The sequence below is a fragment of the Myodes glareolus genome, chromosome 18, assembly GCF_982192425.1.
Source record: "Myodes glareolus chromosome 18, mMyoGla1.1, whole genome shotgun sequence".
In the NCBI taxonomy this organism is placed as follows: Eukaryota; Metazoa; Chordata; class Mammalia; order Rodentia; family Cricetidae; genus Myodes; species Myodes glareolus.
In genome coordinates, this window is record NC_142043.1 from 17,335,040 (window position 1) to 17,395,987 (window position 60,948).

The 60,948-nt window shown below is 35.7% G+C and overlaps 1 non-coding gene and 1 pseudogene across 1 annotated transcript; both read right to left on the bottom strand.

The window, feature by feature from the left end:
- Positions 1–44,879: 44,879 nt before the first annotated feature.
- LOC125408004 (U6 spliceosomal RNA) lies at positions 44,880–44,986 on the bottom strand. The gene has a single exon (XR_007234334.3). It is a non-coding gene; the product is annotated as a U6 spliceosomal RNA (small nuclear RNA).
- A 137-nt stretch (positions 44,987–45,123) lies between these two features.
- Positions 45,124–48,768, bottom strand: LOC146890730 (beta-defensin 133-like; annotated as a pseudogene).
- Positions 48,769–60,948: the final 12,180 nt, after the last annotated feature.

The window sequence follows — 60,948 nt, forward strand, 5'->3', positions numbered from 1 at the left end:
GTTATTTTGTCTTGAGTAAAGTTTTCTTTGAAAATGCAGATGTAAAGTAATTGGGAGCAAATTTTAATACAAAAAACAAAATAAAGTGATTCTGCGTAATACCAACATTAAATTATCTCTGTCAGCACAGCCTAAAACAAAACTAACCAAATAATCCAAGTTCATGAATCAGTAGTGATGTAATTATACACACACACAATTATATACACACAATGCTTGACTCATGAAGCATCTCCCAGGTCATGCTGCATATCAGAAAATATTAACAAAAGAAAAACCTCATAGTCCAGCAACACACACTTGTATGTGCTAAAAGCTAAAGCAGAAAGCTACAGCAGAATAATGTTTCAACCTCTTTGTTAGAGATTAGCCAGGGCATCAGAGTTATGATCTGTCTTTAAAACAAAACAAAGTAGAAATTTCTAAAACTGGGAGCTGTAGCTTGCTTATAAAGTCCCTCCTTAGCATGTGAAAAGGTCTGTGTTAAAGTCCAAGAACTATACAAAACAAAAACACTGACAAACTAACTCCAAGAACATATCAAAAAAAAAAAATCATCCACCATGATCAAGGAGTCTTTATTCCAGAATCACAGAGATGGGTCAACATTGAAAATCTGTCAATCTAATCCACCATATTAACAAATCGAAAGGAAAAACAAACAAATGATCATCTCATTATATGCTGAAAAAGCCTTTGACAAAATCTAACACCTCTTCATGATAAAGGTCTTGGAGAGACTAGAGATTCAAGGAATAAACCTAACCAGGATCAAAGCAACATACAACAAGTTGACAGCCAACATCAAACTAAATGGAGAGAAACTCAAAGCGATTATACTAAAATCAGGAACAAGACAAAGCTGATCACTCTTTCCATATCTAATCAATATAGTACTCAAGGTTCTAACTAGAGTAATAAGGCAAGAAAAGGAGATCAAGGTATACAAATTGTAAAGGAAGAAATCAAACTTTCACTATTTGAAGATTATATACATAAGTGACCACAACAATTCTACCACTGAACTCCTACAGCTGATAAACACCTTCCATAATGTGACTGGGTACAACATTAACAAAAAAAAAAAAAAAAAACCCAAATTAGTAGCGCTCCTATATACAAATGATAAACGGGCTGAGAAAGAAATCAGAGGAGCAATACCCTTTGTGAAACTCACAAATAATATAAAGCATCTTGGGGTAACTCTAACCAAGCAAATGAAAGACATATATGACAAGGAATTGTATATTTTAAAAGAAAACCCAGAATGCTATCATGCCCTTTCAGCTTCCTAGCCTATTTGCAATCCTTCTGAATTTAGTTTTAACCTCTAATACTTTCTGATGACAGTAGTCACGATTACTGAAATTTTACACCCAAGACTATGGTTCTGACAGCTAACTTCAAATCTCAGAAACTTCAAGTAGATAAACAATAATACAGGCCCTTCATTTTTGATAATTTAGTGTCTATTATCCCCTAGGGCTTCATATGATTTTTTAAAAAGACAGAAAATAATTAAATAAAAATAGTATTTCTTTCACATATTTTTAGTGGTGGGAATGTGTCTAACTGATTTTTAAATAGGTCACTAGGAATAGAGAATGGATCCATAAAAAAATTTTTCCAAGTTTGGAAAGATTTTTTTAAAAAGCTTTTTTGATATGAAAAAAAAACCAGATTCAAATAGTCTGGAATATTAGCAACAGTAACTCAGTTAAATGCTGCTCAGTGTGTTAGCTGCAATTACATCATGGCTGGCAAGATGGCTCGGCGGGTAAAAGTGTGTGCTAACAAGCCTGAAGGATCAGTCTGATTCTAGGAATACAGGTGGTGGAAAGAGAGGATTGACTCCTTTCAGATTTCCTCTGATTTCTAAACACATGCCATGTCAACACACACACACACACACACAGAGAGAGAGAGAGAGAGAGAGAGAGAGAGAGAGAGAGAGAGAGACAGAGACAGAGACGGAGATGAGAGAGACAGAGAGAGAGAGAAAAATAAACACAAATATTCACATTAACAAAATGCAGTCGTGTATTATTTAGTGAAGGAGGGACCCTTTGAGAAATGTATCACTAAGTTGTTTTCCTGTATGATCATGATAAAGGACACTTAGATAAGGATGTTTGTGAGGCCTGCACCTCCCACCCCCACCCTGTCCTCCGTCAGAGAGCCCATTCGGTGTTACAAAACAGCACACTATTGTATTGAATAGAGTAGACAGTAGTAACACAGTGCATTTGCCTAACTCAATATAGAAAAGTGGTAGTAAATATGCTGTGTAAATGAGGGAAAACAATTAGACCTGTAAGAGAGGGACACTATGAATGGAGTTCATAGAACAGGGAACTTCCAAGGATGACTGTAGCTAACCAGTGACAGGGAAGGCCAACACCATGACTGTATCTAATGTAGACTTACAAGCAGTGGAATTTGGAAGACACTAAATTTATAATTATTTCTTTAAAAAATCAGTTGACCCTAACTTATGATTATAGCTTTACTTTATGATTTCAAGGTTTTTGAGCATTTTAACACTTTCTAAAGTAACAGATCAATCAGAACACAAATACATTTCACAATTGTAAGAAAAAATACATTCCTTTTGTAGCTCTTATTCTATAGGCCTTTTCCAATTTATTTTTAATTAAACTGATTATTTTGTTTCATTTTGCCTTTAAAATGTTTTTACCTAAAGAACTTCAACACAGGCAAGCACATTTTAAAAAGGCATTTCCAGAATGTTGGTACCAATATCCTCTAGGTCTTCCTCCTATCCAAAGAAAGATTTCAAAGCTTTAATTTCACGCCTGGAACTGTGATCTGTAAAAGGAAACTGAGCTTTAGTTTCCTGGCCACCCAGTTTCAAATAATAACACAGAAATGATATTAACTGCAACACTGTTTGACAAAAAGCTTAGGCATATTCCTAGCTAGCCCTTACATCTTAAATCAGCCCATTTCTATTAACCTGTGTCTCACCATGAGACTGTGGGCTACCAGTATGGTCTCTCAGTAGACCTATTCCAGTGACTAATTAATCAATATCATTCCCACAATGTAGAAGATTATTCTTTTCTCCTTCCCTCTGTAACATTCTTATATGAAAAAAGGTTTTCTCTACACAGTGTTATTCCTGACTACTTTAAAAAACAATGACTCTTCTTCAAGTTTCTGTGGTTCTTGTTCTGATTGCCTTTTGTTATACAGATGTGAAGGTTTGATTTGGTTTTGGATGAATCTAGTTAACAAGACAAACATTCTCTGGATAGTTCCTAATGTTTTTCACCTTTCACCCTGTGGCCCTATACTTTGGTGTAACTGAGCTCAGACATCATTCTTGTCTTTATTTCTTATTATTATGGCTCCCTTTCTTCCTTCCAATGATCCTTCCAATAAAAGTGTGTAGTTAGTAAGCCTGCATTCTTTTATTTACAGGAGCCATGTGATTCAAGTTTATATTAAATCTGTACTAAAAGCATTAGATCTTTTTCTGTTAACATTCTAAGCTCTTCAGAAGGAAATTATTGCACTCTTTGTGACTGCAGAAAAAAATGTCAGTGAAGAGGCAAGTTTTGGCATGGTCTTCTAGGAGGGTGGAAAGCAGAAATTGAGTATACTAATCCAGTGTGTAAAGACTGTCACACAATTCAGTCTCACTGGCTTTTTCCATTTCCTTGCCAATTTTTCATTGCCCCGTGCTTCACTTTTCTGAACTCAAAGCCTTGTCTTGCATCATATCCTCTTTTCTGCAGGGCAGGATTCATTGGCATATGCATGTAAAGAAAGTCACTAAAGAATGTAGGTAGCAGGGTAAAACTTTAAATACAGACTTTCAACAAATGACTGTAAGTGTTCTATTCCAACCATTCGTATATCTGCCTATTATCAAATTTGGATAAAAAAGGGTTTTGACATTTAATAATTTTCACATTATGTTTCTTATTAGTTTGTTAACCAATTATATGACAAACATACATCAGCCAGGTTTATACATCTAATGTTGCTGAAATCCACATGCATTTGTTCTACTTTTCCTGAATGCAAAATAATTTTAAAGGCAAGACATTGTCTGAATTCCAAGTAATTTTATAATGGTGACTTGAAACTCCATGTATCTTACTATCACCAACCATACGGAGTTTTTTCCAATTTTTAAAAGACACAAATAGTATGAAATTTGTGCTCATGAGAATGAAGGTATTCTCAAAGTAAACCTTATAGATGTCTCACAAAGGGCTCCTTAAGTCTAAAAGGAGAAATGACTCAGGAATCCTTCTGTTTAGGAGTAGGTGAAATGTGTTGTAATTTCGGCAGTACCACTGAACAGTGCAGATGGGGATGGGGATGGCCAGGCAGATGGTGCCAAGGCAAGAATAGCAGATGCTGGTGTGTGAGAGCTGAGCAGATGGTGCAATGGCACAGGCCACGTCAGCCTTAGCAGCAAGAAGTATAATAAGTTCACGTTAGAAGATTCTGGAACAGCTGTCCTGAGGCTAGTACAATAGGAGGTCATTAATTTCAATGATCATTTGTTAGTGTGCACTGGTGCTCAATGTTAGCCAAAGACAATCAGACTCTTGGGTGAGCAAGAGGATACCTTGAATGAATAGCCAACGACTTTATATTTTCTATAATTTAGGTTAGTAAGGTATTATTCAATGTGTGTAAACTTGTAGGTAGTACAAGGAGACCTAAGGTCTACATCATACATTAGCACTGATGCTGTAAAACTTTAGCAAAGCATATAACATCTTGATCCTTGTATCCAGTTTTTGTTATGGTATGTTAAAGTTCAGACACATGACAATACTATTGAATGTCTTCAAAGAAGTATAAATTCCTAAGTTTATTCCCTAAACTCTTAAGTCAGAAGTATGTTATTGACAAAATGGTTTTATGAACCCACAGACACTAGAGTCCTCACATGAAGATAATTGAGAAAAACTTTTAGAAAATACAATAGCAATATGAATAATTTTAATTACAAATGGAAGAAGTTGTGTTTTCTTTGATTTTATATATGGTAAGTCAAAAATAGGATTAAGGCTTTGTCTACAAGCAGGGTTCAGGTTCTGACATGCTTACTGTTTGACACCACTCAGTGGCTTCTAACTACTTCACCACCTCTTTCTAGAGACCGAGATTATTCTCTAAACAAATCTTAAGTGATCTCTGAAAGGAAATCTGTTCTTACCTGACTGCTCATGGGAAACATGAATCCTCAGGACCACAAGAGAAAAGTTCCTCATAAAGACGCCAGTGCAATGGGATAAAAAGTAAATAAGCGTGACAATCTAGAAATTAGAACATGCCTTGACTGAGGCTCGGATGCGCCTGACCAATAAAGAATTTTATATGAATTAGACATGAAAATTACTGCTGCAGATTTTTTTATATGAAAAGAGATTATTTTTTTGCTGACAGTTTAAAGTATAGTCGATTATAGAGGGAAAGTCAAGATAGAAGGAGCTTGAAGCAGCTGGTCACATCACATCCATAGTTAGCAAATGGAGAGAGATAAATGAAAGGCAGTGTTCATCTCACTTTTGCATTTTATACAGTTCAGCATCCCTTGACCAGGGAACGGTTCTACTCACTGTAGGCAGGTCTTCATACCTAACTTGCCAAGATCCTAGTGTTGATTGTGGCAATTGGAGGGGGTGGGGAGTGGGAAGAGTCAGTTTTCTTCGAGGATGTAGATCCTGTTTGACTTTGCCATGCTACAGAAAACATCTCTACACTCATGCGGGTACAGATATTGCTACACAGTGTGTTTGCAAAAAAAAAAAAAAAAAAAAAAAAAAAAAAAAAAAAAAAACCAAAAACATGAAGAGTGGTGGGGGTATTTAGAGTGGAGGGATCATAGTGAATTTGATCAAATTGTATTATATGCATAAAGGAAATTCTCAAATAGGAGAAAGAAATGCACAACCATTAAAACCATTAAGTGTATGTAAAACTATAGCTTCATTTATATTTTACTGAAGTTGTTCATTTTCATTATGTTTTGTTCATTTGATTTGTCAACTGACAATTGAATCAAGGGTTCCACATGCTAGGCAAAGGTTCTATCACAGAGCTGTGTCTCCTGTGTGCCTCGAGACAGGATCTTCATAGCTCTCTTAGGCTAGTTTCAAACTCACTGTTCTGTCCTGGTATGGGGTTGCAAGCTTACACCAGTGTGTCCTGTTTCAATTTTGTCTGGAACAAAAGTAATAGGAACTCAAAACTTGTGGCTTTCTAGTTTTTGTATGACATTTCATTATTAACTCTTGAAGCGGTTTCCATCTACAGCATAGCTGTGTGGTAGAATCATGATATAGTTGTTCTTGCTTTGCAATGGTTCGAGGATGTTTTTTCAGTTTTAGAAGAATGTAAAAATAATAGACATCAAGTAAAGGCTGCACTTCCAGTTTTGAAGTTTGATATTTTCCTGGACTTTCAACATACCACCCCATGATACTCTCTGAGGATGCTGTCCTGTAGATCACCTGCAGTAAACAATGGTACTAGTCAACCATGCTATCATGAGGATGTGCACCTGATATACCAAGTGGACTGTGCAGTTGATTAAAGAGCCTCTGTAGATTAAAATTATTCATTGACTATGATTTACCCTTTTATGTGTGGATTAGAGTCAAGAGGGCACCTGTAGAGACTTTCGTATACTTCCTATTTAAAATGAAGAATTGGGCCAGGGACTCATGGTAGAAATAGAGGCAACTCATTAAGAAAATATTTCCAAAGATAGGTGTTGGCCAGAGAGCTGGAAAAGGTTAGAAGTTCAAAAACCTTTAATTAACAGATTCCTAACCCCCAGTGAGTCATTTACATAGTACCTACCTCATTAATATTTGTAGATTCAGATCTATTTTCCAAAATGCTCTGTCCCTCACTTGTAGTCTTGGTGGGAAAAGTTCTCCAGGCTTCCTGTGAACTGGTTTCTTTCTTTTTTCATGAGTCCCTACCCTGTTACACATTGTAACATTTTCATCTTAAGAACTACCACCCAGCTGCACATGGAAGAGCCATGATTAATGGAATCCTGTTGCGCATCTCTACTTTGTTCTTCCTTCAGAAGTGCAGTGCTGGCCTTTTGAAACAGTCATGGTGCAGCTACTCAAAGCACCAACTGCATTATAAGTACTGATCCCTGGTGGGGCTACAGACAAACGTTCCTAGGATCTCCTGCATCTGGAGACATTCATAACTCCATTTGTATTCTTGCTGTGTGTGTATTTAGAGTGTGGATTTATGCATAAAGTTGGAGTTTCAGATCTACAGTTTTCACAAGTATGGATTCAGCTAACTGCAGATGGGAGATATTCCCAACAAACACAGCTAACTGAACAGGTCCAAACTCCTTTTGTTTACCATGATCCCCTACACAGTACAGTCTGACAATGGGTTGCATATAATTTGCATTGTGTGAGACTTTAGAAAGAATGTTTTTTATTTAAATATTTACCCAGGAACTGCAGAAATGACTCCACAATTTAGAGTACTTGAATCTCTTGCAGAGGACACTAGTTCTTTTCCGAGCACTCAAGCCTGGTGGCTCACAATCACCTACAACTCCAGAACAAGGAGTTCTGATACCCTATTCCACAGGTATGAACATGTATATTAACACAGACAGACACATATTCATACTCTGAAAACATAAGTAATAAAGATACAATCACACTTAAATCTTTGGGTTGGATATATGGCTTAGATGTTAAGTTAACTACTGCCTTTGAAGGGAATCTGGGATTGGCTTTCAGGAGCCAGGTTCTCTAGAAGAGTAGCATCCCAATGCTAGTTTCAGGTGTCTCCTAACAGGTGTCTGTAACTCCTGTTGCAGGGGATCTGATTCTCTTTTGGCACCTGTGGGCATCCAAATGCATGTGCTGATGTTCATACAGAGATATGTACACATAGAAAATAATAAAATAATGAGCTAAACTAAAAGAGAAAAGATTTCTTTGGTACAATTCCTAAAGTTGAGTCAAAACTACATATAATTACAGAAGATTTTTGTTGAGGAAAATAATCCAAGCCAACTTTTAAGAAACTTTAGGCTATATGATTAAATTCTCCATCAGCTTCAGTTTTCTCATGAATTATTGCTTTCTAAATAGCACTCATTTACAGCCTTTTAAATAAAGAAAACGTATATCTAAATTAATTTGCCTTTGCATAATATTAAGAGGTTTTTTTACATTCCTGACCTAAAAACTAAACTGATTCGGCTAATTCAGGGAGTTGAAGTTTCCACCTATTCTTTTTAGGTACTGGAGTTCTTTGATTATGAGTATAGTTTTTGTATGTGGGTAAAAACATAGAGATTTGGAGAGTAATTGCAAAGTGTACAGGGAGACAAGGAGGGTGGGAAATAGGAGATTGTTTGGGTATAAGAGTGGTGAGCATGCATTATGTACCTGTGAGAAACTTTCTAGGAGACTTCTAATTAACAAAAACATTAATCTAAGAAAGAAGAGCCAGATTTGAAGTTCATATTAGTTACAAATTAGCAAAGTAGGACCTGAATCTCCTTTGTTATACAAGGTTAAATGAACAATGATATAATCAGTTTGCTTATAATAGTAACTTTAATTTTATCTATAGCACAGTCATGAATAGTAACTTGTTCCTTTGTCTCTCATTAATGTAATTCTTCCAAGCTTTTATTGTCTGATGATTTGAACAAAACACTACAAATTTAAAGCCAGTGATTTGCAAAGCTGTTCAATTAATAAGGGTGTATTCTCCTGCAAAATTTCATACTCCATCACTTTTTATCTATACACAAGAACCATAACTAATGAAATAATTAATTTCTATTCTAAGAATTCCTGTAGGAAACAAATGATATTTTTCTGGCAGTGTTCATGAATACTTGAAGATATGCCAAAAATAAATCACAAGAAAGTACTGTTCGTCAGGATGCTTAGCCCCAGAATGGGTTATTGTCAGCATCTAGCAGATGTGAGGTGATGGCACAGTGGCAGTTCCTATTCCCAACTAGACTTGGCAACAAGGCTTGTTAACCTTGACTTAGGCTAGAAAACCCCTCTAAAATCTCTTGTCCTCATTAACACATAAGCACGCAAGTCTTCAAGTCTCCATTTATGCTAATGAGCTGATTCTAATGGTAAATACACAGAAGTGAAGGCTAGAACAAATGCCCTGTGTATAAACTGCCTTTTGGTGTATTTTAGTTAAAAAGAATCACACTCAAGGCAGTAAGTTACTAAAATTGTGATTTTGGTAAGAGTTCCTTCAGCCCAATAAAGATTTAGGTAATAATTGTAACTGGTTAAGCTATAACTTTTTAGTATTTCTTTCAGCTTATATAGACCCAGTTTTAGGAAGATGGATTATATTAAGAAATATAATTCTAAAAGTCATCTTTTGGAACATGGAATTGTTATAGCAATTAGAGGTGAGCTTGGTCTAGCAGTTGAAAAAAATTCCTCTTTAATTCATTAAGTAGTTCAAATAACTTTGTACAGCTAAAGCAATTTCACATAAAAGCAACAATACTGAAATCATCACAATATCTGCTTTCAAAAAAACCCACATTGCAATAATCACAAGACTTTTGGCAAAGCTACCAAAACCACATAGTTATTTCAACTAATGGTGCTAGGAAAATTCTACAGTCACAATTAAAATGAAATTATATTTCTATTTCCTTTTTATTGAAATATTTTTTCATACAATATGTTCTTGTCATGCTTTCTCCCTCCTCCAAGTTCTTCTAGATCTTCCCCATTCCCCCACCTAACCAACTCCAGGTTCTTCCTCTCTCTTTAGAAAACAAACAAAAATCCAAACAAATGAAAAGAAAGAAAAGGTCAAAGGAAACTCACACACCCTATTTTTTATATGGTGCAAAACTTACAAACACACACTATATCTGATACTCTGCAAAAATTAATTTAAATGAGTCAATGACCATAATATAAGATTTGAAACCATCAAGGGAAAACTAGGAAAACCCCTTCATGACAAATGGTACTCAATGGCTTTTGAACAGATTTCCAACAGCCCAAGGAATAAAGCAAAAATTGAGAAATAGTACCCCAAGAAAAATTTCCCCTTCGGCCTACTTAATATCTAACTTTTACAACTTTTTTTGTCCTCTCTTCTATGCTATTTCTTGAGCAATATTGAGCAATAGGTACAGGAACTGTGATATAGATATGTCCATTCAGTTCGGACTACCCATGATCTTTTGATCTCTGTATGGTATACAATTGCAGTTCTTGGTGATAATCTCCATTTACTATAAACAAGCTTCTTTGATAAGGGGTGGTATCTATGCTTGTCTATGGGTATAGAGGTGAGATCTATGTCTAAAATGTAGTCAGTGATTTTTGTTGCTCTAACAAAATGGTAACAGTAGACCCTACTTGAAGATCCAACCTTGATGTAGGTGGGTCTTCTGTGTTTCTGTTGTTTTCATTGGTTAATTAATAAAGAAACTGCTTGGCCTGATAGGTCAGAACATAGGTGGGTGGAGAAGACAGAACAGAATGCTGGGAAGAAGGCGATGAGGCAGACGCATGAAGCTCCGGCCCAAGATGGATGCAGGTTAGAATCTTCCTGGTAAGCCACCACCTCATGGTGCTACACAGATTATTAGAAATGGGTTAGATCAATATATAAGAGTTAGCCAATAAGAGGCTACAGATAATGGGCCAGGCAGTGTTTAAGTGAATACAGTTTCCATGTAATTATTTTGGGTAAAGCTAGGCAGGCGGCCGGGAGCCGGACGGGATGAAAAACAGGCCGGCTGCTCCGCTCTTCTACAATACCTCATTAGCCTAGGATACTGGCTGGGTTTCTAGCAGCAGGCATGATTTCCCTTCCATTGAGAGGGCCTAAAGTCTAATTTAAATAAGTGTTGATTACCACCATTTGAGTGCCACTCAACACACCTTTCAAATATCTTGCCAAGCTGGTCATTATTGTGGTTCATAGGATCCATAGCTTGATTGGATTTTTGATAGCATCCCTCCCTTAGCAGCTGTCTTAGTATTTTCTAGTTTAGTGATCAGTTGACAGATCACTCAAGAAGGCATTCAGGTTAGAGTAAGTTCAAATCATTGAAGTCCTAAACCATAAGTATGTGTTGTTTTCAGCAATAGGGGCTTAGTTTCAAACTCTATGTGATTACTAAGGGCAATTGCCATAGTCTTTATTGTTTTGGGAGTCACTTGGACTACCTTGATCATACATATATTTATTTATTTATTTATTTGTGTGTGTGTGCATATACACTATAGGGAATGTGAATGCTTTTAGGCAAATATAAAATAATAAAGTTCTTTGAGGCTTTATTAAACACCACTGGTATTGTTTGTCCCTTCCCTACTCCCTTCTTTTGCATTGAATGTCCCTCCTCAGTTGGAGGCCCCTCCTCATTTTATCCATCTCATGCTTCATATCAACTGCATCCCGCTATTGCCTTCTTATCCACTTTTTCACACTATGGTCCCTTTATGCTTTCATGGTGTCTGAGGGTACTCCATAGTATTCAATATCATCTGCAGATTTAGAGCTAGAAACCACAGAAAAGATAGAACATGTGACATCTGTCTGTGTCTGGGCTGCACTGCAGAACAAAGAGCTAGAGATGCCTGATAAGTACTGAAGAGAGTATTCTCATAGGGATGATGCTCCTAATTGCTTGTCTAATAGAGTGGTCAGCTCTGATATCATATACTTAAAAATAACAAAATGCATGCAACAGATTTTATTTACATATTTCCCATAGATACACATGCATATATGTACAGAAAAATATAATTAGGAAAGAGGAGTCTATTGTTCTAGAAATATTCTAGCATTATTCTTGATAGTCTTGATTTAAGGGTAATGGCATAGGAAAACTAGGAGTATAGAAGTTTGTCAGGGCCTGGAGGGAGGTATTAATGGAGAATAAATATTTATTTAATTATATTTAAATTTAGATTTTTTTGATTAAAAAATAATTGACAAATGAGATTGCATAAAAATTAAAAGCTTCTACTTAGCAAAACTGTGAAGGGACAGCCTTAAAAATTGGGAAAATTCTTTCCCACCAATTCATCCACCAAGAGATTAATATCTGGATTTATAAAAATTTTTAAAAGGTAATCATAAGAACAAAAACAATTATATGTGGACAGATGAATTTGACAGATACTCCTCTAGTGAAGAAACACGGGTAGTCAATGAATGCATGAAAAAGTGCTAAGTTTTCTGAACTACAAAGAATGTGCAGAACAAAATTACACAACAAAGGGCAATAAGCACTACTGATGATGAAGAGAAAAAAAACCCTTTTGCATTGTTGGTGGGTATGCAAACTTATCAATCCAATATGGAAATAAGAGTAGAGACAGTCCTCAAAAAGTCAAAACTGGAATTTTTACATGACTCAGATACACCAGTCTTGGGTACTTACCTAAAGCAATCAAAATCACCTTATGATAAAGATTGGTACACATCCATGTTGTGGTAATCTTTTTACAGTAGTGAAGTCATGAAATAAATGAAGGTATCCTTATAAAGGTGAAATGTCGCCAGACAGTGGTGGTGCATGCCTTTAATCCCAGCACTCAGGAGGCAGAGGCAGGTGGATCTCTGTGAGTTCGAGGCCAGACTGGTCTACAAGAGCTAGTTCCAGGACAGGCTCCAAAGCTACAGAGAAACCCTGTCTCAAAAAACACAAATAAATAAATAAATAAATAAATAAATAAATAAATAAATAAATAAATGGTGAAATGTGAAAGATGAAACTATATAATTTATAAGGGGAAATAGATGGAATTGGTGATCATCATATTAAAAGAAACAAGACGTATATATATATATATAGATAGATGATAGATAGATAGATAGATGGACAGATAAAATAAGCATGTTTTATTTATGTGTGATATCCAGATTTATTTTTAAGTTTATTAAATTATAAAAGTTTCCATTTCTGCCCCTCCTCCCAACACCCTCCCACTTCCCCCACTCCCTCTCCTCCTCCCTCTACATCCCTAAGAGCAGTCAGGGTTTCCTGCCCTGTGGGAAGTTCAAGTTCCTCCCCCCTCCCTCCAGGTCCAGGAAGGTGAGTATCCAAACAGACTGGATCCGCAAAATCCAGTATATGCAGAGGAAACAAGTCCCAGTGTCATTGTCAATGGCTTTTCAGAAAGACTCCGGGCCAGCCACATCCAGAGAATCCGGCCACATTCAGAGAATCTGGTTAGATCACGTGCTCATTCAGTTCCAGTCCCGCTGGCCTTGGTGAACTCTCATTAGATCAGTCCCCTTGTATCAGTGGGTGATGGCGCCCATCGCAGTCCTGATTTCGTTTTTCATTTTCTTCATCCTTCTGCTCCTCATTTGGACCGTGGAGGGTTCCGACCGGTGCTCCAATATGGGTCTCCGTCTGTATCGCCATTCAACGTCGGATGAAGGTTTCCTCTGCTCTTGCTCTTTGTTCACGTTCTCCTTCCTTCTGCCTCTCGTTTGGACCTAGGGAGCTAGGTCCAGTGTTTCGGCGTGGGTCTCCGCCTCCATCTCCCTCCATCGCCAGATGAGGGTTCTATGGTGATATTTTAAATGGGGACTTATGGAATAAGAGAAGGCCACCGTTGTAAGTTAGGAAATAGGAGATAAACCAGGGGTTGAATATGGCTTAAATATATCTACATATAGCAAAGTAATAAAACTTATTATTTTATAAATATAATTCATCATAGTAAAATACATGGTTACAAATCACTACTTTATAAAAAATGTATTTTAAGTAAGGACACAAAGAAAATTGGGAGTTTGGGGAAAGTTGAACAGAATTGGATACAACTAGTAGACATACTCTGCACACCCACACAAGCACATACACATACAAACTCTGTACATTTATGTCAGAGGCATTCTTGAAGCACTTGCAATAATGATGAAAGCCATAGATCAAAGTGAAAGAACAAATTCATAGCTGGACATTGCCCATGAGTGAGAGAAGTGGGGCTTCTTGTAGGAGGCACAGTTTAAAGAAAGCATTGGAAGAACCAGACTTCCTATATAAATGTGGGCTTATTTTCCTCAAAGAAATGAAATAGACTGGTGACTGGTCACCCTCAAACCTGGAGTGGATGTTGTCTGATCATCTGGTGGTATTTTGGCTGTTCTATTGAGCATCCTGGGCATTGTTTAAGCCCTAATCCTAAACTTAGTCTTTTGGTGAGTAGAACCCATATCATAAAAGAAGTCCTATGGACTTGGCATCATTAACCAATAGAATCTCCCTTTATGATATTACAAATCCTTCCTCCTTATGCCCTTTTCCTAAGCTCTGTTTGTCATCCAGTAGAACTCATTCTTACTGTGGAGATGCTACTTTGCTAGGGAGTTTCTAAGTATCTATACTATGCCTAAAGTTTAGTTGTCATAATTGTCCCATGGGAATCTTCTTCCAAAGTTTTACTATGCTTTAATATGCAAGAAGAATAAAACATGAGGCCAAACTCTGGACGTTGGGATCCATTGTCTGCAAAGGAGGTGCTAATTCAAGTTTCATTATTTTACCTCATGTGGATCGTCTTCATTTGGGTCATGAGGCTTACAGAGTCACCAACAGGTACCAAGGTAGAATGTTAGGAGTTCCCAAAGTTGAGTATCACAAACTGATGTTACTTGAATTTCACAAAATTCTTGAGGTGAAGCAAGTCCCTCTGCTGGTTTACAGATACAGAAATAATTGTTTTATTTGGAGAAAATCTCTCCTATTGAATATTGATTCAGAAGGTTCTATACTGTGTTGGAAATTCTTCAAAGATGGAGATACTGCATAACAAAGTGTACAGACAGGTCTCTAGAGAAAAAAAATGAGATAAATTTTGGAAGTCACTTACCATTTCTGTAATATGAACCAGGGATACAACTCAGTGATAGAGCACTTGTTTAGGTTATATGATGCCTTATGTATATCTATGTACCACCCGAATCAAATGAACAGCCTTAGTAAAGAATAGATGCATTCTGATGCTTGTTAGCTAGATAAATGTGTACTTCAAGTGTATTTTTATAAATATTGCAACATTCTTATTAGACAATGAGCACTATTTTTTATTGTCTCGTAATGTGTTTTTCTGAAACCACCCATATTAACAAAATTAGTACATAAATACATGGAAGAAGTGAATTTTATTGAATATAAGAAAAGATAATTCTACCTATTACTTGTGTATTATTTTATTTTAAAACATTCAGTTATATATTTATTTAATTTTGCCATGGTGAAGAGCATAAAAACCAGGGCCTGGCATACTTGCTGCAAATATTCTAACACTATGCTATACTGTCAACCTCACTTCTATAATGCTTAATTTGCTTGGTTTTGAGACAGGGTCTCTCTATATAGCCTTTGTTGTCCTGAAACTTCCTTTGTCTGCCAGCCTAGTGATCTCATAGTGATCAATTTGCCTCAGTGTCCCAAGTTCTGGGATTAAAGACATGTGGCTCCACACCTGGTTCAGTTATATAATTTTAAATTGGATAAAACAGCTAGCAATATGATTCATAATACTGATAATATTTAAAATGTATTATTATTATTTAATATTAAAATAAAGCATGATATTAAATAAAACAAAACCAACACTTCAGATAAGGACAAAATGAACAAAGAGAAGAGAAATAGCCCAAGAAAAGGAACAAAAACAGACACTCAGAGATCCACTTGTTTGCATGCTCAGGATCCTTTAAAAATATTAAACTGGAAGTCACAATATATACACAAAGAAAATGCAGGGTAAAAATGAGAAAATAAATGAATAAAAATAGATTAAGAATAGAAATCCCTGATACATTATGAGACAAAGAAACATTAAATATTCCATTAAACTCATTTTCTGTTGATCACCTACTGTTGGGCATACTGTCTGTCCCTAAGACTTTTTGTTTCCCCAGGGAAACATTTGCATGTAGTTATCAGTTGGAGATAGCTTTTGAGTTAGGGACAGATTCTTGTGCCTATTTCTCCTTTCAGCTCTAGGATCTCATTTGCTTCAGATCTGTGCAGGCCCTATGCATACTGTCTCAGTGTCTATGAGTTCATAAGTGTGTCTGTACTGTTGACAAGAGGTCCTGGTCTTCTTGGTTTTCTCTATTCTCTCCGGTATTTACACTCTTTCTGCTTCCTCTTCTCCGGGGTTCCCTGAGTTCTGGAGAAGAGATTAATGGGGACATTCTTTTTAAGGTCAAGTATTTCAATATTTCTCATTCTCTGCATAACATCAATGCATTTATTTCCATCTGCTGTAGTAGAAAGCTTCTCTCGTGATGTCTAGCAAGGCACTGATGAGTGTAGCAGAATGTCATTCGGAGACATTTTATTACTATGGCTTTCATTTTGTTATGATTTTTCAGAACAGCAGTATTTGGTTTTACCCACACCCAAGCTGTGTCAGGCAAGACACCATTATAGATCCAAAGGGTTTTTGTCTGGGTTGATGTTTGCATTTATCCTTTGGCAGCATACAACCACAGAGATTAGACTTTACAGCTAATATCCACATATAAGTGAATATGTATGTTTTACTCTGTGGTAGTCAGATAGGACACAAGATGCTTGTATTTGTTGAGACTTGCATTGTTAAAAGTAGTTGATTTTGGAAAAAGTTCCAAGAGGTGATGAGAAGAAGGTATATTATTGTGTGTTTTGGAAATATCTTTTATATACTTTCGGCAAATATCTTTTAAATCCATTTGTTTTTTATACCAGTTAGTTTCAGCATTTCTCTTTTTATTTTTTGCCTAGATGATTTTTGTATTTGTGAGAATCAGGTATTGAAGTCTCACATTACTAATGTGTGAGGGTCAGTATATGATTTAAGCTTCAACAGTGTTTCTTTAAGAACTTGGGGGACATCTCAAAGTTGTTTAAATTTGCATTTCCCTGATCGCTAAGGAGGTTAAGCATAACCTTAAGTGTCTTTTGGCCATTTAAACTTCTTCTGTTGAGAATTCTCTGTTTAGTTCAGTACCCCATTTTCTAATTGGATTAATTAGAGTTTTAATGTCTAGTTTCTTGATTTCTTTATATATTTTGGAGATCAGACCTTGGGCAACAGAGGAGAGGGTGCCTGATCTGGCCTTTTCCCATAGCCACACTGATGAATATCTTGCATATCACCATAGAACCTTCATCCGGCAATGGATGGAAATAGAGACAGAGACCCACATTGGAGCACTGAACTGAGCTCCCAAGGTCCAGATGAAGAGCAAAAGGAGGGAGAACATGAGCAAGGAAGTCAGGACCACAAGGGGTGCGTCCACCGCCTGAGACTGTGGGACTATCTAATGGAAGCTCACCAAGGCCAGCTGGACTGGGACTGATGGAGCATGTGATCAAACCAGACTCTCTGAATGTGGCTGACAACGAGGACTGACTGAGAAGCCAAGGACAATGACAGTGGGTTTTGATTCTACTGCACGGACTGACTTTGTGGTAGCTGTTTGGATGCTCACCTTCCTAGACCTGGATGGAGGGGAGAGGACGTTGGACTTCCCACAGGGCAGGGAACCTTGACAGCTCTTAGGACTGGAGAGGGAGGGGGAGGGGAGAGGGGAGAGGGAAATGGGAGGAGGTGGAAATTTTTAAAAAATAAATTAAATAAATAGCAGACTGAGCAAATCCATGGGAAGCTAGCCAGTAAGCAGCACCCACCCTCCCATGGCCTCTACAGTGGGCTCTGCCTTGAGTTCCTGTCTTGACTTCCCTCAGTGATGGAGAGAGACCGGAGAGTCATAAGATGAAATAAACCCTCCCCCCCCCAAAAAAAAATAAATTGGGTGCCCTTCTGTTTGTTGCAGAGACGTTAAGAATTATAATACCCTCTTTGTGGTTTTTTTTTCCTTTGGCAAAGATGTGGTTTCCTTCCCTATCTCTTCTATTAATCTAGTTTGTTAAGTTTTACAATGGATACACTGCCTTTATTTTTAGTTCCATTTGCAGATTACATAATTTTGCCATCCTTTTACACTGAGGTGATATTTATCCTTGATGTTAAAGTATGCTTCTTGGATGCAACAGAAGAATATCTTGTTTTTGCATACACACTGTTTGTCTGTGTCGTTTTTATGCTGTATTTTTATGCTGGACTCTAAGCATCTTGTTTTGTATATCTAGGTTCTGATAGCTGAGGATGTCTTAGTTGGTGGGTGTTTTGTTCCTTGCTTTCTGTTGCTCTTTCTTGTTTTAGAAGGGTATATTGTTGTTGAGTTGCCTAGGAAGTAATTCTTCTGGAATCATACTAGATGTGGCCCTTGGAGGTTTCAAGTAGAAAACTTTTCTAATACTTAGTAATGGGATGAGCTATGGGGAAGATTATACATCTCCTTGTAGCAGCGCATCCATAGTTTTGGTTTATGGTTCACACCTACTTCAAATGAATGACAGCAAAACATTTGGAAATCAGAGACCTAAGTATATTACAAGCTCTTCTGACTTTGAAATGAATATTTAAGGTGTGATGTTTTGGTTTCTAGCTTTTTCTCTAGGCATGTCAACCAGAAACTGGGCCAATTCATACTAAGGGTGTTCCGTGCATGTGTGTCTTTAAGTCAATAGAGAATCAGAAATATATGAACTAGTTCTCACCTGAGACATGAGATGCTAAGCAAACCATGTACAGATCCAACATAGAGAAGCAAGTGTGAAGAGAAAACAATCAGTCAGCCAAGAAATTCCTTTCCAAAATATGGTGCCATAAGAAACACTGATTTCATGGAAGGATACCAATAAGAGATCATTTGAAAGAAGAGAAATAAGAGAGTCATCTAAATGAGAATTCAAATTAAGCTTGAATAATCTTTAAAAAAATAAAGCAACATTCCAAAAGTAAACAGAAGGCTATGAAATGAAATCAGTTGGATATGTATCAAGGACTGTTGCATGTAGACAAAAAGCACAATATTAATCTCAGAAACAAACAAACAAGAAGTTACCCAAGTGTATACCCCTCACTTTGAAGAGTCTTAGTTCTTTCAAGATTGAAGAGTTGAAGCTGATTCTGTTGTCTAAAAGCTTGAAATATTGTCCAACAAACAACCCCACATTTGAATCTCCATAAACAAAGCCCAAGACTCTTGGCAAGGAAGAAATAATGTGTAAAGAATAGGCATCCAAGTTTACTCTATCAATATGATTCCTTTTTGACTCAAGGTTAGCATCTCTTGAACTGCTAGTGCTTTACAGAGCCTATTTTATTAATAGTTGCCTAAATAAGAGCAAAACTGCACTTACATGCTTTCAATATTTATTCAAAGTCAGAAAAGATTGCTATCTACTTAAGCCTCTCATTTCTAAAATACCTGCCATCATGTATTTGAAAGTGGGCATGGATCTGCTGGAGACAGGTTCTGTTGACACATTTAATCACCTGTAACATCTTCTACACCATTGCTGTCCCACTCAAGAAGCACAAAGAGGGTGGGGGTGCCACCCATCCCATCACCACTGGGAAACAATTTTTACATTAAACAACATATAATTTTGCAGACCTAGAGGTATAGAACCTTTGTTAAATCACTTTGAGCATTCATGACTTTACTTGATGCTAAAACAGATCAAAATGTAGATGTAGCCCGCTTAGGCCCTCAGGGTCTGGACTGTATGGAGTGCTAAACATGATCAGCGAGCCAAGAAGCTGTCAGCAGCACAATAGCTGGTGCCAAGAGAGGCCCGAGCAGACTGCTCACTGCTGGCACCACTCTCTCCCTGACAGTGATGCTGATGGGAGGGACACGCTGCTGCTGTTCTGGTCCTTGTCAGAACAAGAAATCACAAGTAGTTCTACAAATAGCCATATCAGTAACTTCTAGGAACCAAACACAACACATTCCTGTTTTGTGTTAGGGAGAGGGACATCGGAGGCAGGCTGACATCTGCGCTCTGAATTGCACATGCCAGGCTTTGTCTCGAACACTTATAGTCCCATCTCCAGACAAATATAATAGCCGCAAGTTGAGAAGAGATTTAAAACTCTTGAGAATCCCCCCAAATTATATTTTTAGTTCTATCACTGTATTATTTCTATAACTAGATAGTGTACCTACAAGATCAGGTAGCTCTGTCATTTATATGAACCTTCGGTTTAAATAGAAAAGAAAATCACAAATATTCAAGTGAAGAATAGCAAAAATGCATTCAAATCTGACACTTGTGAGTATTGACAACATCTACTATAAAGTAGATATAGAAGAAACAAGAAAGTAATATGTAATTATTTAGTAATCACTTATTAAATTATCAAAATGCAATGCTTAATTTTAATCCTGTCATTTCCCGCTGAAAAATGGGCTTATTTTCCAGTGTAATGTGCATTTATTTTTCATGCATGTTAACAAAACCTTTTAGACAACAAAGAATCATGATGTTGAATAAAACATATAAATACTTATAACATCAATGTACTTTATGTTCTGTTTTAATACCTGTGAGACCCCAAACATGGCAGAGTTGACAAATAGAATTTGTATGGCACAGCATCCCCAATGCTAAGAATGCACAGTCACATGCTTATGTTGCACTCTAGGCTCCCCAGAAGTGTGTGAGGCAATGAGTGACACCCACACCACAGTGCAGTATAGCTTCCACCACTAGAAGAGACCTTGAAAACATTTAAGAATTACTAAAATATGATTAATGCAAGGAGTACCTGGAAGCAATAGTTGTAATTTTCTACCTTCTCATGACTTTCACAACTTGAAAGTGGAAAGCCAGATGTGTTGTATGAAGATTTTGAGAAATAAAAGGCAAGCTTCTTTGTGATGAACAATTTTACATCCCCACTTGATCAACAGATGACCTTTAAAGATTTATTCTATTTTTAATTATATGTGTGTGGTGGCTAGGTAGTTTTACCTGTATAGAGTACCTGAGAGGGAGCCAGAGGTATCAGATTACTCTTGAAGTAGACACACATGTGGCTATTAGCATACTCTTAACTATTAATGAATCTCTCTAGTGCCAAAATCACAAGATTTTTTAATGGAAACATGATATATGTTAGTGATAACATTGCTTCATTGTTGGAATGATTACATTTATCAACTCCCACACACTTTATTTTCAACAGTTATTTTCCTAATCACTGCTAAAGTTCAGCTCAATTCATATCTGATAAATTATTTAAGGAAAACTGTATATAGAATATTTTATGACTCATCATTAATTTCAAATAACTTATCTGAACTGCTGCTTATTCTTGAATTATTTATTTCACCTCAAGAAGTCTTTTAAATAAACTATATTCTAGTTATTCTATGTGTGTTGTGTTTTGCTTGCATGCATGTCTGCAGCACATATGTGCCCGCTACTTGAAGAGGCCAGAAGAGGGTGCTGCATCTCCTGGAACGATAGCCACAGTCAGGTGTAAGTGGTCATGTGAGTGCTGGGAATTAAACCTGGGTTCCCTGGAGGAGCAGACCCTGTCCTTAACCACTGAAAACTCTCTTTATCCCACTGTCCCATTAATTTTTAAAATTTTGTATTTGCTCGTTAATGTTTTAGTCACAGGGGTGATTTTTCATTTTTTAAAACATTATATGCACAAGATAAGCAATGGTTTTCCTACAACTATATTAATTCATTTTAATCATATTTACCTCTTTTGTTAATCTTCCCTTGCCCTCCACATTCCCGTTCACCTTATATTTTCAAAGTAGGTTGGTTTAATATCATATCTGCTTGGGTTTTCATTGTTGTTGCCTTTTTGTTAATTTTGTATACATTTCCACATATGAAGAAAATGTCTTCTGGGTCCATTTTCTTCAACATACTTCATTATTATTTCAATTTTGAATCACGTTCCAATAGTAATAATAATAATAATTTCACTCTGTCTTTATGCTTGAGTTATATCCAATACCAGTTGGTTTTGTTTGTTTGCTTTTGTTTCTTTTTTCTTTTAGGCTTGTTTTTTTCTTTGATTGATTGATTGATTGATTTTTTTTTTTTTGAGACAGGATTTCTGTGTGTAACAGCTCTGCCTGTCCTGGAACTCTCTTTGTAGACCAGACTGTCCACAAATTCAGAGATCTACCTGCTTCTGCCTCCAGAATACTGGCATAAAGCCATGCTTCACCACCACCCAGATAATGGTTGGTTTTTAATTTTACAAATCCCAACCTATTTTTTGAAGCCCACATATCTGTAATTTATGGCAGAATTCATTCATGAGGATAGAATACACTTCAACTGTCTAAAAAAATAAAATCAGGTTGCCATGGTTCTAATATTGACTTTATCAATAGTATGAGCTGGCTGGATATTATTTATAGCCTTAACTTTTTCTGTTTTGGTTACCTTATGGATGATGGAATAGTGTGACCTATCTCAGAGGCTCCTGATAAAATTCACATGTAAGCCTTAGGACACTCTGATACAAACAAAACTCCCAAATACCTGTTATTTCATATACACTGTTGGCTATCATTAAAGATTAGTAACAGATATCGTTATATATTTAAATTTAATGAGTTAGAGTCTTTTAAACATAATTATGCCAACTATTTTACATAATAATCCTATTATTTTATCCTTAATTGGTATATAATGTCCTGTCTCTTGTTATACTGAAATATTAGATTATTAATATGTATCTAGAAAACAGATTCACTTTTTAAATAGATGTTTTCTGTTTAGTTTCTATTTCTGTGGAAAGACATGATGACCATGGTGAATTTTATTAAGGAAAACATTTCACTGGAGCTTTAGCTTCATTTCAGAGATTTAGTTCATTATTATCATGGCGAGAAGCACAACAAAATGAAAGCAAATCTTGTACTAAAGAAAGAGCTAAGAGTTCTAAGTCTTGATCTGTAGATAGCAAAAGGAAACTATGCCCCACAATGGGTGCAACTTGAGTATATGAGACACCAAAGCCCACTCACATAGTGACACACTTCTGTAGGTGGACACTGCTTGTTCATTCCCAGCTGCTGAGACCTGAAATAATTATAAAAAACCGTTTTAAATAAAACACTGCATGTCCAATCACTTAAGAATATTGCTAACTAGTGCTTATATCTTAAATTAACCAATTTCTATCATTTTATATTTTACCACAAGTCTCATAGTTTACTGGTAAAGTTCCAGGGTGTCTATCTCCTCTAGCAGCTACATGGCATCTCACTGACTCTGCCTTCTTTATCCCAGCATTTAGTTCGTTTCACACTTAGTTTTACTCTGTCTTATCACAGGCCATAGTAGCTTCTTTATCATTAACCAAGAAAAGCAACACATACAGGAAGACTTCCCACATCATCTCCCCTTTTCTGTACAAATAAAAATGATATTTTTAACTTTAACATAGTAACATTACATATAACAAAACAGTTATCATACAACACTTACAGTTACAACATTTATATCTACTTCATCTTTTATTATAACTAAGGAAAACTGTGATTATAAGTATCTATTCTTTAACTTGATCAAAGACCCCAGAAAGATGTACTATTACCTAAGTTAGCAGGAAGTGTATTGTAAGCAGCTTCCAAAACTCTAGAGTTGACAGAGACATGTCACTGCTTAGACAGCCACCCAATGTTCTTCTGTATCTTTGAAGCATCCATCTACAGCCTACAGGTCTATAGTATCTGGCAAAATTTCCGATGAAGCAGGAAATTTCAGACAGTTCTGCCTATATTGGCAGTTCATCAGTTACTTTCTTCTGTTTCCTGCAGAATGTCTGCTAGATTCTTTCATGAAGCAGGAATCCTGAAGGACTGTCTCACCTTCTTTAGGCAAATTCACCAGTCATTTTTCTGTGAGTCTTGCATGCCCAGTTCATACAGCAGAGCACCAAACAGTCTAGGCAAGAGCAGTTTCTTCCCAATTGGCTAGCAAACTCCATATGAAGTCTTTTTGATGCCCATCATTCCCTTAAAGTAAATTGGTTCTGCAAGTAGCAGACATGTCTCATTGTCATGAAAAGTCCTAAGTTTTTAAAACATTTTAAATGCCATATTCCATAGGTCTTTGAAAAGTTTGAAGATTATCAGTCTAACTGAAATATATCTCCGCATATCTAGAAAACCTAACTAACATGACTACAAGCTTGACTATTATAGATGATTATCCATTAACCTGTATTTTTTAATTATACATTATATTTTTAAATTCACTGCACAAACTCAATACCTAAATCAAAAGCAAAAATATACATATAACAAAATTGACCTAAGGTTTGTATCTATAGACCAAGATCCAAACCAAGGCAAAGTATTCATATCTATAGCATATCCCCCTTTAAATGTAAACAAACTTTTATGAATAATCATTTAGGGATTTTGGACATTGTTGTGTAGACTACCTCCTTCTGATTAGAGGTGCTGCTAATCAGGTTGATCATGGGGTATCCTGTGTGGTAGGTCCATCTCAGTCCACAGTCCTTGAAGCTGCCATGGGTGTTGGAACATCTGGTCAATTGTTTCAAGGGGGTCTTCTTTGAACAAACCACATTAGTCTGTAAGGAATTCATAGGTTTTCATCCTCTGTGGAAACAAAAGTAGAACCTCTTTTCCAAAGCAGCGTATCCTTAGACCTAAATTTCAAAGTCAACATATCTTTAAAATATATATGTTGGTTTAGCATAGCAGCCTTACAATAAAGTGTCTCTTTGTATTTAGCTCAATCACAGTCAAAAAATTCAAATTAGACACAATAATATACATAATCCAGACTCTCTGTGTAGATTCCGTCTTTAAGTGGCTTGTTTTTCTTACTCTACTACTTTTTATACAAGTTTAATATTTATTTTATTATCTTTTCTCTTTTAATTGATGACTGTTATCTTTTATATTATAACTGTCTATACTCTTTTTCCTCTCTCTCTCTCAAGCCTGCATACTTTTATCTAGCACTGTGACCAATTTAGAAGTCTGTTCTATTTATCTTGATTGTGTGCATATCTGTAATTATTTTTGACCAGGAACACTTTTTTCATTTCAAATTTGAGCAGATGTGGTTAGGACAAACTCTGCTCAGCCCAACATGATGGAGACATGTTCACTGCCTCTGAAAGCCATTCTCTCCACCCCAGATCCAGGATTGCAGTGGGTCTGTGTCACCATTAAGCAATTTTTAACACAGTGCTCACAGATCCCATTTAAATGCTTGGCCTCCTGAAGGAGGCTTAGTTGTACATACAACTATCATGAACCAGGTGCCTATCTGTAGGTGGAGGCTGAGCTAGCTCTCGGCTGCTCAGACCCAAAATAATTACACAAAATTGTATTAATTAAAACACTGCATGTCCAATAACTTAAGCATATTGCTAACTAGTGCTTATATCTTAAATTAACTAATTTCTATTATTTTATATTTTACCACAAGGCTCATGGTTTACTGGTTAAATTTTCAGAGCATGTCTGTCTTCTTAGGCAGATACATGGTGTCTCATTGATTCTGCCTTTTTTCTCCCAGCACCAATTATTACTGTTTATATAGCCTGAGAGAGGGGATTTGAACTCTTGAAGCTATCAGAATTTTTCTGAGCCTTTGTAATATAGCTACTTTTTGAGTTGTTGAAGTTTCCTATCTCCATCAGGAGAAAATGTCGAAACAGAATTGTACAACAGAATCCATGGAATTGTTCAGAGATTGTTTCTTCTTCCATTAGGAAAAAAAGTAAATTTATAAGCAATCCCCTGTTTTTGTTTGTTTGTTTTGTGTTTCATTTGTTTTCTGTAATCATGAAATAGTAGAAGAAAAAGACAAAAGAAACACATAGATTGTTTTATCCTTCAGAATTTCCAGGTGCGATCCTATCTCAAGTTCCAAAAGTCAAAAAGTTATTAGCTTATTTTATATGTGATAAACTCATCCTTAAAATCTTTATGCCTTAAGTTCTCACCTGACAATTTAATACTTAGATGGCTAAAATTCACAGACTAAACCATATAGCAAATGAAATGAAGTGGAATGGTTAAATAAAGCATTTACAGTTTACATTTATTTACAGTTTCATTATTATAGTTGAGAGTTTGACAGCTTGGTACCTGGTTCTTATGTAGTTCAAACAGGCTCAGAAGAGGGAACATCTTCAGTCTAGGGGAAATTTGGTTAATAAATAAAAAAAAATCTGACCCCTGACCTAGCAAAATAGTGACTGAAAAAAAAATGCTTGCTTAAAAGTTGGTGTTATTTTTCCTGTTTGTTTTTCTTGATTTTTTCCCCATCTTTCTTTGTGAGAGTGAGAAAGAGCATGAAATTGGGTAAGTAGGTGTTAGGGAGGATCTGGGAGGCATTGTGGGAGGGGAAAGGATATGATCAAAACAAGGATGTTGAAATAGAAAAACTATAAAAATGAAAATTTTTATTTAGAAGCTGGGAACAACTTCTACTATATTAAGATAGAAACCTGCCACTCATGTTGAATCTGGCTATTTTGAATGGGATATGCTGCTAGTGTACCTGCGTGCATACATGAGCATACATAAGTAAATTTGTGTACAGACTATTTTTTAAAATAATTTTTTATTAATCTTTGTAAAATTAAAGCATCTATAATTTGACAATATTCATCCTCCCAGGTCCTCCAAGATTCGTATCTTGTTCTAAACTCACCCAATTTTGTACCTTCAATTTTGTTTTCAAACCGATTGAAACAATCTGTAGAGACATACACTCTTAGATGTCTAATCATCCTAACTTGATTAACACTGAAAATCAAAATTTCATGATCTTAAAAGTTTTTATTCACTAGTTTCTCTTTTTCTTTTTTTCCTTTCACTTTTGTCAGAGTCTCCCTTTGTAGCCCTGACTGTCCTAGATGTTGTGTAGACCTAGCTGACCTGGTACTCACAGAGTACTATCTGTCCCTGCTATGAAGTGCATCACCACACCAGAACCGTGATCTTGACTTTTTAATTATTTATTTTCTTTTCAAGATTTTCAGCTTTTAAAGGGAACACTCCTGCATTGATGGTGGGAGTGCAAGCTGGTACAGCCTCTTTGGATATCAATATGATAATTTCTCAGAAATTTAGAAAACAACCTTCCTCAAGAGCTAGCAATACCACTTTTGGGTATATACCCAAAAGATACTCAATCGTAACACAAGGACATGTGCTCAACTATGTTCATAGCGGCATTGTTTTTCATAACCAGAACCTATAAACAACCTAAATGCCCCTCGACTGAAGAATGGATAAGGAAAATGTTGTACATTTACACAATGGAGTACTACACAGCAGAAAAAAATAATGATATCTTGAAAATTTCAGTCAGATGGGTGGATCTAGAAAACATCATATTAAGTGAGGTAACTCAGACCCAGAAAGACAAATATTATATCTACTCACACATAAGTGGTTTTTAGACAGAGATCAGTCTGCCACTGCCTCCCAAGTGCTGGCATTAAAGGCAAGTTCTACCATTGCTGGGTGGCTCCTGACAGGCAAAGCCTGACTTTAATGGAACAGATCCTAACAGAGGATATAAGGTGTTGGCAGAAGGGGAGGGAGCCAGGTCATGATTGTCAGGAGAATCTTGCAGCCTGACTGTCTAACAGCCAGAGTGTTTCTTTATTTACACAAAATTTAGTAAGTAGGGATACATGATGTAGGTGGGTCTTCTTTCTATGTGTTGCTTTCATTGGTCAAATAAAGAAACTGCCTTGGACTCTTGATAGGACAGCAGATTAGATAGGTGGAGTAGACAGAACAGAAAGCTGGGAGAAAGAAAACAGAGGCAGGCAGACGCCATGGCTCTCCTCCCAGAGATGGATGCTGGTTAGATTCATGCCGGTAAGCCACAGTCAAGTGGCGGCACACATTAATGGAGATGGGTTAATCTAATATGTGAGAGTTAGCCAATAAGAGGCTAGATATAATGGGCCAGGCAGTGTTTAAATGAATACAGTTTTCATGTAATTATTGTGGATAAAGCTAGTTGGGAGCCAGGTGGCGGGAAGCTGCCCACCGTTCCTTTTACAACAGATATATTCATGTTTCAAAGCATAAATTATATTATGTTTGTTTGGGCACATGTTTTTCACTTCTTTTTGCTCATCTTTTAGTCATCATTAATAAAATATGACAGTGCAGAATTGTCATTTCCAATTATTTTTCCTCAAGTTTTGGCATCATTGGTAAACAGAGTTATCATTTTTACTCGTTAACCCCATAACCCAACTTTTAGGAATCTAGTGGCATATGACAAGTTGTTCTCATGCTTCTTTGACTACAAGGACATTTGATCAAAACAACCTTCAAGCCTTCCTGGGCATACTTCCATGTCAATAATGGTCAGACAAGAAATATCCTCAGGCCCAAGCTGTTGCAGTTATTATTCAAATTCTGGAATAATATAATGTTTATATTTTATGTCTTTATAGAACATTTTTATCATCTTTCCATAACATTCTTTGCACATCAGTATAAATCTTTGTGTAGGACAGAGGTAACATCAGGAAGTCTATCTTTGTTTCTATATATGCTATGTAACTGCATGGGTGTGTAGTGGGAAGAGGCTTATAATCTGAATTGTGGCCAACCTTCTAGCCCACCAAATCATTTTGACCTTTTTAAGTTTTCTTTGTTTTGATTATCCCTTTCCTTACTAAATATAGGGACAGATGTTTCAAAAATTTCTCATAGTCCCATAAAGACCTTTGGCTTTTTTATGGGTGTCACAACCTCCAAGGCATAAAGAAGACATTCAAGAAGAAAATGATGCCTCCCTAAATCAGGGGGAATAGTATGCTTAGGACTGTTTTGGGGGACTGGAAATAGCATTCCTGGGAGAAGGCATAAATGATTCATAAGAAAATTTCCATCAATCCAATATTCCCAAATTTTACAAATATTAAAAGTCTCTCAAGTATGTAATAGGTGGGGATGAAAAGCAAAGGTGGCATGGTAGCCATCATGTGGCTCAGATTTTTTGGATCTTTGTTAGACAGCTGTACTGGCTTTCTGACTTGTGTCATCCCCATCAGATATTCCATACCACTGCCTGGCACATATGCAGCAATCTTAACAAATTCCCAGGGAATAGCTATGTTCACTCAACAAGAGTCAGTGCTCACTCTTTGTGGAGTTGTGTGGTATTAACAAGGCTTAGTCTCACAAATTAGGAGTCCGTACAAGAAGAGATTCACTAATCAGTGAGAAAATGATTATAATATGAGTGTGTAGGTTTCTCTAAAATTCACAGAGATCCTAGATAGGCTTTCACAAGAGCCATTGGAAACAATAGTCACATCAACACTTTTCTTGCTATGGAGATGATATAGTAGGAAAATGTCAACAGTTGAAAATTTGGGGGAGAAGATGATGCTAACACAGTAAAATACTAGTAGAGTAATGTAGTATACAAACACTGGATACCTTATGGAAGAAGCTCAGTTTACCTATGATGTGAAGCTTGTGCTGAAGAGATCCTAGATGTTACATTAAAAAAATCACTTTCCTTACCTTTAAATGGTTCAGCATTTTAAACATTTACTTCTAAAGAAGCAAGGTGCCAGGGGAGGTGAGGAGACAGAGCAGGTTGAAGGTTATGACATGACACCAATTGTAAATAAAATAACAGCAAGGCTCTCCCCATGCACCATACTGTTGTTGCAGTTTCTCTATGACATTTCTTCCCTGCTGGAGTGATGAAGGTTAGGCCTGAAATTTGTTTTGAAACAATTGAATCATATACAACAGCTTAAAGCAAGCAGACCTCTCTGATAACGTTGGTCATTTTATGAAGAAAGAGGCATCACAATATGTTTGTTTTTCATAGTGGGAAAGGGTAAGAAAAGAAGACTGGAAATGGAAGATGTCTACTTTACGTTTATACTCAGGAATTCTGACGACAAAGATTCCTGTGATAATGCAGTAAACACGTGTTCATTGCGCAGTCATGCTTTCCTGCTGAAAGATGCGATGCGGAAGTTGTAATGCAATAGATTTGCATATCCTTCCTCCAGATGTTGTAATTATGTAATTGTGGCACAAAACTCATCTCCACATCGCCTCTCTGGAGATTTAATGATTTATCACTTTTGCATCATTACACAAATTAACACCAACACAAACTTTCTCCTTGGGTTACCTTTGCAATTTTAAATGATATAATTGCTTTAGAGGTTTGCACAAGCATACAAAATCAGAGACATTTTAATTGAATGTAAGGTGATAATTGCCTTTCACTAGCAAATTAGTTGTGTGAAACCTAAGAGACAAGCTGAAAGGGTGTTAGTTTTGGTTGTTTAGCTGGATTTAGGTAGTACTGAAATCTTAAGTGATTGCTCAAACCTTCGGAGGAGATAGAAAGTTTGTAGGACAGTACATGCTCTAACATCTCTCTCCTGGCTTCCTCCCTCTTTTTAAATCACACACTTAACATAGCGTTAAGAAAGGACATGCTTCCACTCTTAATGAGTGCCCCATGCTGCTGAAAGGTGACAAATTGGCAACTTCAGGGAAAAGAGTCCAGCATCCAGAGACTGGGTACCAGATTGTTGGTGACAGGGATAAATCCTCCCATCACACCTCCACCAGCTCATCTCAGCCAAGATCACAAGGAGCTGGCTGCCTCTGATGCCTGTTCAGGATTCATGCTCTGTGACCTGTTTGGCTTCTGCCTCTCTGCAGAGACCACCAGCAGGGGAGCTAATTACTGTTAGTCTGGACCTCCCTTCCCCCAAGATTAGTTGCGTGGAGAACACTTCCTTTATAATAATTCTCTGTCCTGCTGTGAACAGCCATTACCCAGCAAAGGATTTGTTCCCAGCAATAATCTGGTGGGACTTGGCTTCAGAACTAGAAGAGAGAGATCATAATGGGTCCTTGGAGTCATCCACATCCCCACAAGTCTTGCAGTGGTCTTAACATGAGACTTGTTTTTTTTTTAATCTCTGCAAAATATTTTCTTTCTTTCTTTTTCTCCTTTGCTTTACAGGGTGCATAATTTTACTCACTGTCTAGTCTTCACTTCTCCCTGCATAAGCAGTTTTAGGCTTTATTTAAATCTCTCATTTCCAAGTGTTCCTGACTTTATGCAGGGCTCGCCACACATCACTCATGCCTTATTTTGTAGGGTGACTGAGTAATTAGCATCTTTCACAATTAGGCAGGATTTGCTCTGCTAATTTCATTCCTTGATGAAGGTGCTAACTTGGCGTGAAAATGTAATATGCGGGGTGATTTATTAAGTCTCCCCTGATGGTCTGAAATCACATGCTTGCCTTTCCTGTTGAGAAAGTTAACAGCATACATGCGGGAGAGATGGTATTTGAAAAGTGGTGCTGGTGTGACTGAATGTGTGAATGCATAATGAAGTCAACACAGATAGCCCCTTTCAGAGTAAACTGCGTTACAGTAGTGCGGCAGCAGCTCCATTGAAGAAAAGAATGGACACTGAAGAAAGAAGTATGCGCTCATCCTCAAGAGCAGCTGTCTGTCACAGTATCACGGGAGGAATAGAAAGAAAAGTCATACCGGCTTTTCCTTTTCTTGTTTTTTTTTTTTTTCTTTTTGATTATTGTTTTGTTTTTAACGCAATAAACACTGACCTGAAAGTATTTTTTTCTGTGTCAGCTGTGTATGTAACTATTAACACATGCACCAAATACTTTGAAGAAAATCCAAGATTAAGCAAGTTGACACATACTCCATTAGATTTATTGAAGTTTTTTTTTATTCTGTTTCCTATTTAAAGCATGGACATCTCACATGCAGTTTAAAAAGTTTTCTTTATTTTGAGATCAGGTTTCAAGATATAAAGCCCCTTCTGACCTTGAACTCATATATTTTTTGACCCCCAGTTGAATGTGGAAATTATACAAACTAAGCAGGTTGTATTTTATATTTAGGAATATATTAAATATATTCCTAAATATATGTAATATTTGCCTAATATATAATATATAAATAAAACACAATTAAAGATAAAGGCCATAAGAATCTGAGAGCAAGGAAAGGCTACATGGGAGAGTTAGGAGGGAGGTAAAAGAAGACTCAATGATAAACTTAAATGATAATCTTAAAAAATTAAAATGTAAAACAATTATGTTAGACATATATTAGTATTGCCTCTTTATTAAAATATGAAATAATTTTGAATGTGTAGAGATTAATTAAATCTTTAGATTTATAGGTGTCTTATGGGAGCTGGAGAAACGGCTCAGGGGTGAACAGCACTTGGTATTCTTGCAGAGAACAGGAGCCCAGTTCCCAGTACTCTTCTGATGACTCACAACTGTCCATAACTCTAGCTTCAGAGATCTTTTGCCTCTTTTGACCTTCATGGTCACCATTAATGCACATGATTCCCAGACACATATGTAAGCAAGGCACATACACACATAAAAGACTTAATTTTAAAAATGTTTTATGACATTTTAAACGTGATATTTTTAATATTTTTCAAACATTTTATGAAGAGTTACAAAAGAATTTCTCTGTTTATAATTCAAAGAACTTATAAATGGAAGAAAATATAGGGCTGAATCTCCTCAGTGTTTTAATTGTGAATAAACATTATATAGATGGTGTTTTTTTTTATAAATAGAACTTCTTTCTAGTAAAAAAAAGTTTGTCTTTTATTTAAAACACTATTATTACTAACTTATATGTATGAGTATTTGCCTGCATTCACATCTGTACACCAAGTGTTTGATTGGTGTTCACAAGCCCAGATGTGGGTGTCAGATCTCCTAGAACTGGAATTACAGGCTACTCAGTGGCCACTGGGTAGGTGTTGGTCACTGGACCTAGGTGCTTTGGGAAAGCAGCTCTTACTCTTAAGGCTTATTCATTCCTCCAGAGTTCGTTTTAAGAGATACTTAAGACACTAGAACAATTTTGAACATACAAAATATATGAAGTATTCATTTCTAATTTATGGTTACATATATTATCTTCAAAGAAAGTTTCTGCCTTGCCTTTAAGATATCAAAAATTAAAAAAGACTTGCTTTCCTTATGAATTCTAAGACTAATACTTGCAGTGTAAAATATGACTTGATTATTCAGTTGTTGTTCAGAAAATAAAATCAAAGTCTAATGAGAAGAATCTTTGGTTGTTTCCATTCTGACTTCTTGTTTCAGTCTTTTTTTTTTTTTTACTAATTATGTGATTGTAAAATATTTGATATGCTAAAATTCAGTACTTTATAAAAAATGGTATGGGTCTTCAACATGTAATGCAATGGTTCAATTCTTTCCACAAAAGACCATTGTTATCTTTTTGATACCTCCAAGTTCATTTTTTCAGTTAACATATTCACAGTACTTTTTTTTGGAAAAAAAAATGATGAAGCATTTAATCCTTCTTGTGTCTCCATTCTAGAGTTGTTCATCATACATACATTGTCTCATTGCAAATTAGGTGCATTGGTTTCCATAGCAACTCTCCTCGGCCGATTTTATTTTTGCTGACTTGCTTTTTCTCTTTTTACCTCTCTGGGGTGTCTCCTTGACACTGCCCTGGGCATAGATGGTGAGTTTACTACTTTAACCTCCTCCTTATATTTATTAACTATTAATGGATGACTTCCAACTTCAACTTCATCCATAAATTTTTGACTCATAGACGTCTTGAATACTGAGGGGCATTAATGATATTTTAGAGAGCAGATAGCAACATTAAATTGGCTGACCAGTGTAGACCTAAATAGGGAACAGAAATGTAAACAAAGACCTAGGAACTGAAAGTGTGAGTGGCACATTCATCTGTGGGATAATCTTTGGAACAATAAAGAACACTCAGGAGAAAGAAATTCTATATGAACTGTCTATTAGATCTTAAGGACCAGCAATGATTCAGCATAGTTGGAAACAGGATATAAAGGGAAGTGAAGAGATCAGACAAGATTTTGCAGGCCATTGGACTGAGAAGGAAAGGGAGTTTCCAGGAGAGCTCTGGGCAAAGAAGCAATAAAGTAATAACTATAAGTCACTAAAAGTGTAGCATGCAGACAGAAAGAGAAGAGCTAATGGGGGTTCGCCACAACAAATATTTCTATATTAAACACATGCATATGAAGTCATGTCCTATGACAGTGAGGGACAGAACTAGAAATCAATTCCTCCTTTCTCTGTCATCATTTGCTCTGTACTTTTCTATCAAAGACTTATATATCTTTACATCTGAAGTTATCAGGTAGAAGACATGACTTCTCCATCCTATGGAATTTCTTACCTGTCATATAATTTCATCTAAGTCATATTGTGAAGAGAAGAAGAATGATCTGTATTCCATCTGTGTCATCTCACATAATAGTCTTTATTTTGTCTTAACATTGAATTTTATGGAGTTTAGTGGATAAGTGTTTAAGATGTAAATTCAGATATGTATGTAAATGCCACCTAAGCTGCAATACTAAAATCTGATTTTTTTCTTTTCAGCATTTAATTGAAATATTTTAGATTTCAGTGTAATGCATCTTTATTGGGCTAAATTGGGCAGTGCTCCATTATTTGTGCTGCACAGGAAAATATTAAGACACAGAGCTAATGACAGAATCCACACTCTCAAGTAGTTTAGGATATTAGGATAGACAAAAAGACCTTAGCTTAATAAATATGTGAGTCAAACTTTTTGATGGTGAGTCTGAAAAGGCTTTGGTTATATAAAAGAATGAGTACTTCAATAATTAAAAAAAATCCTATAAAAAACAACAGTGCTTTCAATAATGCACCCAGTTCTCCACATTGGAATATGATAGGCAACTAAGCAAAGTTTACTGTTTTACTGAGCCTTACTTCAATGATTTCATTACAGTTTTAGTAATATATTTATGACAGTTACAGCGCTTAAATTTTGAGATGCTGCAGCAATTAAACTTAGGAAATGACCAAGCTGAAAGGGCATCACTGTCAGAGAGACAGGATTAATATTAAAAAACACAATTCTAGATTGGATAAAGCACTCCAGGGCAGCAAGAACATGACTGAGAAGGAGATTTGACTGGTAAAATGATACAAAAATGCTGATTAAAGTGTATCAAAATAAATAATATGTAAGTATTGGAATACCACTTTTTGTTTTCTTTTGCTTTCCATTTTAGGTTGTTTAGTGACTGTGAAATCGTTTTGTACGGGTGTAGAAGGTGATGCTCATGCCTAATCATGCTTTGTTTATGACCGCTCTAGTACACTTGGCTTGTACCAGACCTTTGCTATATGTTCAGAACGGCAAGGGTGATTTGCTTTTTGCACAAGGATTATAGTAATGACTCCCAGAGTACATTTGAGTATTAATTTTTCAGCCAGTGAGGCAGTTGGTTGTACTGTTGCTCCTCCAGAACAAATTAACAGCATTCTGCCCCTACAAAGTGTTTCAATATTTGTTAATATACGCACAGGTCTGGTCAAACCATTTTGAAAACCAGGTCTTTCTGTTTCTACTTCAGTAAAGAATACTGACTTTCATAGGTAAATTTTTAATGAGGAAAAAAGAAAAGATCAAATCTCATAACTTTATCTTTTCTCTTGGGAGGAGTGCCATGCAGTAATTTTGTAAGTGCAAAGACATTTTCAGTACAGGAAACAGTATCAAGAGTCAACACATACATGACATCTGTAAAATAAAATCTCAGGATTTTCAAAGAACGATCTACCATATGTTAGCATTGCTTCAGAATCATGGTCCGGGAAAGCCTTTCAAGAGTTAAGTGTAATTGATTTCTTGTTTCACAAATGGGAAAACTGTGACCTTGAATTTGGTCTAGTTGGGATTTTCTGTGAAGTCCTTCCTTTGCTACACAGATCAGCTTCCGTGGGGACAGGCTGTAGCTTTACTCACCTGTGGGCACTAAGATAAGCTATGAAATGCAGTAAGGAATTACACAGGTCTAACAAAGTGATGGTACTGGTAGTGGATTCTTTTTTGAGTTCATAAATTTCCAGCTTAAGAAAATTGGTGATATTTCCAGTGTTAGGCATGATTTCTTTCCTGTTGAAAAGTTTCACAGTGTCATAACTATAGACAAAGAAAGACAGACAACCAAGCACTTCTGGGAAAGAGAGAATTAGCCTTTCCCAAGGGGAAATCCTCCAGGTTGTTTACCCAATACAAAGTGGTCTATTCTGAAACCATTCCACACAGATGACAAAAATGGACTCAAAAGGCTGTATGTGTGTTGATGTAAAACAACAATAAAGAAACTGAAGCCATCAATTTTAGAGTAGAGGAGTCCTAGGGGATTAGAAGGATGGCACTTGATAAAAGTAGAGGGGGTAGAAAGAAAAAAAGAGACGTGATGTGGTTCCTTTTAGTTAGACTTGTTTTAAAATAATAATAAAACAAAAGAAGTATCTCAAATTGATTCAATAGTGTTCGCTTGCCGATGGTTTAAAAGCGAATACTGTAATGCCTGTGTTCTGACATCATCGAAGCATCCACCACAGCTTTCTGGTTGGTTTCTTTGTATACCAATGGAGAACTGACAAACACTGAGATTACTTAACAGAACTCTACAGCATTTTGGTAATGTTTGCTATTACAAAACTACAAGATCATTCTCTTTTATAAATTTTCTAACTTTTTTCATTTTTTTCTGTGACTCTGCACTAGACATTATTCTTTTTGTTGCTTTCGCATTTTCATTTTTTTTTCTGAAATTTTACTTTGATTGGGCTAAACTCCGGTTTGACCTTGAAACTTATGCTTGACTTATTCAGAAAGGTAGACAAATATTATTCTGATAAGCGTGGGGAGAAAGAAAAATATAACCTCCCCAGGGGCTGATGCCTATATCATGTAGGTGTAGACATTTTAAAATATGTCAAGATTATTTTAATGTTACTGAAAAGTTTGTCATCCAGTGTCGAGCATGTACAATGTGATGCATAAGTACTTCTGAACCTTTGATTCAGATTGGGTATGACTCCCCCAAACACATTCTTTCTACCTCTTTACCAAGTCAAACCCTAGAGAGGTAAGTTGCCTTCCAGCTGTCCCTAAAGTAAATAAGTCCCTCAGCTCCACAGCAGTCTTAGCTTCATTCTGTCTTGAGCAATGTGGATAGCTATCAAAAATTATAACAAGCTGGGAAGGGAGAAAAAGTGTGAACTGCAGAGGAAGGAAGCTTAAGTTGGGTGGAAGAAAAGTACATTGATATGACTTTGATGAAAGCAGTTATTGGCTGTAGATGATTCACATCTCCAAATAGTGGAAACACTTGAAAATTTTTAAGTGTTTTAATTGACAGGTATTGGGAAGTATTGAAGATTTAATGACTTTTAACAGAAAATGGAGAATCATAGGAAAAATAATAAACTTGCATAGATTTCAATATGTCACCATTTAATTCTGAAATAAATGCATCAATGCAAATGTACTTTAAATAAATCACAAAATATAGTAGATGTGTCTGGAAACATATGGATTTAAGCAGATATACTAATTTTACAAATAAAAATTGTTTTTGAAGACAAAATAATGAAGAAAATGCTAGTTTTGGTATCTTTCTGAAGTAATTATCTAGAGTAATTAGTAGCAATGGTAGTAGTAGTAGGCACATTAGATATAGTTTAGGAAATATATTTTTGATTGTAGCAAGTTAATCAAACTGCACTGCAAGAATAAATGAACATAGTCACATAAAACAGAGTTAATTTTCAATTAGTCGAAAGTCTCATGGAGTCCTGCATTTGATTCTACAGAGAAGACATATTGTTAATATCATAGAGCAATCTTCACATTAGTGGACAATTAATGTGATTGAATGAGAAATCAAACCACATGCCAGAAAGCACATGAGGATTCTCAGAAAAATGCACATGAAATATTTTATCAGACTATGGCAGTGTCCTTTCATACTAATGGTGTTAAGTTTATTTGTTACATATGATCTCAAGAAAGACAACCATGATATGAAAGTTACAATGTAATTGTAACTGGTCACGAAGTAAGTTATCTGAAAACTGGTTTTACAAACTGCAATAATCTCCTCTAGGAAATTTTAAATTTTTCTGTAACTATTTTGAAGTTATTTAAGGGCAGATATGGTAAGTATAATGTGGTAATGTATTAGAAAGAATCCCAGAATTACATGGGGTCACAATTCTGTAATGAAAAGTACTTTGTCACTTGACCAGAGAAGCTATGGATGAGCAGACTCAAGTGCCTATGAGATTTGTACATTTATGCCACACAGAATTCTTTGTTCCTGGTTAGTGTGTTTATACACTAAATTGCAAAGAATATGAAAAATGCATTATGTACAAGCATGGTGAACTAAAAATCCTGGAAAGCCTGGAATTCTAAATAAACCATATATCTGGCATTACAGTACATGATTTTAAGCAAATTTGCCTATTACCTGAATTTTCCTCCTGAGTGTGTGTGTGTTAGGAAAGATGTATCTGCCAACTTTTTGCTGATTGTTTAATTTGAAGGACATTTAACTCTTAATATTTGTTTATGTTATGATGTTATAGGTATTTATAGTACACAAAGACTTATAGAAGCATCTCTTTTTATTTTATTTAGGTTTTCACCTTGAACCTTATATTTTTCTATCATTATATGGGATATCTAAGAAGGATAATCAAATTTAAAATAGAGTTATGAATTGAAATTTCTCTCACTTGACAACATTAAGTAGATGTAATTGTTCAGAAAATTATTTATAAAATGTGAGGAGTAGATATATGCTTAGGGACCCTGAATATCGGGCCTACAGAATTAACTATATTTGAATTAAGCTGAGAAAAGTAAATGATTAACTTGTTTTAAATTTTAAATGATTTTCTTAGGTATCACTATCTTTTCATAAGGGTTTAGCTTTCTGGGGCATTTTGAATTAAGAGCTATGTATATATAAACATACTATCTACAATAACATGTCCTTTGGACTTGTTTCCCTTCTTCTCCAAGGGGTGGGGGATTATGACTTGGGGAGGACTCAGTGCTTGGTAGTTGACATTGTGTGGTTTTGAGCTTTCTGACTAAGGTACTCCAGTTTTCTCATAAGTTGTGTATGTGTTTTACTTTCATGGCAAGTTGCTTAAAGGTTTTGAGTTTGCTCTATAGCCTGTGTGTCCAGGATCCTTGAAATGAAAAGTTTCATCATGCTAGGATTTCCTCCTTGCCTCAGGAATTCTTGTTGAGTCATTTTAGTTTTATCCACTTGTGAGAATCTGTCCTTATTCTTTTCCACGGTGAGCAGTCTGATATCTGTATACAAACATGGCATTGCTGCAATGTTATGGCTAGAACATTTTAATTGTCACTTTACTGACCTATCATAATGACTATCATGAAGATTTTCATTGTTATTTTAGTACTAATGTTATATACTCAACATTGCATATGCTTGTTATTGTTGCATTGGTTTATATGATTTCACAGTAATAGCAAAAATAATCTGACCTAAGTTAGTTCTCTCTGATTTACCGAACTTTATAGAAACCTCATATCTCTGAGAATACTACAGCTTCATAATTGTAATCAGTACTCCAACCACAGTAAAACCAAAGTCTTGGTCAGTTGTCCGTGACTGTCATGGATGTTTATCTGACATATGGGGTTTTGATTTATATTGGCATAAATTTCCTCCTTTCACAATATTCTATCCTCTCTCCATTCAAGGACTTCTCCCATAAATTTTTTTTCACTGAGAATTATTTATGGATGAGACACTTTAAAATGTATTAGTATGTAGGAAGAACACATCTTTATCTTTATTCAACTTGTAAAGTGAATGCACAGACAGAAGACCCCTGAACGGACACTTTTTTCAACGGATGCATCACGAACAATGCATTTTAGTTAGGATTTCTATTGCTGTGATAAAACACATTGGCCAAAAGCAACTTAGGGACTAAGGGGCTTAGTCCACATTACACTTTCACATCAATGCTGATTATAGAAGTAAGTTGGAGCAAGAACTCAAACAGGGCAAGGAACTGATATGAGGCCATGGAGAAATGATGCTTACTGATTTCTTCTTCTTGCTTGTTCATATTGTTGCTCTTCTATACACCCCAGGACTCACAGTGGCACCAGAGACAGCACCTCCCACAGCACACTGGAACCTCTCACACCAACCATTAATCAAGGAAATACCCCACAGACTTGCTTACAGGTTATTACGTTTGGGTCATTCTCTCTTCTCAGATATGTTCAAATGGAAGTCAAGGTAACAAACCAGCACAGCAGGAGTCCATAAAATGGTCTCATCAGTGGTAGTTTCTAAGATGAGCTGAAATATTACTCAGATGAAGACAGGAGTGAGTTGGTCAGCGTAGGGACTGCGTTCATTAAGGGACAGAAACAAGTCTTAATATGTATCTTAGAAGGAAATGGAGAAAATTTCAAGGGTAGAATGTAAGGTGAGGTATAGCCCTTTTTTTCCCCTTCTGATTACAGAGTGTACATAATCCTGTCTGCAATGGAGACCTTAGAAACCATTTCAAGTAGTATATTAAGCTTCAGTTGTGTTCATTTAAGACTGAAAATGGCAGGGCACATATAAAACTAAAATCATATGTAGCTGTGGGTTGTCATAACCTAAAAAGTACTACACAGAAGCAGAACAAGTTGTATACCTCTGACTCTCTAAAGAGACAGTCTACTTGCTTGTATACTTCTCAACTAACACTGAAATTGAAAACATAACTCAATCACATAACACATCAACGTCACTTGATGTTGATTCAGCATGTGTGATGTTGAGCAGTTGGAGAACAACTGTGATATAAGACATTTGCTACCATGCCTCACATCTGGGCAACTGTTTTCTTAGATCAGGGCTGTACCTCTGAAGCTGGGATCACTGTAATGTTATATATCAGCTACCTGGCATGTCGCCCCATGCCATGATGTGATTCCTGACTGATTTATTTAACTATTAGCTTTTGTTGTCTAGAAGAGGGAGCCACTTAGAACTTCTTTTTCTTTTTTTTTTCTTAGATGAAAGGGTCCTGTCTTTGTTCCTTATTAGTAATGGCTGTCAGCGCAATTAATATTGGGTCTGTAGAAGATAGCCTAGCAGTCAGGGTATACTTCAAATCACAATTCTGAGAGCTAGAGATAACCTAGTCTGATATGTTGTTTGATGTTTCATGGTATTTTCTTCTATCTCTCTTTTTAAACTTCAAAAAAGTCCAACAAGAAGGAACCCAAAATAAGATTCATCACAGCTAAATATGTCTTCATGAACAAAACAGCTTCTCACAAACATGTGAAGGAGACTCAATGTCTTGCCTTGTTCTCTGTGCTCAGTGGTTGTGGAATGAGGCTCCAGTTATTTTACTTTTATGAATCTTTTCATTCATCATTGTCCCTAGTTCTCAAGCTAATAATTTTTAATAATGATAGTTAACACTTTGCTAATTTCTAACACTTGAAGTTATCATCCTTACAAAATTGAATTATGAGAAGCACAAAAAGTTTAATTCCAAATTTAATACTAGAATCATACATTCATTGTTTCCTTTTTTCTTTATCAGAAGTAAGTCTCCTATTATTTCGAAGCTCAATTGCAGTTTCATGTTATGTAAGTGAAAGGTGGCATGTGATTAAACAGAAGCTAGGAGAAAAAAGCAAGAGGTGAATCAGTTTACATTCCTACTTTCTAGAATTAATTAAAATTCTGGAATTGTCTAATCAGCATTTATGTTTAGCTTAGAGAAAACTAGTAGCTCTTCCCCTCTCCAACACTTTATGTTAACTTTCATTTTTGTGGTTATCTAATAATCTCGGAGGAAAGTCAAGTGTTGCCTAGATAGCTTAGAGAAACATGTGAGAAGGGATCTCTGCTTGTGATTATTGGTAGTAGCTCATCTACCCCCTGCATCTTCTGCACCTCCTGCAAAGCTTGCCCACACTACCAGTCTACACTGCTTGAGTTTCTCTCTATAACTTCAGTTACATCCAATCACCCTTCCTGCCAAAACCAATCTAATTATTTATACTCATCCAAGAGTTCCTTCTTGGAATCCACTCTTTTGGAGGGGGCATGACATAGCTTCTCTGTTTTCCTAGATGCAGTTGGGTGGAGTAATACAAATACTGAGTTGCACTTTATTTTGTATGTGTGTGTAATCCTACATGTGTCTACTTGTGGGTGTTTATGTGCATGTTGGTATGCTGTGTGTACTCACGTGAATATATGTTTGTGAAGGTCAGAGGGTCAACTTCAAGTTCTTCACCTCAGGAACTAATCACTTTTTTTCCCCTTTAAAGACAGTTTCTCAATGGACTAGAACTTGCCAAGAAAGATAAGCCAGATTGTAATCAAGCCCTATGTACCTGTCAAGGCCTCCCCAACACTGAGATTACAAAACCGTGTTACCATGTCTATTTGTTTTATATGCCTTTGGGAAATTGAACTCAGATCCTTCTGTTTGCAAAGCAAACGAGCTATGTACCCTGCCAAAGACTTTACTTCTTAAGACATATTTCATACCATAAGCCCCCCCCAAAGAAATTGAAAACCCAGATCCATTGTGTATATACTAATTTTTTTCTTTGTCTATTTCTAAGTTGTTAGGCACCAAATTGTTTCTATACTTACATTCTTTTGCATACTATTGCAACAAATACTGATGTAGAGTAGTTCTGTAATATGCAGCTTTGGATCTTTTCAGTAAACATCCAATAATGGTATAGTGGGGTAACATGAAGGACCTATTATTAAGGTTTTTGAAAATCTTCATCCTGAATTCCACAGTGAGGGGTCTACTGTTCCTACCAGCACTTCTTGTTTCCCTAAGGACTGAGATTGTGACTGGGCTAAGACAAAATCTCAGCTTAGTTTTGGTTTGCATTTCTCTGAAGCCTGATGATCTCGAACATCCCCTCCTTTATGTTTATTACCTGTTTGTATTTCGTCTTTTGAGATCTGCCTGTTAATTTCATTATTACATTTATTGATTGAATTATTTTTTCCTGTTTTGTTTTTTTCCATTCTTTTGTATAGGTGCATAAAATTATATATGTAGCATGAAACTATCTAGGGGGTCACGGAACTGATGATAGGTGCAAGAGAAAGCAAGGTACAGGGTGAGGTCAGGCATGATAAACATGGTACATGCCTGCCTGAGAGAGTAATTTAATTAAAATATTTGTTTTCTGACTTGTCAGTGCATTTATCTAATAATTGAATAATTTTTCATATTGAGCATATGGCAAGGTCAATACATCGTACTCTATTTTCTTTAAGTTTATAGATATTATCTGTGGTTGGTTCAGGTTTTCAGTGAAAGATAGATATTTTCTTTTCTTTTGTTTCAAAATTTTAAGGGAGTAACTGGCATTGAATGCTTATCCTAAATGATTATCCTAAATGATCACTGAAAAAATCTGAGACTGAATAAGTGTTAGTATCTTCTTATCTATAAGTCAAATTTATAGAAATTTGAAACTTCTACAGGAGGCACAAATCAGGTAGCCAGATAGCAAAATTTCAATTAAAGATATCATCACATGTGGTTCAACTCCATGTCACATATGCCACAGCATTGGTGCTGTTCTTTAACAGATGCTGAAAGACTAAGTAAGTGATTTTTAATCAGACATGAATAATAACTACCAAGTGAATATGTTTCTATATCTATAGCAAGATGGGTAATTTCTCCTTTTTTTGATAACCTCTCTTAGACTGGCTGGATTGTGTCATGGTTTAATTTGTTTTTACCCTTACTTCACAATGATGTACCATTATTTCTGAATTCAGAGTTAGACTATGATAAATTTGGTTAACTAGTTGAGTAAGACTTTAACAGAACTTGGTGGATAATGCACACTTTATAATGCATAAAAAGCAAGATATTTTACTCTCCTAATTGCCTAGTTATTGTGATTTAAAAGAGGTGGTATTGTGGGCTCATTCAGCATTTATGAAATCATCAATGCCAGTATTAAGAAATTTAAAATCAATTTGAAGTAGTTGATGACGGCAAGCACACAAAAAGTCGTGTTCACTCTTCCCACTCACCTTGTCTGTTCTTCAGTTCCTCCTGTCCTTTTTTTTTGCACAACTCATTATTTATGTTGCTTCTTTCTTCAGATCTGTGGAAAAGTTCCAAAGCAAAGAAGTATTCAAAGATAGACTTATTTTGTTCACTGGAGCAGGTAGCATACATTGTAGTTCAATCTAACTGTTTACTTAGATTACGGACCCCTCATTTTCTACAAACATTACATATCAAGTTGGGTTAATTTAGTATGTATTTAGACGTTTGCTTTCAAAATTAGATCTAATCATTTTTATTTCGTTTCTATGTACTTGCTTATGTTATTGTTATTTTGCTATATTAAAGTATTCAATTTTGAGTGCATCAAAAGCATATCTGTATTGCCAAGTGTTAACGCTCATCTTAATACAGATGAGAACATGGTGATGTGGCTAATAAAACAAGTAGTATTTTAGTTAGTAATTTTCACACTAAACACACTGGAAGTTTCATCCTCTGTCCTTCTGGTCTTAACACTACCAACGAACATCATACCACTTCTTACCTGTTTCTAATGGTATACACTTGTGTCTAGCTTTCAGGCATGTTTTCTAAAATGTAGCAAAAGAAGTGCAACACCAAATCTTAGTCTCCCTGCTTAAAATGAATCTGGTCCTTATTCCACAAAGTGCTACGATGTGTCCTAGTCCCTTTTCTTCAGTCTGTTTTAACGCCTCCCTCACACAGAGATAGGTTCTCATTTTTTTTTTCTGGAAGTGAAATTTTTTTTCCTTATTTATTTATTTACAGAATTTCCACTTCCTCCCCTCCTCCCAACACCCTCCCACTCCCCCCACTCCCTCTCCTCCTCCCTCACCATTCCCAAGAGCAGTCAGGGTTTTCTGCCCTGTGGGAAATCCAAGTTCCTCCCGGCTCCCTCCAGGTCCAGGAAGGTGAGCGTCCAAACAGACCACGATCCCAAAAAGCAAAAATATGGAACGCTTCACGAATTTGCGTGTCATCCTTGCACAGGGGCCATGCAAATCTTCTCTGTATCGTTCCAATTTTAGTATATGTGCTGCCGAAGTGAGCACTCATTTTTTTTTTTTAAACGATTTTTGGATTGAAGAATCTTGAAAATCAAACTTTCTTCTGACATTCATCTTTCTACCACTTAGGAAAAACATGGTATCTAAAATGATCAAATGTTTCCATGAATCTTCCCTGTATCTTAGAAGTCTCTCACTACTGATAGATCTTTGGGAATGAGAATATTCTCCAAGAACACCTGTTTAACAAAAGGAACAACACGGACTGTATAGGAAGGGTTGGTAACCCCGTTTTGTTTATTGCTAATCTTTATACGTACTGTGCTTTGATCTTCAGGAATGATGGCTTTCATTTCAGGAACTCACATGCAGCAATTGGCATTTAGTTTTGTGCAGAAACCAACATTCTTTTCCACACTATTGCACACGTGTCTGCATTTGCCTCTCTTGAGAAAGCAAAAATAGGTATCTTTCATGTCAGCTTTTACTGTGAAGAGAATAAGACATCAAAGGAATCATTGCATCATTTTACATATAGTCCTGAATTTGGGACAAATCAATTGTAGATGTGAAGGTAAATGTAACACCTGTTTGTTGCAGTAGGGGTTTAATTTATTTTCTTATTTTACTAAGGATATTTTACTTTGTGGTTTTGTTTTGTTTTATTTTGTTTCATTGTCTTATTTCTCTCCACTGATTACTGATAGGTTGAACCCACTAAGCACTCATTCTTGTATTACATTAAAATGCTCAATTCTCAATTACACACTACAAGATCTAAAGTGGCTTTGAGATGTATGTCAAAATTCCTTTGTCACTCTTTCTACTTATTTTCTTTGTTAAATAAACTTTATTGAAGTATGTTGATACACAAATATATGTCTATATGTACAATTAGATGAATGATTTAGGCTCATGGGCTCATGCTAACATCCATGGAACCAACATCCAAAACCATATATATATATGTATATATATATATATCCAATCACACATATACACAATACACATATCTCCAGTATCTTCAGATATTTTCCTTCTAATTTCAAATAAGCCAAAACATTTAAATGTCTTTGTCTTTCAGACACAAAGAAGACTAATTAGTTATTAGTGATTATCTTTCTGTACAATCTGAATATCATTAGACTTACTTTCATGGAAAATGAAAATAACCAGCAGACTTTGAGGTAAGAGGGTTTCTTTGAACATTTACAAAGATCTAAGTACTGGCTGGTACAATGGGTTGCAAGGAGTACAAACATGGTCATGCAACATTACACTTAGGGTCATCATGACAAACAAAATAAGTTAAACTGATCAGTGTTTCTTTCTTCTCTATCTTCAGAGTCTTTTATAAAGTATTCAAATCTGCAGGATCACAACTTATACCAACTGTTAAACTCATCTACTTTATGAGAAAAAGGCTACTATTTCATCTGCTTAGATTTTGTTTCTATTTTTAAGATAGCCCCATAGTATGGTAAACTTTCAAAGTAAAATCAAGAAAATTAATGGAAAATTATCAGTCATCAACCAAGAAGGCATATTAACAGTTTCCATGCCCTTTCCTTTGGGATGATTCATAGCATACAAGCAAGGTGGAGATGATGGTACTGATAATTCAATATATTCATGTTTTCTGTTTTCAGTGAACTTAGGTTAGCAATAATATCTCTGTTACTTTGGGAAAAAAGAGGTTTTGGGAAATAAATTAAACCCATATTATATCCTCTCTCTCTCTCTCTCTCTCTCTCTCTCTCTCTCTCTCTCTCGTGTGTGTGTGTGTGTGTGATTGGCACAGAATCCAGGGCTTTGTTTATGTTAGAAAAACAGTTTACTGCTGTGCTACACCACCAGTCCTATAAGAAATTTTTGTCATATATCTTAAGGCACATAATGCCACTGCTCTACTGCATAAATTAATGATGGTTCCTTATTTATATTATTGAGAAAGATGCTATTTATTTCCTTTGATGCCAGGGGGAAAAGACATTATTTCGCTATTAAAAAAAAAAAGAATTCTCAAATTATAATGTCCTACATGAGGGTGTGAAACATGTATTTTAACTTAATTCAAATTTACAAATAACAAGATGACAGCTGTCAAGCATCAGTATGAGAAAAAGAATAGCATTATTTAAGTGGGAATTATAAATTAGCATTCTTCCACCAGTAACAAAAATAACAAATAGCTTTCTCTAGATAACAGATACTGTTCCATATTAAAATTCATTTTCATGCACAAAAAGGAATTGCAAATTTCTCAACTTCTAGATAAAGACTATCCACACACATACACTATGTCTTTCAGGGTTTTGAAAGTACTGAAAATGTCATGAAGAACTTTACATATCTTTTTTTTTTGCACAGTACTGACATAAGAGACACATGTAAATCATGCTAGTAGAACTGGAGATAATATTTTATTATACAACCATGCCTGGGTAAACGCGAGCACGCTCTCTGCTTTCTGATATTGTTCAGCCATGGTTTCCAGAGGAAACAAGGAACAGGGCATTAGAGGAATTTAATGGAGGAAAAGGAATGGACAAAATGATGTAATTTAAAAATTTAAAATTCAGTTAAAAGGCTTTCATAGCTTATCTTGAAATTAAAGTAATATATTAACAATTTTCATAATTATGATTTAATATGTTCAATATGTATTATAAAATATTCAAATGATATGAATAATTACTGTTGCTGCTCTTTGTTGTTATTTTGAGGTGTTATTTTATTATCATACCTCTGCAGATTTTCACCTTCTGTGCTCAAATGACCTTTCTGTGTCAGACTGTTTAAGGAGTTAGAAGTAACTATATACCTCACTTCATCTCTCTTAAGACCCCATTGCCCTTTTGTGAAAAATAATTATGTGGGGATTCCTAATCTTCTCAAACTAGACTTGAAAGAATTCTTGATTTTTTTTTTTTGTGCTGCTATGGAATGGACATTAAGGTCAAAATCCAACAGTTCAAAGATTTCTTGTGTGCTTGTTAAAATAGCTTCCATATTTTTTTAAAACTGGTTGAAAATAATTGCAGTGTTTTTGAATAAAAAAAAATAGCTGTCCTGTCTTAAGTAGTTTGAAACATGTCAAAATAGTCTTTCCTCTGTCCTCCATCAAAATGCTTCCTTTGGGCTGATAATCCGAAATCAGAATAATGAGTTCAATGGGATAAAAAGGAAAGCACACAATCCAAGCAAATGAAATTCAAGATGGTGAATTTCACTTCTCTTTCTCTGGCTATAGACCTTAAGTAAGATGCCCTTTCTATAATGTGAGATGTTATCTCCTTTCATGAATTTTCAGTGTAATTTAAATTCCTTACTATTTATCCTTGTTTACTACTTGAGAAGTAGTATATATTTTAATATCATTAATCTTTATGAAAATAATGCTACATATATATATATATATATATAATTAATATACTTTAAAAATGAATTAAATAAACAAATGAATTTAAATAATATATACATAATCAATGTATCACAGAAATCGAATCTGAATTTAGATATTAGTAACTTCTAAGATTATTCTCACTTTGTTAATGTCAATTGATTTGCTCACAGTCATTTAATCAAAACTTTACATTTATATTATTCGACAGGGAGCAAGGTAAAAAGTTCAATATTCATGATACAATCTCAGAATTTTACCTAAATACTGCCTTGGCTACTGAATCACTTCCTTGTCCCCAGTGACATCTCATAATATTATCATCTCCTGAAACGTTTGTCTCCTCAACTGGTTGTTCCGCTTTACCTGTACACACCAGCTCCAGAAAGCAAAACAAAACAAAGAGAAGAGAACGCAGCTTCATGATGAAAAGTCAGTTTCAGCAGAGGTTCTGGTGTCTTTGAATAGGAGAAAGGTGGACAATCTTGTCTTCTCTCTCTCTCCCTGCAGTGGTATGGATTCAGTCTTTCGTGTTTATCAGGGTCATCCTCTGTTTATTGGTGCCTGGGGCAGAAAAACTAGACGTTCCTTCTCTTTAATCTTGGGAACATAAAATATTGTTCCTGCCAGCTGATGTTTTTGTCTCTAAGTAAGTATTTTTCCAAGAAAGGCCAATGTCATTGGGGATATCCCACAGATGTCTGGGAGATAGAGATATTACTTAACCTTTGCATTTTCTCTGCCTTGTAAACACTGTACATGGAATAAATCTACTGCAAAGTTTGCAAAGCCAAAGAATGTTTAAATATTTGTATCCTTATTTACTAGTCGCTAGACTGTACCTGTCCTTGTAACATGTGATTATTACTGAAAAACCCTCATCATGGTAGGTGAAACAAATCATTCTTTGCTGTCTGTATCATGCACAATGTACATTTCAGAGGCGGTGAAATTTAAGAGAAGTACACAATAAGAAAGAACTACTCTCTCTCTCCCCACAAAGATAATCAAAAATGTATCTAATAAAATATTATGTACTAATACTGCCAATAATCTGTATGTCATGTTAATAAGAAAAATAATTAAGCAAATGCTTCTGTAATATGCTGTTATTAATTATTGTATGTGAAACGTGTGCTGGCAACAGATTAAGCTTTCTTTTCCTTTGCTTTCTTTTAGGCTATAATTGTTTTGTTTGTCTGGGTTTTTTTGTTTTTTGTTTGTTTTTTAAGATAGGGTTTCTATGAGTAACAGCTCTAGTAGTTCTGGAACTTGATCTTTAGACCAGGCTGGTCTCAAACTCACTGAGATCCCCCTGCTTCTACTTTCCATGTGTCACCATTGCCCTGTTTAGTTACAATTTTTTAAAGATCAGAAAATAATATAAATGTTAAGAATGAAACTTTAGTTTTACAAAAAGAAGTTAAAATTAATTTAATGACTAATTTATAGGCATCAACTTCTGTATTCTGTGAACATAATGGAAGCTATAATAAAAATTAAAAATGCTATGAACCTAATTATGTTTAATTGCTAAACCCTGCAGCCTTAAATGGTGGAAGATTGTTCAATGGTTGTTTTATTGACAACTAATTAATTTCTAGAGCCATTTTCTTTAATGGGCTTTTGAAAATGGGGGGATAGGGTGGGATGAGGTATTCTGAACTATCTTATTCTTTAATGTACCTTAAAGTGTACTCAAAACATTGATAATTACTCAAAGTCTAGGTGAGTAGATTGTAATTAAAAATGACCCCCAATCCAGAGAGTGTTATTAAATTTTGGTGCTTACTCAGGCACAATATTTGGAGGACACATTCTAATCCCTACTACAGCAGTTGTTAGCAAGGCCACCCACACCTCTGCAGACTTTAGGAAACAAAACAAGAAGAAATCAGCATGAAGATTAAAAGTGCACATTGACCTGGTCACATGCTTCAGACAATTTTCTCAGAACTAGCCTCAAGTACTTTGGGACAGTACTCAAGTTCTGTTCTGTCTGGTACTAACTTAGTAAAAATCATCTTGGTCAATTAATTCATTTGTCTAGGGTTCACCATTATTACTAAAAAACAGGGATTAACTGTTTAAAAAGTTAACATTTAAATAATTTGTTATTCATTAGACCTTTATATGAATACTTGTTTATTTTACCTACTCCTTATTGCATCCTGGGAAAGGGTGATATAATCACTTCTGTTTATAGATGTTGAAACCCAGTTGTGAAGATACCAAGTAATCTGCTCTATGTAATATATTTGGTAAGTGGTCATGATGAGTCTGATACCAGAATCTCCTCTCCTACCTTCTGTGTACAGTTAAAGGACTCTAGCATCTGTATAATGATACCCTGCTTTCTATGTATACTGTTTGTATAGAGTCACTTAAATACACACTCAGCTGCATAAATTTAAAACATAATACATAACAAATAAATTGGTTGAGCATGTTGAAAGAACTAAGCAATCATGAGTCACATCCCTTAAGGTGGAATTAAAAAAAATGTATCATAACCACTTAGGTACTAATCAGTTCAAAGGACTTAAGAAAAAGTTCAATAGAAATATCATGTGACAGAAAATTGCTGTCCCTTCTTGGAGTTCTCACTCCTCCTTTAAAAGAATTTAAGAACTGATTCACATAGAGTTCTAGGTCAAATTTATTAGACTTTAAAAACATAGGAAGATGCAAGCTATAAATCTCAGTAGCTGACAAGAGGAAGGAGACACCAAAGGGAACAGAGAAACAATGTCATTTGAGGTTAGTCATCATGGACCAGGTCAACCATGTTATGAACACTCAGCCATATGGAAAAGCAGGGAGAAGAATGTTACCAGTGGAAAAAAAGGCCAAAGTACCAGAGAAAGCATACTTAGATTCTGGTCAATGTCTAAAAGAAAAAGACAGAAGGGGAAAAAAGTCAAAGTTTTGACCTGAGTTGGGAATCAGAAAGCTGGACCTTCTCACCAACTTTGTGGTTCACAGTAGGGACTATATACACTAGAAGGCAAGAATTCTGGAGAGGAAAGAATTGTCTCATTAAAGAGATAATTATTTCTTCTACCTCTTTAATTTAGCATAAAGTAGATGTGCCTCTTTGAAGGTGGCTGACTGGCCAGGTGATTGACATCCCAACTGGATTAACTGTTAAGGGACGATACAATCTCATTTCTTTCTCATAGGCAGTTTTCAGCTGACTATGCTAACTAGAGGTAACTGCTTCCCCTTAGTGAGACCAAATGCTACTGTAAGTGTAACTTTAATCTTCAAAACAGAATTCTTTGAGACCTAGGGAAAGTAAACCTGTATACATCAGAGTTGTAGTATGGTTTGGTGATAGTAGCTTGCAGATCGGAACAATGGCATCTGTAGACAAAGCTGCCTCTCCAACAGCCCAGAGGTGACAACCTCTATCATTAATCTTAATAGACAAGGTATCAATAGCTGCAAAAGTAGAATATTTAAAAAAAAAAACAGCAGCTAGTAATTTGATGAAGAGACCTCACATATACCTTCATGAGTTGATATTTTATAAATATAAAATATAGTATGTTTCTGTCTTTAAATAATGTTGAGTTTAGGAAAGTATCAGTTGGCCATGCCTAGATGCACAGCCTCATAAACCCAGCTTCCCACAAAGATGGGGCAGTTAAAGACCTGCCTTGGTTAGAGTGAATTCCAAACTCATTTATGCAAAATAATAGCACTGTCTCAAACAGAGAGAGGGAGACTGCTCAGCAGTGCTTATTGCCAAGTTTGGCAATCTGAGTTCAATCCCCGGAACATGCACGATGAAAGGAGAGAACCAATTCCTGTCAAATTGTCTCGAGGTTGCCACACAATATACACACAGAGATAAACAGATATAAAAACCACATACACACCACCTCCCCACAAGCACACTACATACATAACACACATCACACTCACATACACACTGCACACACTATATATCGCAGTCACATAACAAACACCACACACACACACACATACACACACACACACACACAATGTATCATACACATGCATACATACATATACCATACATACTCACTCACCCACTAAATAAAATGTAATAAATATTGGGGTATGCAGCATGATGGTAGAATGTTGCATAGAATGAGAGAGCCCACAGCGGCAATTTTTAGTGTTCCTAAAAAGAAAGAAAGAAAAAAAAATGCCAACATTAAAAAAAATACAAACTCACATTTTCTGACACACAAAGCTAATTCTAGTTAAAATATATCACCAAGGTTAAAAAAGTCTAAAACTGAAGGCAAGCTTTTGCAGATAGGAGTATATAAATTTGATTTTTGTTCATTAAATTGCTTTTTTCTTACTTGCCAAATTTTTGCATTCTCATATGGCAAATTTTTGAAGAGACCTAGAACAGATTTAGAAATATCATTTTAGCAGAATGATAAATTCTGCTAAAATAACACTTTGTAAATTATAAAGTATAAAAAACTTGTTGAAAATTATTTTTAAATCTTTGAGAATTTCATATAATGCATCATGGTAACATTTATCCTCCCTTCCAGCTCCCTACCTCCTCCTTGTCACTGAAGTCCTGGTCCTCTCTTGCTCTTACAAGTTTTCTAGTCTCTCAGTGTTGATGTTCTCTGAGCCTTAACTGTAGAGATAATTGCAAAAGTATTAACTGGGGACAGGAATCTCACAGTTGATCTCCGCGTTTTGGCCAGTTTGGCTCTCTATAGTAGCCTCTGTCTACTGCACAAAGATGTTTCTTTGATGAGAGGGAAGAGCTACAATTATCCATTGGAATAAATATAAATAATCGGAACACACTTAGAAATTGCACTAGTTTAGGAAACTGGCAGGTGCAGGATCAGCGCTGGGTTCCATGGCCTTGCCAGTCATGTGTTTTTTGCTTCCCTAGATGCTACAGGACATACATAATGAGCTGAAAGTCACCTCTGTAGCTACTATTCAAATTTCTAAAGTTTTCGTTTTCAGAATTCCCTCAGTTTCTTTTTCTTTAATGTTCTATTTCCATTTTCAAGTCTTGAACAGTTTTAGTCATTTTCTCCATGTGTTTCTGTTTTCTTTAAGGGATTGATGAATGTTCTTTAATTGTTTGTGTTTTCCTGGGTTTCTTGAAGGGTTTTATTCATTTCTCCCTCAAAGATCTCTATCATGTTCATATAGTTGATTTTAAGGTCGTTTTCTTATGCTTCTGCTATGTTGAAATATTCAGGACCTGCAGTGACAGGATAGAGGATCTCGTTTGTTGCCCTGGTTTTTATTGATTGTGTTTTTATATTGGCATCTAGGCATCTGGGTTTTTAGCAAGATTATAGGACTAGGGACTGATTGTTTGGCTTGTTATTGTTGAGTGGGTGTTTGGTTCCACGGTTTCTATTTCCTCTCTTGAGTTTTGGAGAGTGTGATGGCTCTGTGCTGCCCATTTTCCTGGTCTGCTTAGCCGATATCTTCACAGGGAACGCCTGCTGGTATTGGAGGATGTGATACTGGGATGAGCTGCGGAAGGAAGGTTTAGGGAGAACTTTGGGATCCATTGCGGGTGGCATCAGAGAGGAAAGGGAGATCATAGCAGATTTCCTGCTATAGAGCTGCAGATGAGACTTGGAGGATTGGCTCTCAGGAGTAAGCTGTAGGAGTGGTGTGGATAAGTCTTCAGCCTTCTTGTTGCCCTGGGAAGAGCAGCCCTTGGATTAGCAGGGGCCTTTATAATTCACAAAATATACTTTTGTGTTATATTTTTAAAACTACACATCCTTTCTTTCACTTGTATATTCATATTCAAGGCGATTTCTCCTATATTGGCCTCTACATTGTAAGTAGTGATCAGAACTCAAATGAACACATAACTACAGTAAAAGAAAAGCTGAATTACTGATACCTTATTTAAATATATAGTGAAAATTAACTTCCTATCTAGTGAGTTTGCAAAAGTCATGTTCACGCACTTTTATTTTTGGCCAAGCCATTCACTAACCCTTCTCATCATTCTCTGACCTATAATAATCCTTTAACTTCCAGTGTTTTTTCCTCTTTTTTTTTTTTTTAACAGTTGTCATTATGGTTGTCATACCCAACTTCTGATCCTGTATGAAGACACACCTTGACTAGATTTCCTGTCTTTAACTTGTGTGTTCTAATTAACAAAGCAGCCATTTGGAGGTACACGTTACTCAAATTTCTCCAATGCATTTGATACCTAACTATCTAAATTCCCAGACAGGAAAATCAACTTTAATCATGTAACTATATTTGTGTAGGGTTTTGGGTTAAGAAATCGGAGCAAAACAAAATAATTCTGAAGTAGCAATTACATTTTCAAGTAGCTATGTTTCAATGCCTGATAAAATGTTCATCCCGAGTTAATACATAATTAAATTTTCGAAAAAACTGTTTCTAGTGTCTGTATTTTACTGAACTATTAAAATAACTGTAAAGAAAATGCTCATATTGTTTAATTTGTAAAGTGAACTTGAAATCCATAACTAAATAGCAAAATGCCAATGAACTTGACTATGCGCCTAAGATCTTTAGTTTAAATCAGATTGTGTTTAGACCTACTTCATTTTTTCTTGAAAATAGATTTTCCCCTAACATAATATATCTTCATAACAATTTCTCCTCTCTCTCCTCTTCTCAGTTATCCTCACTGCTTTCCCAACTGCTGTATTCTCTTTCTGTCTCTAAATAAAAAAAAAACAAACTTTAAACCTACTACTTTTTTGTTTTTCTTTTTCTTTTTTTGAGACAAGGTTTCTCTGTGTAGCTTTTGAGTCTTGTCCTGGAACTCATTCTGTAAACAGGCTGGTCTTGAACTCATGGAGATACACCTGACTTTGTCTCCTAAGTGCTGGGAATAAAGGTGCCCAGTTCTTAAAGAATTAAATAATGTTAGGATTTTGTCCTTCATGAACAATCAAACTTTGAGAGAAAAAAAGAGGACTGACCAATAACAACTCCTAGACTGCACTGAACACCTGTATCTCTTTTTTTTGTTTGTTTGTTTGTTTCTTGATTCTAATAAACTTGTTAAGTTATTTGGACAATTAGGAAACCCCAAAATATTGACTTGCAAGAATTGAAATTCTAATGTGAGCTGGTGATGTTGGGAAACACTTAAATTATATAAGTTTAGGTGCTCCAAAAATCTAAATTCAAAAAAAAAAAAGACGTGCTAAGCATGTGCTAGGGAATTAGCTACAGACACACTTTTGTGTAAATTTTCAGCTCTTTCTGTGATATACATACCTACAATTTGCAAAGTACTGTGATTTAGTTCTGTTTGAAGAGCTATTTTAGAGGCGCAAATCATATTCTACTAGTACATATATACTGGGTTGTTCAGAAGCTCAACCCACCATCTCAATGCAGAAAACCATACAAACTGAGAAACAGATATCAAGCTGCTATTCAGCATCAAGTCCGTGTCTGCTCCACTGACCTTTATATTCTAAGCCTATCAGAACTCATCAAGGTTTATGTGGCTACAGTAATGGGAGTGTACATAAAATTACTGTCACTTAGTCAAGCATATATCATTCTTTATTGCAGAAAATGCTATGAATTGATGTTATCAAGTGAAGAAAATATAAATGATAGAAATACATTAAATGTTTCATGATAGATACATAACATTAAAGTTCTTTTTTGTTATCATGCCACTAAAATTTATGTTATATTTTTAACCCCAGTAACACAGATACTGAGAGAAACAAGAAGTAAATTGGACCTCCTGAAACCGAGACGCTTCTTTAAAACAAAAGACATGGTCAACAAGACAAAACAGTAGCCTACAGAATGGGAGCAGATCTTCATCAACCCCGTGTCGTACAGAGGACTGATCTCCAAAATATACAAGCAATTCTAGAAATGACATAAAAAACCCAAATAATCCAATAAAAAATGGGGCACATACCTAAACAAGGAACTCTCAACAGACAAATCTCAAATTGTTGAAAGACACCTGAGGAAATTCTCAACATCCTTTGCCATCAGAGAAATGCAAATCAAACCAACTCTGAGATTTCATTTTACACCTGTTACAATGGCCAAGGTAAAAGGCACTGATGACAGCTAATACTGGAGAGGTTGTGGGTAAAGAGATCACTCCTCCATTGCTGGTGAGAGTGCAAACTGGTGCAGCCTCTATGGAAATCGGTATGGCAATTTCTCAGAAAATTAGGAAACTATCTCAAGGCCCCACAATAACACTTCTGGTATATACCCAAAGGCAAGCACATTCATACCACAAGGACATGTGTTCAACAATGTATATAGCAGCTTTATTGTAACAGCCAGAATCTGGAAGCAAACTAGATGACCCTCAACTGAAGAATGGCTATTGAAAATATGGTACAATTACACAAAGAAGTATTACTCAGTGGTTAAAAAATAATGACATCTTGAAATTTGCAGGCAACTGAATGGATTTAGAAAAAACAATATTGAGTGAGGTAACCCAGAACCAGAAAGACAAATATAATATGTTTGTAAGTGGAGATGGAGCATTCATTTCCCAGCCACCCAGACCTGAATAATCAGACAGAAACTTTATTAATTTCAACACTGTTTAGCCAATAACTTAGGTGTCTTTCTACCTAGCTCTTATATCTTAAATTAACCCACTTCTATTAGTCTATATATCACCATGAGGCTGTACCTTACTGAAAAGCTTATGGTGATGGTGTCTTTCTCCTTTGGCAGCTACATGGCGTTTCTTGACTCTGCCTACTCTCTATAATTCTGCTAAGATTTCCTGCCTGGCTTTACTCTGCTAAGTCATTGGCCAAAACAGCTTTATTAATCAACAATAAAGCAAAATATATACACAAAGACACCCCACATCATATGTCCTCCCTCATAAGTAGATTTTAGACATAAAGGAAAGAAAAACCAGCCTACAATCCATAACCCCAGAAAATCTACACAGCAAAGATGACCTTAAGAGAGATGTACATGAAACTAAAGAGAAAGGAAAAAGAGACAAGATCTCCTGAGTAAATAGGGAGCATGGCGGTCAGAGGAGGAGGTAGCAGGAGAGAGGGAAGGATGGGAGGGGAGAGAAGAAAAACGTATATTGCAATTAAATCAATAAAAAAAGAAAAAAATTACAAAAAAGCTACAAAGTCATATTTCCAGGGAACAGTAGATTTATAAATCTATAATTAACATCATCATGGCCTGGTTATGATGCACACATTGCATTAGAAAGCAAAGAAAGGACAACCTGCGGTTCACTGGAGAAGCTGCATTTGGAGTAAATATGTACAGGTAATGCGGGGTCAAGTCAAGGTCATCTCTAAGGAGAGCTGGATCTGAAAATCCACATGGAAATTGGTTGCCCTGTGGAATCCATCCACTCACCATTTAAAATCATTTTGAAAAATACGAGTGTTTGATTTCTTTGCCAGCTCAGGCTTTCATTGCCATCTTAGCGAGCTTGTAAAGGGGGTTCTATAGTGCTGGATCTTTGTCATCCACCCTTCATTTATCCAAGGAATTTCAGTAAATATGAACTGAAAACTATTGTTGGGAAAATGCCACATATGCCTCACTGGGATTTTTATTCTAAGTAACATCAAGAATGAATAGGGCACTATCTGGTCATTTATACTTTACTTTTTTCAAGTCAGTTGAATGTATTTAATAAAGTATGTTCTCAAATGGAAAAAAATCATGCTATATTTTATTTATATATTATTTATATATTATTTCTCAGCTGAATTTAGCTTTTCCCAGAGTTGAATAATATTCCTTTGTAATTGTCATCTGTAACTTGAGAAATATTTGGTAATTTTTTTTATTTTTTAACAACCAGATTGTATAAAATGTTTCAATATTTTAAAATTATAAAAAACCATTCATTATCTGTCAGCATGTATATGTAAAACCATAGTATGGTTTTGCAGGATTTTATGTGCATAGTGTGTGGTGTGTATACATATATAGTTGCATGTGTGTGCACATACCTGTGTAACCCAATGTTAACACTGGGCATCCTCGATGGATCTCCACTACATATATTGAGACACAGTTTCTTGATGATTCAGTGCTCTCTGTTTTGTCTCTTCTGCCTAGAAAGATGTTTCTTATGATTCTTATCTCTACTTATCACATGTTTGGCTTATAGGTGGGCAACAAGCCTGTCTAACTCTCTGTGTTCTGTGTACAAAGTGCTGGCTTAACTCTTAAATAGGAGGTGTTTTGTTTGCTGAGTCACGTCCTTGCTAAGTTATAGATAGGATACTGGGTTGTAAGTCGAACAATAATTTACAAAATTTTTTATAATAAAACATACACTGTAGTTATATTTTTCTTCATTTATATATGTGGAGCATATGTTTTTAATTAATTTGTTTGTATAATTGATCAATTATGTTGTTATGAAATTAAAAACAATGCATTCTATATTTCTTTTATACTTGTTAGATAACGGTTTTGTTTTTCATTTTTGATGCAAATTCTCTTGGTTTCTTTTTCTAATTTGTAGGGGTAGATTTTAAATAAGACCAATTTCTTACAAGAATATATATTCATTTGCAAAATACAAAAACTAATTTAGAAATGCATACTATTATTATTTTTAGGGTAATATTTCACCTTTAGAGTAAGTCAGTCTTACATAAAATCTTACCAAAATATTCAGTTGTAGGCAGAGACTGCTTGTTTGTTCCTGGCCTCCCATCTGAAATAATCACACAAAAAGTATATTAATTGCAACATTATTTGGCCTATTAGTTCAGGATTATCATATATTATCGTTTATATCTTAAATTAATCCACTTCTATTAATCTATGTATTGCCGCAAGGCTCATGGATTACCAGTAAGGTTCTTGAGTTTTCTTATTCTTTGGCAGCTACATGGTATCTCTTTGACTCCATCCACACTCTCTCTATCTCTCTTCTGATTTCCCACCTGGCTTTACTTTACTAACCCACAAGTCCAAAGAGCTTTATTCATTAACCAATAAAGGCAACACATATACAGAAGGACCACCCACATCTTTAAGCTTATTATATTTTCATGTACACTCACTGCAGTTGCCAGACATGTTTTTAATATCATTATTCCTTATTTATTGAATAATTGTTTCTCACAACTTACTGAAAACTTAATGTCTTGAAATCACATCCATTATATCTTCAGTACTTCTTACTGTTCTAAAGTCTCATAAGATATAGCCTTCCTTTTCATTTTTATATGATTATACACATATAGGTGATAAATACCTTTTCTCTGTTCCTTTTGTTTTGGTTTACACTGTTAAAGATTGAACCCAGGACCTTCCATATATTAGTCAAACCATCTCTAACCTGATCTTTATTGTCATAATAAAACTCTTGATTTGTAGCTGAAAAGACTTCCAGAATTTCAGTCTATATACATTCTAGAGATATGTGCTTTTTTAAAAAATCAATTTTTTTCCATTTCCAAGGTAGGAATTCCTTGTTTTTTCTTTTTTCATGAGTCAATCTTCTATGAATATATCCAACATTGGCTGTAAATTAGGTGGAATGGACTTCTTTTCTGTGACCAGAATCCTTAGGACTCTATATATTCATTAATTATTCTTAGCAATGTAGTTGTCATCCTTAGTCATTAGGGAAAGGCAAATCAAAACAACTCTGAGATACCCTCTTACATCAGTGAGAACATCTAAAATCAGAAACACCAATGATAGCTTATGCTGGAGAGGATGGCAGGTAAGGGGAATGCTCCTCCATTACTGGTGACAGTGCAAATTTGTTCAGCCACTTTGGAAATCAGTAAGCTGGGTTCTTATAAAACTGGGAATCAGCCTACCTCAAGACCCAGCAATGCCACTCTTGGACATTTACCCAAAGGATGCTCAGTCATACTACAAGGACATTTGTTCAGCTATGCTGATAGCAGCATTGTTCGTAATAGCCAGAACATGGAAATAACCTAGATGCCTTTCAACTGAAGAATGGATAAAGAAATTGTAGTATATTTACACAGTGGAGTATTAGTGGAAAAAAAAGGACATCTTGAAAATTTCATGTAAATGTATGGAACTAGAAAAAAATAATCCATAATGAATGAGGTAACCCAAACCCAGAAAGACAAGCATGGTATGTACTCACTCATAAGTGGATATTAGATGTAGTTTAAACTTATTTTGTCAACATCAAGCGGGGCAGTGCTGGCACATGCCTTTAATCCCAGCACTCGGGAGGCAGAGGCAGGGAGTTCTCTGTGAGTTTGAAGCCAGCTTGATCTACAGGGTTAGTTCCAGGACAGGCTCCAAAGCTACAGAGAAACCCTGTCTCAAACAACAACAACAACAACAACAACAAAACAAAAACAAAAAATTATCTTGCTCTGTAGTATTTACTATTAATATCAATCAATATGGTGAGCAAGAAACATCCTTCCCTTATTCCTGATCTTAAAAATAGTGTGCTCAATTCATTCATTGAGTATAAGAATGACAGGAGCTGTGGGTTTTTCAAAAATGTGCTTTCATGGGTTGAGAGAGATCCATTGTGTTTCTAGTTACCAAAGTGGTTTTCACTTGAATGGATGTTGTGTTTCTTGCAAATTTTCTTGTACCTATTGGGCTATTCATATGTCTTATT